Source organism: Spinacia oleracea, unplaced genomic scaffold (assembly GCF_020520425.1).
Source record: "Spinacia oleracea cultivar Varoflay unplaced genomic scaffold, BTI_SOV_V1 SOVchr0_037, whole genome shotgun sequence".
Lineage (NCBI taxonomy): Eukaryota > Viridiplantae > Streptophyta > Magnoliopsida > Caryophyllales > Amaranthaceae > Spinacia > Spinacia oleracea.
This window is the reverse complement of record NW_026614365.1, coordinates 403-72,491: the sequence shown is the minus strand read 5'-3', so window position 1 is coordinate 72,491 and position 72,089 is coordinate 403. Positions and strand designations below refer to the sequence as shown.

Sequence of the window (72,089 nt, the reverse complement as noted above, 5' to 3'; positions counted from 1 at the left end):
AATGCTTCAACCTACCCGTTGGCTTGTGGCCGCCCCACAGAGGCAAACCAGCTATGTATTCCATGGTCTGCTAACCATTCTTTCAATTTAGGCGTCTCAAACTGAGGCCCGTTATCAAAGACAATATACTGCGGTACTCCGAACCGGGTCATGACATTCTTCCAGATAAATGCTCTCACATCACAAGTTCTGATAATTTTGGGGGCTTCGGCCTCAACCCACTTGGTAAAGTAATCGACGGCTACTATTACGTAACGTCTGTCGCCAGGGGCTGTGGTGTATGGTCCGAGTAGATCCATCCCCCACTTAGCAAATGGGACGGGACTAGAGATAGGTGTGGGCGGATGAGTTAGCCTGTGAATTAGATGGGAAAATCGCTGACAATTGTCACATTTCTGAATCATGGTCAACGCATCCTCTCTCAGAGTGGGCTAATAGTAACAGGTTCTTATGGCCTTTTCAGCTAGTGCTCGTCCACCAATGTGTGAGCTACATAACCCCTGATGCAGGTCGTCTAGTATTTCTTGCCCCTTTTCAGACGTTATGCATCGCAAGAGAGGTCGGGGGAACGACTTCTTATATATGACTCCATTCCACCATTCAAACCAAGAACTTTACTTTTGAATTTTAGCTGCTAGGGGCTGGTCATCCGGGAGCGTACCGTCAATTTTATAAGCTATGATATCATCCATCTAGGTGGAGGTTCGGTCCAGAACAGCCACTTCAGGAGTTTGAGTGTTGTATTCTTTCTCTATGCTTCTTCTCTCTTTGACTTCCCAGAAAACCTGACGTGTGGTATCACAAGAGGCCGAACTAGCCAATTTAGATAGAGCATCTGCCTGATTGTTCTCAGTCCGGGAAATCTGTTTTACTTTGAAGCTTTTCAAGAGCTCAATTTCTTGGTGAACTGCTTGCATATGTTTAACCATGTTGGGATCTCTGGCTTCGTAATCTCCGTTCACCTGACTCACTATAAGCTGTGAATCTGACAGAGCCAATATCTCCTGCGCTCCGGCAGCTTTACACATTTTTATGCCGGCTAACAATTCCTCATATTCTGCTTCATTGTTGAATGTCTGAAAATTGAACCGCATGGCGTATTCATATTTGTCACCCTCAAGAGACTAGCATATTATGCCGGCTCCACACTCATTCTGAGTGGATGAACCATCCCTATAGATTGTCCATCGAGTCTGCTTGTTTTCCTCAAAGGCAGGCCTCATCAATTCAGTAATAAAATCAGCAAATGCTTGCCCCTTGATAACCTTTCGAGGTTCATAGGAAATGTCTCAATTTCCCACTTGAGCATACGAGCGTCGGCCTCTAGCTTGGTAAGCGGCTGTTTCAATGGCTGATCGGTGTAAACCACCAGTTTATGTGCCAGAAAGTAAGGACGCAACTTCTTACTTGCCATAAAAAGTGTCAGTGCAAATTTCTCAATTGTGGGGTATTTCTATTCGGCGTTTGGTAGCACATGACTAACAAAGTAGACGGCGAGTTGGTCTCCTTCTCTTCCGTCAACAATACCGCACTCAGAGGCCATTCGGAAATAGCTAGATAAACATATAGAGTTTCATCTTCCATAAGGCTGACGAGCCTTGGCAGCTTATGAAGATGGTCTTTTAGCCTTATGAATGTTGATTTAGCTGATTCTGGCCATTCAAAATTTGATTTTTTTCTTTATGGCGCCAAAGAAATAGTGTCATTTGTCACCAGCCCTAGATAGGAAACGTCCTAAGGCCGCCAAAATCCAGTAAGTCGTTGGACTTCTTTCAGTCTTTGGTGACGTCATATGTACTACTGCTTGCACTTTGTCAGGATTGGCCTCTATCCCCCTTTCATCAATAAGAAATCCCAGGAACTTGCCGGCCGTGACCCCAAAGACACACTTTTTCGGATTCAACCTCATTTTGTACTTTCTGAGCGTCTCAAAGGTTTCCCTTAGATCAGTGAGGTGATTCTCGCAGTGCTTGCTTTTTACAATCATGTCGTCAATATATGTTTCAATGTTGCGATCCAACTGATTGGTGAAAAAAGTGTTCACTAATCGTTGGAAAGTTGCCGGTGCATTTTTCAAGCAAATGTTGTGGGAGTTTTTCCATATGTTACTGACAAGGACGTATGCGGCCCAGATAGAACTTGATCCACGTCACGTCCGGCTGTGTCACCTGCAAAACAAGAATATCCCCGTAGGAATATTCCCTCCGATGATTAAGTAAAATTGAGGGATTTTAGAAGAGGATGAAAACATAATTAAATTGAGAGAGAGAGAGTTGTTGATGTCATCAATAGTGATGTATTTTTTGTGTTGAAACTTGTGCCCCCCTTTCTTGTGAAATGTGGGTATTTATACTTGTTGTCTTTATGGGCCTAACCCTAAAATGTGGGTATTTATACTTGTTGTCTTTATCACGCTTAGACCAGTGAGGTGATTCTCACGCTTCTTGCTTTTTACAATCATGTCGTCATTATATGCTTCAATGTTGCGACCCAGCTGATTTATGAAAACAGTGTTCACTAATCGTTGGAAAGTTGCCGGTGCATTTTTCAGGCCGAATGGCTTAACCTTTTAACAGTACAAACCTTGCTCAGTGACGAATGATGTTTTCTCTTGGTCGTCTGACCAGAGAGGGATTTGATGGAAACCCTCATGACATCATGGCATGACCAGCAGTTGAGTCGTCTACCAGTTGATCTATCTTAGGAAATGGAAAGTTGTCCTTAGGGCACGCCTTATTCATATCTGTGTAGTCTACACACATTCTCGAAGAGCCATTCGGCTCTGGAACTAACACCATATTTGCTACCTAGTTAGGGTATTGACTTAGGTGAATAAAATCAGCATCTAGCAACTTCTTGACCTGTTCTGCCTCAGCCTTATTTCGTTTCTTCTGACAGACAGGTTTTAAAGTGTCATCTACATTGAGTTTGTGCACGGCCACATTCGGGTTTATGCCCGACATTTCTTCTACAGTGAAAGCAAAGTTGTCATGGAATTCTATGAGGAGGAGGACCAGCTCTGCCCAAGCTGATCGTCAGTTGAAACTCCTACTGGCACCGTCCTATCTGGACGTGTTTCGTCGAGGACAATCTCATGATGTCCTTCGAACGGCTCAGGCCGCCTAGCTTCCATGTGAGCTATAGCAATAGTGAAAGTTTCCTTTTTGATTTTGACCTCGGTGTCATCTAGTTTCCTTTTGGAACCTGCCTTTCCTTCGTGGATATTACCCGATACCCATGCTTCAGGATTTAAGGTAGTCAAGTAGAAATCTCATGCCTGCTTCTGATCACCATGAATAGTGTTAAACATCCTTTTATCACAAACATATTTCATCAACATGAGATGAGTGACGACGACTGCCTTTGCCTGATTCAATGTGGGTCGTCCCAAAATAATGTTGTATGCTGTCAGATCTTTTACAATAAAAAAACCCGGACGTTCAAGCTCCTGCTCTGATGCCGCCCACCCACTCAAAGTGGTAGTGAAATAATACCATGGAGATGGATTATGCTGCCTCCAAACCCGATGATAGGATAATGAATTTTTTCAATTGTCTTAGGATTGTATGCAAGAAGGTTTAGACATGCTAAGCTAATAATGTCGGACGAACTTCCAGTGTCCACTAGGATGCGCCTTACTTTGAGGTTTGCTACTTTCAATTCTATCACCAAGGGATCGTCATGCGGGGTTGCTATCTTTCCCCTGTCGGTCTCACAAATCTCTACTTTTGGAAAATGATCCATGGGTTCCTTTCCAGATAACATAACCTGCCCCAGCCGGCTTGCATAATCCTTCTGCCCTCTCCTAGTCGGGCCGCCAACGACTAGGCCACCAAAAATGACTACCACACAATCTGGATTAGTGTTGTTGCCGTCAAAACAGTATGAGGATGACTTTCTCTTCTTGTAGAATTTCTTTCCAGATCCTCCGTCATTTATACTAAGGTAGGCTTTCAGAAAGCCTTTGGCTGCTAGCCCATCGAGAGCTCTACGCAAGCTCTTGAAATCCTTTGTGTCATGACCCACATCATAGTGGAACTTGCATTAGAGGGTACTATCACGAGTCTCAACCGGCAACTTCATAGGAAACAGCCGCTCCTAAGTCCTTCATTGAGAAACACTTCCCGAGCCAAGTCTTTACAGACTCCAACATAGGAATGTCGTTTCCAATAAGCAGTATGTCGTCAACATACAAGACTAGGAATGCAATTTTACTCCCACTGACCTTCTTGTATACACAAGATTCGTCCTGATTCTTGATGAAGCCAAACTTATTGACTGCTTCATCAAATCGTTTATTCCAACTCCTTGATGCCTGCTTTAGTCCATAGATGGACTTCTTAAGCTTGCATACCTTTCCTTGGTTCTTTTGATCGACAAAACCCTCCGGCTGTGTCATGAACACAGTCTCTTCAAGAACATCGTTCAAGAAGGCAGTTTTGACATCCATTTGCCATATTTCATAGTCATGAAAAGCGGCAATCGCAGGGATTATCCGAATAGACTTAAGCATCGCGACTGGAGAAAAGGTTTCATCGTAGTCAACGCCGTGAACTTGCCTGTAACCTTTTTCTACCAATCTAGCCTTGTATATGTATACAATTCCATCTTTGTCTTTCTTCAACTTGAAGACCCATTTGCATCCGATAGGTGTGAACCCATCCGGCAAATCAACCAAATCCCAGACTTGATTTTCAGACATGGAGTCTATTTCAGATTGCATGGCCTCTAACCATTTAATGGAGCTTGGGCTCGTCATAGCTTGCTTGTAAGTCAAAGGTTCATCACTATCCAATATGAGAACGTCTAAGTTTTCAGTCAAGAGGACGCCTGTCCATCTGTCCGGGTGAAAAATAGTTCTATTTGACCTACGAGGGGCAACAACGTTTTGAGGAACTACTCCCACTGGCTCTTCTAAAGACCTTGGAGGTTCATCAACTTGAACTGCTTCTAAAGAGTTCTGAGTTCGTTGTTCGTCTCGAATCTCTTCGAGGTCTATTATTCTCCCACTTGTCAATTTGGAAATATGATTTCTTTCCAAAAAGACACCGTCACGAGCAACGAATACCTTGTTGTCTGACTTGTTGTTGAAGTAATACCCCATAGTTTCTTTTGGATACCCAACGAAGAAACATTTGTCAGATTTAGGTTGTAGCTTGTCCGAAATTAATCGCTTGACATATGCTTCGCAACCCCAAATCTTTAGAAAAGACAACTTTGGAAGTTTCCCAGTCCATAATTCGTATGGAGTCTTTTCAACAGCTTTTGACGGAGCACGATTCAGTGTGAGTGCTGCAGTTTGCAACGCATGTCCCCAGAACTGTAAAGGAAGTTCATCTTGACCCATCATTGACCTGACCATATCGAGTAAGGTCCTGTTTCTCCGTTCCAACACTCCATTCCATTGAGGTGTCCCCGGAGTAGTCAATTCAGAAAGAATACCGCATTCTTTTAGATGGTCATCAAACTCGTGGCTAAGATATTCACCTCCTCGATCCGATCTTAGAGCTTTGGTTTTCTTGCCATGTTGATTCTCTACTTCATTTTGAAATTCTCGGAATTTCTCAAATGATTCAGACTTGTGCTTCATTAAGTAAATATATCCATATCTACTGAAGTCGTCCGTAAACGTTATGAAATAGCTGAACTCACCTCTAGCTTTCGTACTCATAGGCCCACATACGTCCGTATGTATTAGCCCTAGTAGTTCGCTTGCTCTTTCTCCCACCTTTGAGAAAGGTTGCTTTGTCATTTTGCCAAGTAAACAAGATTCGCATTGATCAATCTTCTCTAAGTCGAATGATTCTAGAATTCCTTTCCGTTGAAGTAATTCCATGCGCTTTATGTTTATATGGCCTAATCGACAATGCCACAGAAATGTGAGATTCGAATCACCAGTTTTAGCCTTTTTGGTATTTATGTTATAAATTTGTTTGCTCGTATCTAGCACGTAAAGACCGTTTTCTTGTTGTGCTGAACCATAAAATATTCCATTCAAAGCAAAAGAACAACTATTGTCTTTAAATTGAAAACTAAAACCTTTAGAATCCAAACTTGAAACGGAAACGATGTTTCTGGTGATACTAGGAACATAGTAACAGTTTTCTAGTTCCAAAACAAACCCACTAGGCAAAGAAATAAAATAAGATCCTACGGCTAATGCAGCAATCCGTGCTCCATTTCCCACGCGTAGATCCATCTCGCCTTTATCCAGCTTTCTACTTCTCCTTAGTCCCTGTGGATTGGAACATAAGTGTGAGCCACAACCAGTATCTAATACCCAAGAAGTAGAATTAGCTAGATTACAATGTATAACATACATACCTGAAGGAGAAGCAACGTTTCCGTCCTTCTTCTCTTCCTTTAGTTTGGGGCAATCTCGCTTGTAATGACCAATTTCATTACAATTGAAGCATTGCGATGTGGAAAGAGAAGCATTCCTCTTCATCTTGCTCTTAGAAGGCGCCAGATGCCCTCCGGGAGTGGACGAAGATGCAGCCTTGCTTTTCTTCCCCTTGCCTATTTTCTTGAATTTAGTGCACCTCACATTCAAAGGGTCTTGATTGAACTTAAGGATTTTCTCGCATTTCATGAGTAATTCCACAAGTTTAGAGAATGTGCTCTCTTTCTGATGAAAGAGATAGTGCATCTTAAAACCCTCATAATCCTTATGATGAGAATTCAGCACTAGTGAAATAGCTACCGACTCTTTGATGGAACCACCAAGTCTCTCAATTGTGAAAAATAATCCAGACATCATATCCACATGAGACCGAATTGATGTGTTTTTGTCCATCTTGACAGAGTAGATGCGCCTTTGTGCCTCGAGAAGTTCGACTTCTAGGCATGACTTGCGTGGGTTTATGAGTTTGAGATTGCTCATCGAATTAGCCAATTCGTCAACCCCATTGCCACCAGTTTGGCACAAGGGTCGAAAACCCGCACACTTATCCTCGAGGCTACTTAGGAGAGCTTGAGGTTCAAAAGTAATGAACCTCCCTCTCCAACTCTCAGGGATAGACTTAAGGATGAATTCCGTGACAAGGTACTTGTGAAGTACCCAACTTTTGTACGTTTCAGGAGTCATGCCTCGCGCATCATAGCTAGGGAAAGGTTGTTCAATGACATAATGTATGCCATTAACTTTCAAAACTTCAACAAGTTTCCCTTTCCATTCAAGAAAATTAGTCAAGTCTAACTCGACATCCAGAATTTCAGATGATATGATTGTTGTTATGTTTGCGACCATTTTGATTACTACAATCGAAAAGAATTTGCAATAAATAACCATTCATACAATTCAATAACTTTGAAATAAAAGCAAAACATGCAATCATTAAAGCTATTAAAACATTTCATTCATGCAAAAAACAAAAACATGGTCCGAAATGAATGAAACGATTCCAAGACCCCAAAAGTCCTAAATCCTTAAGCAGCTTTAGCATGTCTTAAGTATTTTAAGATTTTAGGTAAGCAAAACCTATTGCTAGTAATCTCCAAATTACTCTTGGTTAATAAATTAATGCCATAATTTATCCCATTGCCACAACTTAATGCCATTGTTGTTTGAGTTGTAACCACAATCAACGTGCTCCTTTAGGACGCCTTACCACCTAAGTCAACTAAAATAGCACCTCGCTTTAGCGTAAACCTACTATCTTAGATCCCTAGATTTTTGTAAGTGTTGATTTGGAAGGCAATTTTTAAAACTCAATATTACTTGGACCTAGTTGTTTCTATGTTGGTTCGATTATTTAGTGAACTTAAAACTAATCGATTTATAGGAAACAACCTGTTCATGCAAAGTATACATACATTCATACATTCACGCATAATATATATATTAAATTGCATAAATAATTGGTGATCTAGTATGGCCCAAAACTTCTTTTCTTGAAGAATCCAATCTTCATCACCTCTTTGTTAGCTTGGCATCGTCTTGAATCTTCGTTCAAATGCTAACTTAAAGTTCTAAACTTAGAAATACTTGAAAATAATAAATTACATCAAAATTTCCATGGTACGCAGACCATATTTAAAACTTTACATTCAAAGATAGAACGGTGCGCAGACCGTATTTAACTATCCTAAATTTGGCCATACTAGTCACTTGGAGTACCTGCATTGCATAAAATATATATTCTACGCATTCACCCATTCGTATGCTAAAACGAATGGCCCATGTTAATATGCAAGTATTTACGTGAATTAATTAAAATTCACGTTCACATAAACGCGTCCTAAAAGATTAATTAATTTCCAAATTATTAATCCTTAGACTTTATTCTAATTAAAATTGAATTTAATTAAAATAATGCGACCTACGAAATAATTAAAATAATTATTTCATTTTAATTTCATTTAGTGGCTCCCACTCAAACCAATAATTATTCTGGATAATTAATTATGAAATATTAAATTAAAACTCGCGGCCCGGCCCAAGCAAATAAAATATCAAATTAAATATCCCGTTAGCCCAAATTAATGCAAATACACGAAGCACAACTAATTAAACGATTTAAAAAAAAAAGTTCAATCAAACGGTCTAGGCTTGCGCCCAGCCCGTCGTGCGAGAGGCCCAAGAGCACACGAGCATTGCCCGCGCGCGCCCAGCCCATCGCACCGCATAGCATGCCATCGCTCGCCCATCGCTCGCGCGCCATGCCTCGCCCACACGCGTCGCGCGCCATGCCTTGCGCATGCGCATCGCGTACCCGCAGCCTAGCTGCCCTGCGTTGTGTGTGTGTTGTGCATCGTGGGCGCTCGACGTCGCAAGCATCGCGCTTTGCTTCGTCGCAGCCCCGCAGGCATCGCCCGCCCCTGCCTTGCCTAGCGCGCACGAGGCACGTAGCTCGTGCTGCTGCCCGTGTCGCATAGCACGGCTCGCATAACGGCCTCGTATGGCTCGACGAGCCATACTTCCATCATGCCCATGTTCGTGTTTTTGGTTCGTAAAACGGACCAACCTAATTAAAATTAAATTTTAATTCACGAACTTGCATTAATTTTATTTTTCAAAAAAGTTACGATTTAATTTTTCGAAAAACAACGATTTTTAACGATTTAATAAACTTTAACGACAATCCAATTTCGTAAAATTAATAAATCAAGGGCTAACAATATTCAAACTTTTAGGAACGATCGAATCAACTTTAAAATTTGAACCTTTAATTAATAAAATCCGAAATTTTACATCGTTCATAAACAATTAAATTTCAGATTATTAATAAATTGGTTTAAGTGTGATTAAAATTAACGAAACCATTCAAAATTTTAATCCAATAATTTTTAAAATTAGCCACTGACCCATGAAATTATACCCCCTTTCTCAATTAACCTAATTATTAATCCATAATTACTTAAAAATCAATTAGGGTTGTAAATTTTACGAATTGGGGAAAGGCAAAATTAGGGTTTATACTTATCGGAAAAATCTGAAATGTATACCATAGATCAAGCATGTACCCAGAAACATTGTGTCAAAATTTCAAGCAATTCCGAGTAGTTTAGGTTGACCTTTTATTTGAATTACTGTCCGACACATTTAATTTTTAATGAAAAATTAACAAAAACGCCCAAAACCTGATGCTTCGAGGCCTGTTTTCGCAATTCTATTCCCATGTGTTGATCTTAGAAAATCGTTTTCCATCAGATTAGGGTTTTAAAAATCGAAAAAGTGAATATTTTTGATTTCGGAACTGCCAATTTCGCAATTAATCCCATAATTCGAAAAAATTCCGAAAAATCAACAAAAATTCCAAACATTTCGACAATGCAAAAACAATAATAATCATGCTAATTCATGCTTTGAATACATAAGGCTCTGATACCACTGTTGGGGAATACAGTTAAACATAATAACATGTGCGGAACAATCCCCAAAGCCAGGAAACATGTATAAAGCACAGATTAAGCAAACTTACATTCGAAGCGTGTTTTCCACAATAATCTGTCAACGAACATGAACAAAGAACTACACTTGTCGTTCCTCTACTTGGTTCACTAACACGATCAGATCCGTCTTGATTATCGTAGCTTAGACAATCGATCAACAGATTTACTTTTGGGATGAACACACTATGGAGGCACAGAGAGAATTAGGGTTCGCTGTTTTCTCCTAGGGTTGTGTGTAATCTGAATTGTGATTGCCTTAGTTGGAAATTAGGTCATAAGTTTATTTACATAACCTTACTAACTGACCAAGCTAGAAGGCAAGGCCGGCTAGCAAGCCCGCGCAGCATCACACGCACACGCACAGCGAGCTGGGCCGTGGGCCGCGCTGCTGCTGCTGTGTCGTGGTCTTGGCCCGCGCGCGCACACAGCTGCTCGGCCATGGGCCAGCGCTGTTGTTTCGCCTTGCTTGCTTGCCTAGCGCGCGCGCCCATGGGCCTTGAGTGCTTCGTGCACTCGGCTCGTGGGCCGCTCCTCGTATCCGCGTTTAATATATTTCCGATATATTATTTATCGTTTCGTATACGACGAATCACCGTCGTACGATACGATTTATTCGTTTCTCCTAGCTTACGAATATTCGCGATACGATATACGATTCCGATGCAAGGTCGTATCGTATAATGCGTTTCCAACTTAAATCCCGAAAAGCTATTAAATGAATTTACGATTCATTTAATCCGGTGATCTGTTACGTGTCATTGGTGTGACCTTGTAGGTTCAGTCAAGAGTAAGTTGTGAGTTCAATATCCATTAGAACTCACTGATCGAAAGCATTGCTCCAGCTAGCTGTTCCGATCACTTGATCTCACTGAATTAATTGTTCGCAATTAATCTGAACCTTGGTATTAGACTTAATGCACCTTGGGTGAAGGACATATTTCCTTCAATACTTACACCAGGTTGCTTCATGTTGACCCTAATGTTTTATTGACAAAGAAAACTCCTGACTATTGGTTAAGTTATGTTGCAAAATAGGTTGCGAGATCCTTTGAAGGATAATGCTAAGTTAAGGAGATCCTGAGTTGGATGAACTAAGAAAAGTGGAATATATGCAAGTATTTGAACCATGTCAGACACTACGTTGAAGAATTAATCATTTAGCAAGTTTACAAAGGCGAGATCCTTATGCGAGTTTCTAAGGCGAGATCCTCATATATTATGTGGATCCTCGATGTTCCAGAGAAGGAACAAACTGTGAAAACTTTGAGTGAAGCTTCCTAAAGGTGCATGCATGAAGACTACAATATATGAGATTATGTTTATGATTTATGTAAGTATTTAATATTGTTTATACGTAGTTTGGCAAAAAAGGAACATAAGTATTTTTGGTACGTTTTAATTGAAAAATATTAACTGTAATTATAAAAGAGTTGTAATCAAGAAAATCTTTGTTAATAAATAAAATAAATTTAATGAATAAAAACATAGGATTCTAAATTCAATTTTCCTTGTTTTCTAAGCAAACGGTTTTCCCATGATCCTTAAAACTCTTCCCAGTACTTTTTAATTAAACGTGCAATTAGTGTTTGATTTGGTCTCCCCTATTTCTCTCCAACTATGCCCATGTTACTGAGCAGTAACAGTTAGTGGGTAGTTGAGGGAAACATGGGTATCCAACCTTAGGTAAAATTCCTCTATAAAAAGAAAAAGTTTTTGTTTTTTCAAACACACATCTGATCTCTGCAAAATATATCTTAAAGGGCTTAAATTTTATAAAAGAATCAGTTTACAAAAAGAGTGTTCCTTGAGTTCCTTATTGCTATAAGCTTTATTATGTACTAGATTTTTCTATCAAATTGTATTTTGGGTTTAATGGTTGAGTGTTCCTTGGGTGACTTAGAGTTAAGTCAGAGAGAGAAAGAGTGACTTAGAGTTAAGTTATAGTGAGAAAGAGGAGCACAGTAATTGACGGGGATTGTTGTGGGTAACTCGTGTTCGAGAGGAACTCAAGTTTAAGAGCGTATTTGTAATAGAGGTATTACATTAATACAAAAGAGTTGTGAGGTTCTTCTTGATTAGGATCAAGAAGGTTCCTCGGTTTCATATCCTTCTTCGCTTATTGATAACAGTTTCTTGATTCTTTAAATTCCGCAAGAAACTTACCCAAGTTCCCAAGAAACAATTCACCCCCCCTCTTGTCAAGCATTTTTACTGAACTATCAGTTGGTATCAGAGCAGGATCTCACAAAAATACAGGAAACCCTGTTGAGAAAAAGTTCCTGGAAAGTATGAACGCTTACGTGAAATTCGAGGAAGGTTATTCCACTCAAAGACCTCCATTGTTAAATGGAAAGTTCTACACCTACTGGAAGAACAGGATGGGGATCTATATCAAGGAATAGAATTATCAAGTCTGGCGAGTCATAGAAGTCAGTGATTTTGAGGTAACAACGACCAATGCTCAAAATGAGGTAGTTCCTAAACCTAAACATTATCGCCCTATAGCCTTGGGTAACCGAAAATACTTGCACCAAGGCCAAGACGAGGCCGAATGGACCTCCTTTTTTACTTATGGCATTTGTTCTATTAAGTGGGTGGTACCATGGTGGGGTTTGACTACTATGACAGGGGGTTCTGATGTATCGGTTTATGTTTCTTTGTTGGGGCTATCTCGTCCCATTTATATTTTCCCTTACCGAGTCATGCGTCAATATGGTTTAAGGCAGACTATCCCCTTTTCTGATACGGTACCACCTAAGGTAGCGGCCTTTTCACAAGCACGGGTTCTAGCGTGGGCTAAGTATTATGATGGTCTCCCGCGTTGGGCCGTAGCTACAAATGGCTTTGTGGGTCTTTCTGAAAACTACAAGTTGTGGATGAGCTCCGATGATAAAGATGTGAGGACCGAGGCTCGAAATGGGGAGCCGGCTGAGCTTTTGATACCTCGTATTCGTGTTAAGTATGAGGGTCCTGATTCTGCCAAACCTCGTACCTATAGTATTAAGACCGTGAAAGCTCGTCCTGATCGAAAGAGAAAGGAAGTTCTTCCCGGTTCCAGTTTCAGGCCTAAAAGGATGCCTAACATGAAGGGGTCTGCTGTTGTTAAAAGAAATGCAAGCTCTCGCGGAGATCGTCGCCGGAACAATGTATGGGTTAGGAAGGCTCAGCCGCCTGTAGAAACAGTGGCTAGTCTAGTTGATGATAATAATCCTTCTCCCACCATTGTCTGTGCCCTTGAGGCTGAGCGGGCTAAAACTGAGAATGTTTCTGAAGCCTTGGCATCTTTGGAAGTTAGTGTTTAGGCGCCGGTTCTTATGGAGATTGATATTGGGGCAGCGCAGAAGACTGTGGGGGTAGATCCTGCAAACATTGCCCTTTACAAGACTTTATTTGATGATCCGGAAGAACTAGAGTAGTGTAGTTCTTGCTAGGGTGTAGGTGCCCTTTATTTATTTCAGTTGTGTTTGTTTTTTATTCTTAGCACTTTGTTTTCCTTCATATTATTTTTCAATAAAGGCAGATTTTTATTTTTTCATTTTCATTTTTTGTTACTCCTCCTTTTTTATGTTTTTATGTGTCTAACACTTTGCACAAAGAATATGTGTTGTTTTTTTTTGTTGGACCGAATCCTTGGTAGGGATTGCCTACGTATCTTGTCAGAATCAGGTCGCGCGTAGTTCTAGCTTTAGAATAAGTTCTAGTATGCCGGATTTCGTTAGATATGCCCTGAGGTGGAAGCATATTACTTAATCGGTCAAATGAGTGAAGTATTATCATTATTTTCGTCTGTCGTTTTTTGCCATAAGTCGCGTAAAAATGAAATTCGACTAATTTGTATGGCTATATTTTTGGTAAGCCTATTTGGATACGTACTGTACCCCCCAAGTGTTCGTTATTTTTCCGTTGTGTGCGGATAAAATGACGAGCACTTCTGAAAAGAAAATTTTTGGCAGGCAGAGAGTTTCAACGCCCTGGCTGGGGCGTCAGAAATTTCGGCGCCCAGCCCTGGGCGCTGAAAATGATTTCTGGCGGTCGTTTTTGACGCTTTGCTTCACATGTTCTTGCATTTATTTCTTTTTTGTGCCTTGATTTTTGCTCGTATTTAAAGTCAATTTTGAGGCTATTTTGGAGGCTTTTTTGACTGTTAGCGTGAAATGCATTTTTGTCCGGATTAATTTTTTCTATTCGTGACTCGAAACAGTTTTGAAAATGGAGTTAGGGTGCGGAAGTTATGAAGATCTTTGTGTAGGCTTTTGAGGTGGGTTGAGGTGCGTGTCGTTTTTGAAGGATTGGTGGGGGTTATATTTTATTAATTCCCCTTTTAAGCAACATTTGCTTTCGTTTTGGATTTTGATTTCCTTTGACTTCTTTGGGTTGTATGGGTTGATTTTTATGGTTACACTGGTTGACTTTTATGTTTTGGGGATATGAATGGGATGTTGCGGTTTATTTTTGTGGGTTTCGGGAATTGGTCCCCATGGCACTATTTCAAGGCAGAGTGTGCCTTGTTTGTTGGGCCTAGAGTAGGCCGACTCTTTATTTTTGTATTTTGCAAGTACATTTGGTGCTTATTTAGTGTTAGAATAAAATTTTTTTAGGAGAAATATTACGCCTTTATTGATTTGGAAAGTAAGGAAAACACACTGAAATAAAACTAACCTATATTCTAAGGGGCCTTTGGACCATCTAAAGTCTCTATTATTTTTTCTACCAATCTAAAGAACTACTAGGTGCTTTTTACTAATGGTGCTCTATGTGGCTCAAGCCTGGGGTTTAGTCTCATAAAACTTCGGTCCTTCACCGGTACTCATCTTGAATTCTATTCCTTTTGCATTGACCCACTGATATGTCTTCACCCATCCGTTCTCGATCTCTTCTAGTGTTGATGCAGGAGAGATTAACCGGGTTGGATTGAAACCTTCATCTTGTAAAGCTAGGGTAGTCATCACAGTCTCGTCCTCCATAGGCCTCAATTCGTTAAACAATGTCCATAGAGCCTGGTTGTCCAATATTTCAGCTGTTTTAGTCTTGGTGAGGTGGGGTGCCTCATCCAAGGTGTGGCAGTCATGGAAAATTTCAAATCCGGGTTTTAGCAAGCCATCCTGAACGGAGGGTTCAGGGAAATCGCAGCATGGGTGTTCTTCTCCTTCCCGAACGAACATCCTGTTAAGGGTTCTTTGATACGGGGGAAGGAGGGTGGTTTGTTTGGCTTTGTTAAGGCGTAGCCCAGACAGGCGGTCAGCAATATCTTCCTCCGTTGGTTCATAGCCTAAGCCAAAGGGAGTAGATTTGTTGGGTAAAAGATGGAATGTGCGTTCCTTCTTCCTTATGCCCAATGGGGTTCCTGGGAAATAACCTTGAGCTAGTAGCATTCTAGGGATGAACCGGGATGCATGCGGGTCTAGGAATGCTGGATCATAGTCTTTAATGAACTGGATTGCTTCTTCCATTTGAAACCCATAAAGGTCGTCTGCAGTTTCGGCCGTTCCAACCATAGTACAACTGATGTCGAGAGGAGGGGCGCGGATTTCTAGTATTACCCCGTTATGGTTAAGTTTAACCATTTGGTGCAGGGTAGAAGCCACACCTCCTAAGTCATGGAGCTAAGGTCGCCCCAATAGGAGGTTGAAAGTGGGCTTGATGTCGATTATTTGAAACTCCGTGGTGCGTGCCACAGGCCCGGTTTGTATGGTAAGGTGGATTTTTCCCAACACAGGCCTTTGAGAGTTATCATAGGCTCGTACCCCTTGTGTGGAGGTTTGGAAGTCATCGCTTCCTAGTCCCAAGCAATGTGCGGTTCGCAACGGGCAAACGTTAACCGCCGAACCGTTATCTACGAGCGCTAGGGGGATGTTTTGCCCTTTGCATCCAACTACTAGATAGAGGGCTTTGTTATGGGCACCCCCTCCCTGGGTAAATCTTTGTCAGTGAAAACTATGGCCTTTTCTCCAGCATCTCTCGTGACGTGGTTAACTAATGAGTCAGGTGTGATATCTGTAGGCACTGAGGTCAAGTGAGCGAATAAGCTTTTCGCGATGTTCTTTTGAGGTACACATGAGATCCCAGATGGTAATTTCGGCCTTGGTTCTTTGCAATTGTTTCAAAAGAGGATTTTCAATGACTTCTGCGACGGTGGTGTGCCGTCCGTTCTCAGGAGCTTGCCTGACTGGGATATCGTCCATAGGAGGTGGGCGAATGTCAGGCTGGTATATTCTTCCTGATCTGGTGAGGTTGTCGACTTCGAGTTCTTGAGTGGTGGTGTCGATGAGAGCATACCCGGGCCAAGTTTCAGTAAAGAGGTCCTGGCCCGACACTTGAGATAGGTAGATATCTTCAGCATCATCATCCCACACACCGCACACTTCTCTCTCGATTCGATCCATAGGGACCACATCGAGTGGTGCACCTTGAGGTGTAATGTACACCGTAGGATCGAAGTTCTCATTTTCTGGTTGGTCGAGAGAGATGTGACAAGAGCCGAGTGGGCTCTTGTTGTTGTTGGGTTTGCCAACGTTAGGGAGAGGTATCACTTCATCCTCTATCATGTCCTAGATGGTATTCTTTAGGTTCCAGCAGTTTTCAGTGTCATGCCCATTTCCTTGATGGAATTTGCAGTAAGTACCTTGGACCCAATATTTGCTTTTGACAGGAGGGTCACGAGTGGGGCCTATAGGTCTCAACTTTCCTTGATTGGTTAATCTTTCAAAGGGTTGTACCAAAGTCGACCCGAGTGGGGCAAACTTTCGGTCTCGGACCCATCTTCCAGGGCTTCTTCGGGCGGGAGTCTCTTCTACAGCATGGACTTCTTGGGCTTGGGATGTGTTACCCCGATTATAGGCGTTGTTTTTATATGTGGGTTTGCTTTGTATGGTTTTGGCGAGGTCGTCCTCGATCTTTATTCCCACATCATAAACTCTTTTGAAAGTGTCAAGTCCCAGGTACCTAAGGTGTTGTCTGTAAGCCGGGTCCAGGTTGTCAATGAATTTTTGGACCAATTCTGTTTCGGGAGGCCTATTGATTAGCTGGGCCGCCTGGTCCCTCCATCTAGCAAAGTAGGTTGTGAAACCCTCATTTTTCTTTTGGAAGAGAACTTCCAGCTCGCGCATGGTGACTTGGAAATCCATGTTCGACGAGTATTGCTTGATGAAGACATTGACAAAGTCTTCCCAAGTGGGGAACAGCTTAGGGTCCTGGTGATAGAACCATTTGAGCGGCACAGGTTCCAAGGACAAAGGAAAGGCAGGTAAATACATGGACTTGTCCACGCCTTTCAAGTTCATGGCATTCACAAAGCTCAGTAGATGATCACGGGGATTGTACGTGGCCTTGAACTTTGGTAAGTCAGATGAACTGAACTTTTCTGGTAGTTTGCCAGGAAAAGGTTCAGGATCGAGGGAGAAGTATTTGCTCCTCATGGTTTGCTGTAGGACCATTTTTTCAATCCTCTTCTCGTTATCGAGGTCATTTTTGGCTTGTGCAGCCGCTAAAGCTTCATTTTCCATTTTCAATTGGCCCATAAGTTGGGTCATTTGGACCATCTGGTCTCGCAAATCTTCGATGGACATGTTTGAAGGTGCGAATCGAGGTTGGGGAAGCGGAGATCCTTGGAATGAGGGATGACGGACGGAGCTTGGAGTCACTAAACCTGATGTTGGCGATGTATCTTCGAGACGCACTAACCGTTGATTCCCTGATCGGCACCGAGTGGCAGGACCAGTCCTATGCATAAGATAAGCTAAAGTTTAGGTCCCAAAGTTTCAAGTATTACTTAGTCTAGACTTCGACTCTTCTATTGGTTTTTCACTCTTTCTTTTGTTGGTACACTTTTCAGTTTTTTCTTTTGGTCATTCTTTGGATTTTCGAAACACTTGCTCGTGTGACATTCATAATTATTAGCATGTTCGGTTTTTAGTGCCGAGCATTGTCGTCGTAGGAGGCCTAACAACGACGCAAAGAGTTTATTAATTTTTTACGAGTCGCTTTTGAAATCGAGTGCTTTTCTTACGCCCTCATAGCAATTTTTTTACGAACGTTTTTTTTGTGCTACGTATCTTCCTTTTGCGCGGGCGCCGAGGCTGCTGCGCCTGACCAGAAGGCCAAGCAGCAACTTCAGCGCCCAGCGTAGGGCGTGAGAAATTCTGGCGCCCAGCCAGGGGCGTTGAAAATGCGTCCCTGGCTGGTTCTCATTTTCTGTTTGCGTCTACTTTTGTTTACGCGACTTCGATTTTGCGTGCTTGCCAAATAACGTCCTTTACGCGTTGTGCAGTGTTTGTGGGATTCGTTACAGGCCATCCCGAGCGTCGCTTATTTTTGTGGCGATCATTCGGGTTTGCGGAACACGTATTTCGGTATAACTCTTTGGCAAATTAGTCTATGAATGTTTGGGCAATTTTTAAGGTCGTTGGTTTTCTAAGATAGTTTGTCACACACAATCACATATTTCGCTACACATAACTAACATTCATCATGAGGCGATAATAACATGTCATGTAGTTTATGATAGGCTTCTATGGGTAGTTATTTGCGCCTGGCTTGGTACCGCTTCTATCGTAGATCCAACACATGCCCCGGTCGAGGTAGTGTCTTCAACAGACGAATTTCGCTCAAGAGGCCAACCCGCAAGTGCAAGCCAAGGGGGCATGCAGGCGAGAGGGACCTAATGAGCGAGCGATTGGTTTCGGGATAGGTGTACTACCTGCACAAGTACCGAGTGGGCCACATGCGCGACGTATGCACCCCCCTATTGGCGAAAAAAGGTATCCTTAGTCCCAACTCCCGAGGGAGCCGAGATTCGTTATGCGGTTCTGCCCGTTCACATTAATATGCTGATTTTCAGGTCGTCCCAACTTGATGGGGAAATAAACGCGGGGTAGGATCGTTTCACCCTTCGCCTATTTTGATTACCTACAAGCACGAGTATTTCCTTCACTATCCCCAGTGGAGTCGCCACTGTGAGGGGTCGAAAAAGCGCGAGGCTAATGCGTGACCTCGTCCCTCGTGGGTGTGACGATTCTTTTTATTCAATCAAGTGTAATTGGATTTCCTATGAGTTTACACCCAATTGACTAGTAATATAGGAGTAGCCATTCAGTTTTTAACGACAATGAGAAAAGTTGACAAAACCCGGTTATCGTGACATAAAGGGAGTGCAATTATGTTTGACCACGACGGCCGTAGGTTCCCTTGTGATCCCTGGTGTGGGGATCTCTCAACATACACCCGCAGGGTAGAGATTGAGGGTTCGGGGGACTGTAACTACCGAGAGGAGTACTCGCTCGTCGATAACTCCAGAGGCAGGATATCCTTACTAGCTCAGCATAAATAATTGAAGGGACATGCGTTAACTATTAAACTAATCTGAGTTGATTTTAGGAATATGCAACATGTAATACTATATCGATCGCGATTATCTGATTTAGATTGCATTAAGGGACCTAGCATGATAATCCAATTTCCCAAAAATATTATATTTATTAAGCGTGATAGAACAATCAGATTTAGTTAGTTTAACAGTTCATAAAAAGGGCGTGGAAAGCAATTAAATTATAGAAAAGGGACACATTACGACGCACCCTTGAGAGGTGCGTCACAGTTCTCAGAAAACTAACCACTTTGACTTTTCTATTTCTCCTTTTTATTTAACGAATCTCAAATTATGGGACTGGATACGTTCTGTTCGATTTATGGATCGATTGCGACAGAACGCGTGAACAATTTCGCAGCGTGAGGCTTAGGCTAGGGGTTGGAGTCAATACTCAGAATATGAATTGTGTGTTCTGATTTCACGTCGAACTTGGGCTATATTTATAGAAAAGAGTTTGTGGAAAGATAGAATTGTAGAGCTCTAATCCACAAAGAATTTGGAAAAAACACGTACCCAGGTAATTCCAGCGCCCAGGCCTGGGCGCCGAAGAGTTCGGTGCCCAGAGCCAGGCGTTGAAAATAGGGCCTGGGCTGTTTTCTTAGTCAGATTCGGATTCCTGAAATCCGTAGTGTTTGAGACTTAATCGAGTCTTTTAGTGCGTATCAATTTCATGACGGAATGCGTCTGGGCCCGTTACGAACTCTAGGCTCGTTAGGATTTTAATTAATACGTAACTCTTATTTCCGAATCATATTAGGAATAGGATTCTCGCAGTTTTTTATCTCATTTAGGATTTATGTTGGAGTGCAACACCTAATTCTCACAGGTTTCTATCTTTTATGACTTGCCACTTTTAGAAGCTACCCTTTACGGTAGTTACTATTTTTAGCAGGTTTCTATAAATAGCAGGTTTCGGGTGAAATGAAGAGGGGAATTGAGATTCGTTATTTTATAGGAGATGCGTTGTCAAGTGGAGATTTATATTTTCATCATCGAACCTTCCCTTTCGGGAATGGGGACAAAAGTAGGTGTCTACAGTAACCTTCCTTGAGCAAAAAGTCTTTTCTTGTTCACATGTGGTAGATCATAATTATTTGAACCCTTGGCTTTTAGTATTTCATTCATCACATATTGGTATGATAACCAAACATTTCCAAGTGTTCTTGCCTCTAACTCATAATAAGCTTGGTTAACTGCATCCAACATGTCATCAACATCCTTTGACATTTTCTTGTGCATTAAACTTTGAATACTTTTGAAAAAACCCAAGTCTAATATGTTCAAGTCCGGACTGTTTGGTGGTTGTTGGACTAGAATGAAAGTGAAGTCACCTTGTTGATGTGCTTGTTGCCATATAGCATCAGATTGAGTGATGTGTGTTCTTGCATTGTCTTGTTGTATGAATATTGTTTTTGGCCCTTCACTTGGAGGCCATTTTTGCATGATTTCTGGAACAATTTGATTGATGAGCATGTCCCTTGTCTCTTCTTTTCTGACTGATTCAACTACTTTAGTCACCATTGTCCCCTTATCTCTATTTTTTGAATTCCTCTTTGCTGCTTCTTGATAAGTGAATGGAAAGATCCCCAATTTGCCATCAAATGTGCATTCATCTTGAGCATTGAATCTAGGCCTTGCAACTGCTACTGTGAACATTACCTTTGGTATGAATTTGCTTGACTTTCCCGATCTGTATTTGCCCCTTTAATGCTTCACCAAATACACCCTTTGTGTTTTTTTGCTCAAGTAGAACCACTTTTCATCAATATGCACAAAATTAAACATTGGTTGGTATTGCCTCTTTGTTTGTGGACTATCCCCTTCTAGTAAATCTAGGACCCATTTGACCCTGTGTAGCATGTTGGGGTCTTGCAACCCCGGATGTAGGGGATTTGTGTGTTCCCTAACATCACCCTTTTTTATCATTCTCCAAAGTGTTGTTGCTCCAATATCTAGCATCTCTGCCAAATCCCTAATGCATGTTCTGTCCCCCATGGTTAGGCTTGTGATTGTGTCTTGTTCAACTTGAATGCGTTTCCTGCCAGCATTTTTTTGCCTTTGTTGCCATGTTGTATCTCTGGAATGCCTCTTTTTGTGCCATTGCTTGCTTCCAAATTCTTCTGACTGTTCTTGGATGCACATTGTACATTTGAGCAATATGTTTATATGCTCCATAATATGGTTTGTCTTTGTCCCTTTTGCGATGGTTGTTCAACAACCGCATCAGAATTTGCACCTTTGTGTCACAGCTGAGCCTTGGCTTCTTCTTGCGTTGATGATCCCGTATTCCTACATGTTGCTGAAAATTGTGTTGATGCTGCTCTGGTGTCTCATTGAGATCAAATGGAAAAACTATGTGTTCCATGTCCCCTGTTTCTTCTGCTGCTTCATTCAAGTCGAAAAAAGTCCCCTCCTCGTCAATGTGGTCACCATCATCATCTGATTCTAGTATCCACGCATCATTATGTAGACACCTACTTTTGTCCCCATTCCCGAAAGGGAAGGTTCGATGATGAAAACATAAATCTCCACTTGACAACGCATCTCCTATAAAATAACGAATCTCATTACCCCTTTTCATTTCACCCGAAACCTGCTATTTATAGAAACCTGCTATTTATGGAAACCTGCTAAAAATAGTAGCTGCCGTAATGGGCAGTTGTTAAAAGTGGCAAGTCATAAAAGATAGAAACCTGTCAGAATTAGGTGTTGCACTTCAACATAAATCCTAAATGAGATAGAAAACTGCAAGAATCCTATTCCTAATATGATTCGGAAATAAGAGTTACGTATTAATTAAAATCCTAACGAGCCTAGAGTTCGTAACGGGCCCAGACGCATTCCGTCATAAAATTAATACGCACTAAAAGACTCGATTAAGTCTCATACGCTCCGGATTCTAGGAGTCCGAATCTGACAAAGAACTCGGCACAGACATCACTTTCAACGCCCAGAGCTGGGCGCCGAAATCTTTAACGCCCAGCCCTGGGCGTCGAAATTGCATGGATCTCTATTTTCAACGCCCAGCCCTGGGCGCCGAAATCTTTGACGCCCAGAGCTGGGCGCTGAAAATACCTGGTACGTGTTTTTTCCTAATTCTTTGTGGATTAGAACTCTGCAATTCTATCTTTCCACAAACTCTTTCCTATAAATAGACCCCTAAAACCGACGTGAAAGGAACACACAACACACAATTCATATTCTGAGTATTGACTCCAACCCTTAGCCTAAGCCTCTCGCTGCAAAATTGTTCACGCGTTCTGTCGCAATCGATCCATAAATCGAACAGAATGTATCCTATCCCATAATTTAAGATTCGTTAAACAAAAAGGAGAAATAGCAAAGTCAAAGTGGTTAGTTTTCTGAGAACCGTGACGCACCTCTCAAGGGTGCGTCGTAATGTGTCCCTTTTCGATGATTTAATTGCTTTCCTCGCCTTTTTATGAACTGTTAAACTAACTAAATCTGATTGTTCTACCACGCCTAACAAATATAATATTTTTGGGAAATTGGATCATCATGCTAGGTCCCTTAATGCTATTTAAATCAGATAATCGCGATCGATCTAGTATTATATGTTGCATATTGCTAAAATCAACTCAGATTAGTTTAATAGTTAACGCATGTCCCTTCAATTATTTATGCTGAGCTAGTAAGGATATCTTGCCTCTGGAGTTATCGAAGAGCGAGTACTCCTCTCGGTAGTTACAGTCCCCCGAACCCTCAATCTCTACCTTGCGGGTGTATGTTGAGAGATCCCCACACCAGGGATCACAAGGGAACCTACAGCCGTCGTGGTCAAACATAATTGCACTCCCTTTATGTCACGATAACCAGGTTTTGTCGGTTTTTCTCATTGTCGTTAAAAACTGAATGGCGACTCCTATATTACTAGTCAATTGGGTGTAAACTCACAGGAAATCCAATTACACTTGATTGAATAAAAAGAATCGTCACACCCACGAGGGACGAGGTCACGCATTAGCCTCGTGCTTTTTCGACCCCCTCACAGTGGCGACTCCACTGGGGATAGTGAAGGAAATACTCGTGCTTGTAGGTAATCAAAATAGCCGAAGGGTGAAACGATCCTACCCCGCGTTTATTTCCCCATCAAGTTGGGACGACTTGAAAATTAGCATATTAATGTGAACGGGCAGAACCGCATAACGAATCTCGGCTCCCTCGGGAGTTGGGACTAAGGATACCTTTTTTCGCCAATAGGGGGGTGCATATGCCACGCATGTTGTCCACTCGGTACTTGTGCAGGTAGTACACCTATCCCGAACCCAATCGCTCGCTCATTAGGTCCCTCTCGCCTGCATGCCCCCTTGGCTTGCACTTGCGGGTTGGCCTCTTGAGCGAAATTCCTCTGTTGAAGACACTACCTCGACCAGGGCATGTGTTGGATCTACGATAGAAGCTGTACCAAGCCAGGCGCAAATAACTACCCATAGAAGCCTATCATAAACTACATGACATATTATTATTGCCTCATGATGGAATGTTAGTTATGTGTAGCGAAATATATGATTGTGTGTGACAAACTGTCCTAGAAAAACCAACGACCTTAAAAATTGCCCAAACATTCATAAACCAATTGGCCAAAGAGTTATACCAAAATACGTGTTCCGCAAACCCGAACGATCGCCACAAAAATAAGCGACGCTCGGGATGGCCGTAACGAATCCCACAAACGCTGCACAACGCGTAAAGGACGTTATAAGGCAAGCACGCAAAATTAAAGTCGCAAAAACAAAAGTAGACGAAAACTGAAAACGAGAACCAGCCAGGGACGCATTTTCAACGCCCCTGGCTGGGCGCTGAAATTTCTCACGCCCTTCGCTGGGCGCTGAAGTTGCTGCCTGGCCTTTTGGTCAGGCACATCAGCCTCGGTGCCCACGCATGAAGAAAATACGTAGCAAAAAAAAAACTTTTCGTGAAAAAAAATTGCTACGAGGGCATATGAAAAAGCACTCGATTCTAAAAGCGACTAAAAAATAAAAATAAATAACTCTTTGTGTCGTTGTTAGGCCTCCTACGACGACAACGCTCGGCACCAAAACCGAGCATGCTAATTAAAAGACCTTGAATGTCACATGGGAAAAGTATTCAAAAAAAAATAATGTTCAAATGAAGTTTTCAAGAAAAATAATGTTCGAATAAAAAATTAAATCCGAGTCTAGACTAGGCTATGCCAAAGTACAATCTAAATCCTATGTCTTAGTTGTCTTATCCATAGAATCGGTCCTAATGCTTGGTGTCGTTCTGCAAATAAAAAGGTTAAAACATATTGAGTCTCCCTTCCTAACATTTAAATCAATAAGCACCCATATGTAATTGTCGTCCCTTGCTAAGAGTCTACGGCCTCAATACTCTCTCTCACCAATAAAAAAATATATTATAGTATTTGCAAAATGGAAACAGTCACATTCTGAAAAACATTCCCCCATAGTCGCACAAACCCCAAAGTGAACCTAAGGTGTCAATACCGTTAGCAAAAATTAATGGCCCCAAGGCTTATAATCACATTGGGTCACGACTATCATAGTCCTCTCGAGTCACTCGCTCCTTGAAATACTACTAAGTACGGACTAAAAGATTTTCCATGAATGCAACATGACCAACCATGAAAATACCCAAATCGGCATGCCATAAGGCTACCATTGGGGTAAAGCAATACACACTAAGAGAGAAGCCGCACTAATGATTCTAGCCTTGCAAAAAATAAAAATTCTATCTCCCCAATTAACTACCTTGCCAACATTAAGCAAAATGGCGCATGACAAATGAACACTCAAGGGTTAAAATCTGAAGTGTCAACCAACGAAAGTTATGGTCCAATTAGCCTAAGTCTGAGAGTCGCTTGGTCAAGTGTTATAGGCTTACGCCACGTCATTATTTTGAGTCTAGGCCACCTCCTTGTACTCATACACGGGTTATAATCAGAAAGATTAATGAAAGTTCGAATTATTTTCGAACTTCCAATTAAATCCCAGAAACTGGAGTCTGAAAAGAAACAAAAAATTATTTTCGATGTAATTCTTTCGTTAAATTTCAATAAGGTAAAAACAACATTTTGAATCTACGCTATTTGCACCTTTTAAGAAACGACTAAATACTCTTGCAAAGTAGGACAATTTAAAAGGTCCACCCTAGGCCTACTAAAGCTAAAGGTCCACCCTAGGCCCACTAAAATTAAAGGTCCACTATAGGCCTACCAAACGAGGCTCACTCAGTCTCGCCTCGTGACTCAATGACCACAACCATCTACCTTTTAGCCCAAATAAAAAAGATTTTGAAGGATTTATGCTGGGGAGAAATCCCAAGCAAAAAAGAAAAAACAGAAAGAGAAAAGGGAGAGCGAAAAGAGCGAGCCATGAAATACTTAGCCCGTACCTTCCAAGGTTCGGAATTTACCAAGGTGAACGAAGGAAAAGAACTGAGTCAACCAATCCAAATCACGCCACAAAAGCTACATAAAGTTCTATGATGTCTACCCTTTCCAGTCATTATGTTCTTAGACGCCTTCGCTCTGGGGCCCCTGTTCAGCTCATTTAACCCATCCATGTTCTCATCGCCATAACCCAAGAAACCATTACCTCGACTCTTGTTCTCGAACTTATTGTCAACCGCAAACCACGTACGGCCATTGACACGTGCGTCATACCCATTATTTCCAAAACCTGTTCTTACACCACCATTAGCATAATGACCATATAACTTGTGTGGATACATCCTGTTGATATACCCTTGAGCCGTCCCCATACTACTCATTGGCCTTGATTGATGCAAACTCATGACACTAGCTTGAGGCTGCAAATTATGAGTCCTAGCAGATATAATCCTCATGCTTGACCAATACCTATACAACTTATCCCAACTCATTCAACCCATCTTTCAAACCGTCTTGAGTCACGAATATAAAAAAAAAAAAAAGACAAATGAAAAATACAAAAAATGTAAATAATACAAAAGCAAACTTTGCAAAGCACCTCTAAAGTTAGTCTAAAAAGAAAAAGAAGCATTTAGCGCACAAAAAAAAAGATCCGCCCAGAAATCATTTTCAGCGCCCACAGCAGGGCGCCGAAATCTTTGACGCCCCAGCCTGGGCGCCGAATCTCTCTGCTTGCTAAAATTTGTCCAGAAGTGCTCGTCATTTTATCCGCACATACACGGAAAAATAACGAACACTTGGAGGGGTACAACACGTATTCAGATATACGTACCACCAAAAAATACACGTACTCAATCAAAAAAAATATAAAACAAATTTTTGGCTTACGGCAAGGCAGTAGATTGAAACAATAATAAACTTCACTTATTCTACCGTTTCAAATAATATGTTTCCATCTCAGAACATACTTATCGAATTCGGCATTCTAAGAAACCATTTTCTAGGCTAAGAACTACTCAAGACCTGATTCCAAATTAAATCTATTTAAGGCGGATACGTAGGCAATCCATGCATGATTCGGTCCAACCAATTTGCAAAAATGTTAGAGCCTATAGAAAAACAAGAATAAAAAATAGAAGTCCCTTATTGAAATTTAATTACTTGCAACCCAAGTCGAAATTTAAGTCAAAGGAAGAATCCAATTCATCAAGATGCCAAAATTAATAAGCACACATCGAAAAAAAATAAGGGCACGTACCCTTGCCAGAAGGAGCACTCACACTCCTAGGCACTTAGCCAAGACTCAAAAGATCGCTTTGCCTCAATTGAATGGGGGCTAGCGCAAGCGTCCATGACCTCTAAAGTACTCGACTTGACCCTCCCTAAAGCGAACTAACTCACTTAAAGACTTTCTTTCACCACTAGACATAGTTGTTCGCTTAAAGACCTTCTTTCACCACTAGACACGGTCATAATCGCCAACAAGTAGTAAAGGCAGTAAGCCTGCAATAAAGAGGATTGTTCTACGGCATCACCCCATCGTTCCTTCGAACTCAGGGCACCCGTTCATGGTAATTCGAATGCTTGCTAATCCCCTTTGAAAAAAATCAGACATTGTCAATAGGACTTGGCACTTAACCAAGGCTCACCCTACTCAGACATATGACACGGGCATCTAAAATCGAAATCTAAAAGCATCATTAATGGGAAGACATAATGGCAACTGGGGGCTAAAAATTGAAATGAAAGAGCTAGGGAAAGAACTAAGTATACCTTGACCTTTTGTGCAGACATACACCAAGTAAATCTAAGTCAATTCGAAAACGGTTTATATTCCCGCAATTCTGGAAAAGATGGCCCTAAAAGCCTAAAGCATATGCCAAACGGACACAAGTATATCTTGACACCTGCACCCTGGCTTCCAGCAAATTCTTAGACAGCATTCCAAAAATCGTAACAGTATTTTAATTCACTCATGTAATCCTGTACGAACCCTTCTATAAGTCAACCTACTTAGGACACCTCAGATTGTACACAATAGGACTCGGATTTTAAATAATTTCCAAATAATTTTCAAAGACTTCTTCGAACATAATAAAGAGTCGTTGGTTTAATCTAGGTATGCGTTTATCCCGATGTTGCAAGTGAGTCCAAAAGATTTCTAAATATGATTATGGGTAAAGAAAGGCACCTAGCTTTTGGTCAAGGCATACTTCAACATATGACTACCTTTACCATGGCAATGTCGCATAAAACGACATTTACAAGAGAAGTAGCAGATCACTACTTGAACGTACCTCGCACTAAACGAGTCTGGTTCAAACTATTCATGATCCATGTCACCATGAATGCATAAAAACGTATGCAAGGCATTATAGCACCAAGCCAATCCCGTAGCTACAGTTGGAGGCTTGAGAAAAACACTCTAAAAACGCTCGAAATGACGATTTCATCACAAATTCTCGACGCTAATGCTATACATATGTCATAGGGGCACAATCCTAAGCGTCAATCGTGTAAGACAAGCCTTAGAATTGCTACAACCCCTCCCAAATTCTAAGCGCTACTTAGAATATATAAAGTCACCCCACTAACAAGGGTAACTGAAAATCGCGAGTCACCAAAACTCCAATCAAACTACTGCACATAACGCTCGCCCTACAAGCGCCCGTTACACAGTCTACCTCGTTCCAAAGCAAAAGCGAAAGAAAAAAAAATCAAGGATAAGAACTGTCAAAATATACCCAGAAAACATTTTCAACGCCCAGAGCTGGGCGCCAATATCTTTCACGCCCCAGCCTGGGCGCTGAATCTTTCTGCTAGCCATGTTTTTCCCAGATATAAAAATAAGGAAGAAACACCTATGAATCCTCGCATCGAACGAAGTAATAAGCCGTGCAAACCCACGCAGAAAGTGCTACACTTGTTCGAGCACCTGAATGAGGCATGATGAAGTACTCCAATGCAAAAATAATAATGATATCCAACGCCTGGAGGAATGTTCTAAGACACGCTGTTAGGCCACACAAGCCTACGTCGCACCATAAGTTCAACCATCCCACGGTACAAGTCTAAAAAAGAGAACAAGACATATTGCACTAATGCGGGCACGACCAAAGAGCATGTGTAAAAGAGGCAAAGACTACTTATCGCCCAAATTCAAAATGCAAGCCACACGACTTCTACATTAAGGATTAATGGTAGCAAAATATTACCTACCACGAAAGGGATAGCTCGCACCTACACGAGCGGAACCCCAAAGCATCTTTTTCGAAAGAACCTACAAAAATCGTACGCCAAAAGGAAGCATCCCAACATGCATACTTGGGGGCTCCAAGCTACGAAACGAACATAGCAAAATAAAAAAAAACTCGAAGCAAGTGTTTGAACGATCAAGAAGGGCACGATGCTTGAGCCCACTTCATGAATGGGCCTGAACCCTATCAAGCTTCTAAGAAAACTATTCAAAATCAGTCATTGCTCAAAAAAAAATATGATTCAAGCAAACTGATTAATGGACCGTACGCAACGACCATTCTATGAGCGCTCGTTCGCACATACATATCATCATTCTAAGTATCGAACATTCACGAACGCGTTCAAAAGGAAAAATATACAACAACAAGAGCGGTCAAAGTCTTACGCCTTAAGGTATGTTCCTCGGGCCGTATAGACTCGCCCAACTGTTGCAATAACTGTACGCCTTAAAGAGCAACAGTTCCTTAAAATAATCGCCCCAAAGCGACAAGCACCGTAGTCCACCAATCGGCTACGGCTTCTCAAGAAAATCATCACGTTCTAAAAATAAAGAAAAAACAAAAGAGAAGAAAATACATAGAACTTCCAAGTGAAATAAACGAATGAACAAGAGGCCAACTGTGTCATCAAAAGACCAGCCCAAACAACATTTTCAACGCCCCACCTGGGCGTGAATTATTTCAACGCCCAAGCCTGGGCGCCGAAAATGAACCCAGGCTCAAAAAAGGCCCTAACTTCTATTGGGCCCTGCCGCATCCATTTGACTCGAAAATTGCCAATTTCCTTACTGAAAGTTGCACTTCACGACTTTGTCAAGAGTAGCACACCACTACGAAGATCGCTCGCACTTACGAGCACGATCCCAAACACAATCAAGGACATTACAAAATGCGTATCCCCAAAGAACCTTTTTGACAAGAACTGACCGCCAAGCACAAGTACTTGGTGGCTCGAAAGAAAAAAATATATCTCAAAAAAAAGGTATGCAAAGTTAAAACAATATTCCCAGACTACGCTGTACAAAGTCCCGTGTTTGGATAATCTCAAAAAAATAAAACCGGACTACGACCTCAAGACAAAGGTCGCCGTTGATACTTATACATAGTCCCCTAATCAAGGACCCAAGTAGTGGCAAAGTTGAGCCGAAAAGACTAGCTCAAAACCATGAAAAGATGATGGCCACAAGACAATGGTCCGTCTAAGCACGTTGTCAACCCACATTCAAGTTACAACTAAATCCGAGCATCCCTCGAAAGAATTCGCTCTTGCAAGAATGAACAAAAGAAATTCTCAAAAAAAAAAAAATTCACAATGAACAAAAATAGAGACTTGCCCACCTCAATCAGGCAAGGTCGCGCCGCGAACCACGCAAGTTCCAAATCAAGGAAAAAATGAATTCAGGGATGTCCACCCTTAGCGGACAGGGCTCGCCCAACTTCAGCGGGCGGGGTCTGCGTCACTAGCCGCGCAGGTCCTCAGTTTTCCAAAAATGAAAATTTCAAAATTCAAAATGAAACAGGCTTGCCATCTTCAGCCGGCGGGGTCTACGGCACAAACCACGTAGGTCCTCATTTTTCAAAAAATAAACACAAAACAAATTTCAAAATAGATACGTCCACTTCTATCGGACGGGGTGTCCACCCTTAGCGGACAGGTTCGCCATCTTTAGCCGGCGGGGTCTACGTCACAAGCCGCGTAGGTCCTTATTTTCAAATTTCAAAAATAGATTCGTCCACTTCTATCGGACGGGGTGTCCACCCTTAGCGGACAGGCTCGCCATCTTTAGCCGGCGGGGTCTGCGTCACTAACCGCGCAGGACCTTAGTCGCTGCAACGATAACTTTTTCTGGTTTTCTGTTTTTTCCAAAAAAGAACGGTGTGAGTAGCTTTCCTTTTTTCCGAAAATTGGTTTTACGTTTTTTCCAAAAAAGGACGATGTGCTGGATTTTCCTTCGTTTTAAGTCCCATAAAAACAAGGGGGTTTTCTCGTTTAGCTAGCCCTGAAAATGAGAATCTTTAAAAACTTTTTTACCCCGTGATTGGGCTTGGCCAGGCCCAATTACACTTTATAGCTTTGATTTCAAAAACATCTGTAGCTACTCCCAATGACAAAGTGAGGGAGTTTCTATACATCTTTAGATCCTTTCAATGACAAAGTGAGGAAGTTTCTATACTATCCGTTGACTAATCCCAATGACACGTGAGGGATATGTCGACACTTCAAGTGATGACCCTTAAGTCAAATGTTATCACTCGAGTGCTCGTGAGACCCTCGCAAAAACAGGTCACCATGGCTTGTGCGACGCACTCCGTCTAATACTTTGACCATCGTCTTACTCCAAGACTCAGTCAAAGTGGGGGCTAACTGTAGACACCTACTTTTGTCCCCATTCCCGAAAGGGAAGGTTCGATGATAAAAACATAAATCTCCACTTGACAACGCATCTCCTATAAAATAACGAATCTCAATTCCCCTCTTCATTTCACCCGAAACCTGCTATTTATAGAAACCTGCTATTTATGGAAACCTGCTAAAAATAGTAACTGCCGTAATGGGCAGCTGTTACAAGTGGCAAGTCATAAAAGATAGAAACCTGTCAGAATTAGGTGTTGCACTCCAACATAAATCCTAAATGAGATAGAAAACTGCGAGAATCTTATTCCTAATATGATTCGGAAATAAGAGTTACATATTAATTAAAATCCTAACGAGCCTAGAGTTCGTAACGGGCCCAGACGCATTCCGTCATAAAATTAATACGCACTAAAAGACTCGATTAAGTCTCATACGCTCCGGATTCTAGGAATCCGAATCTGACAAAGAACTCGGCCCAGACATCACTTTCAACGCCCAGAGCTGGGCGCCGAAATCTTTAACGCCCAGCCCTGGGCGTCGAAATTGCATGGATCTCTATTTTCAACGCCCAGCCCTGGGCGCCGAAATCTTTGACGCCCAATTCAAACTCTTTCCTATAAATAGACCCCTAAAACCGACGTGAAAGGAACACACAACACACAATTCATATTCTGAGTATTGACTCCAACCCTTAGCCTAAGCCTCTCGCTGCGAAATTGTTCACGCGTTCTGTTGCAATCGATCCATAAATCGAACAGAACGTATCCTGTCCCATAATTTGAGATTCGTTAAACAAAAAGGAGAAATAGCAAAGTCAAAGTGGTTAGTTTTCTGAGAACCGTGACGCACCTCTCAAGGGTGCGTCGTAATGTGTCCCTTTTCGATGATTTAATTGCTTTCCTCGCCCTTTTATGAACTGTTAAACTAACTAAATCTGATTGTTCTACCACGCCTAACAAATATAATATTTTTGGGAAATTGGATCATCATGCTAGGTCCCTTAATGCTATTTAAATCAGATAATCGCGATCGATCTAGTATTATATGTTGCATATTGCTAAAATCAACTCAGATTAGTTTAATAGTTAACGCATGTCCCTTCAATTATTTATGCTGAGCTAGTAAGGATATCCTGCCTCTGGAGTTATCGAAGAGCGAGTACTCCTCTCGGTAGTTACAGTCCCCCGAACCCTCAATCTCTACCTTGCGGGTGTATGTTGAGAGATCCCCACACCAGGGATCACAAGGGAACCTATGGCCGTCGTGGTCAAACATAATTGCACTCCCTTTATGTCACGATAACCGGGTTTTGTCAGTTTTTCTCATTGTCGTTAAAAACTGAATGGCGACTCCTATATTACTAGTCAATTGGGTGTAAACTCACAGGAAATCCAATTACACTTGATTGAATAAAAAGAATCGTCACACCCACGAGGGACGAGGTCACGCATTAGCCTCGTGCTTTTTCGACCCCCTCACAAGATCTTATATTGCTCCCGATTATTAATATTCTGTTTACGTTAAATTGAAGAGGTTGGCTGGTAATTTTCAATTGGAGTCTTTCTAGGCGTTTTTATCGAAAATGACTATAGCTTCTGTCATGTCCTTTTGGAGATGTTAGATTATGTCACATCCACAGGGACATTATGTGTTGTTTGGATGGGATTTGAGTGTGAATACTGATTAGATTTGCTACTAAAAAATGCTTTCCTTCTACTTCTTGTGAGTTCGCTAAACAAACGATTGTCTGATCTAGGAAGAAATAATAGTGTTCCTGTAATAGGTTTGCGATTTAGTGGTCACATACTCACAGACTCAATAGGTTATTTAGTATATATTCAGTTGTTATGCTGCAATTTTGTTTTGTTCTTTTGTTGTGTTGATCAGTTGCTTATTTGGTGATAATGTTGAGTTGCAATTTGCTGCTGTGATCTATAACGTTGCTGAGCAGATACCTAAATGTCTTATCTCTTTCTGCAACACATAATTGAGACACTGACGTGACAAACTAAAATAGAAAAACAACTAATGTATATTTTTTTTCTTATGTAATAATATGTTAGTTGTGCTAAAGGAAGGTAAAGTTGACCAATTGTTGTGTTTACTTTGGTTTCTAACTTCTTAAGCCCATTTCTGGTTCCATTAGTAGTATTTTAACTTAAAGTAAAATCTATAACTATTAGTTGTATTTTATGTCCAATCTTATAGCTAAATGTTATTTTTCGCATGGGCATATTAAAATTACAAGTACTGTCAGAATGCACGAAGGTTTAAATTTATGCATTTTATTTTTAGGAACTTAATTAGTTGTAACTGAAATTACTAGTTATTTAGTCCATAATTAGTGTCTTAGCTATGTTTAAGTTGATGTAGGTTAGTTGAATTGGTCCCGTATTCTACTTCTTTATGCTTCTGTTCCTTTTATTGTATTCTCTAGATCAGACAATTTATATATTTAACTTTTTCCAATTGCTTTTACATTGTACATTACTAATTAGGGGCTGCAAATTTTAAGTTGATGTCTATATTTTGATTGATTATTTACTGAACAGTCTTCTTAAGTCTCTTATTTGTTAATTATGTCTATATCCAACAAATCTATTATTCGTTGCAAAATATTTGTGATCTATAGACTCTTTTTTGTGTGTAATTTAGGCATCGTCGTTGTGGAATATATTTAACAAATGGATCAAAATTGGATGAACTTCCCTAGAGGGTCAGAAGGTTTTAAAGTTGCTTTGAATATTTTTCTTAATGGTTATTTTACAAAGAATGCTATTGGAGGACAAATTTTTTGCCCTTGTAAAAAGTGTTCTAGGCGTTTTTGCCATTCTAGAGACGTCGTTTATGATCATTTGATTGTTGACGGATTCGTAAAGGGATTCAGGGAGTGGGTCGTTCAAAGGGAAGCATCTTCATCTACAAGTAACGATATGTATGGAATTAATGATCAAAATACGTATGATGATATTGATGGTTTATTACATGATACTTTTATTAAGGTGGAAGAAGGTTTAAATGGAGATCAAGGTGTTCCAAGTGAGCCAAATGAGGAGGCTATAAAGTTTTATAAGCTAGTAGAAGAAGGGAAGCAAGAGCTTTATCCGGGTTGTAAAACTTTCTCAATGTTATCCTTCATAATTCGTTTATTTCTCTTCCAGGTCCTTAATGGCTTAAGCAATACGGCCTTTGGGGATCTCTTAGAGTTATTAAAAGAGGTGTTTCCTATGGCTCGACTTCCAAAATCCTATAACGAATCTAAGAATATAATTAAGGACTTGGGTTTTGATTATAAAAAGATACATGCTTGTCCCAACGATTGCATTCTTTACAGGAAAGAGTATGAAGGAGCTGATGTTTGTCCCAAGTGTGAAACATCAAGGTGGAAGTCTAAGAACGTCCCTGCAAAGGTTTTGAGGCATTTTCCTTTGAAGCCTAAACTCCAAAGACTTTTCATGTGTTCTAAAACAGCCGGTTCAATGGTTTGGCATGATAAAGAGCGAACAAAAGATGACAAAATTAGACATCCAGCATATGCACAATCTTGGAAGGACTTTGATGAGACGTATCCTGACTTTAAAATAGAACCAAGAAATGTTCGACTAGCTCTTGCTAGCGATTGATTTAATCCATTTCGAACTATGAGTGTTGCTCATATCACATGGCCTGTTGTGTTGATTAGTTATAACCTTCCACCCTGGTTTTCTATGAAACCTGAATATTTTATGATATCTTTGTTAATTTCGGGCCCTAAGTCTCTTGGAAATGACATAGATGTTTATTTGCGACCGTTGATTGATGAACTGAAGGAATAATGGGAGTATGGGGTTGAAACATATGATGCATTTAAAAAGCAATCATTTCAATTATATTGCATGCTGCTTTAATGGGGACGATAAATGATTTCCCGGCTTACGCTATGTTATCTAGATGGTCTACTAAAGGAAATATGCATGTCCTAATTGTAACCATGATGTGACACCGAAATATTTGCCTCACAGAAAAAAAAATTTGTTATATGGACACCCGTAGGCTTCTTGATGCAAGTTATCCATGGCGAAAGAATAAGAAATCATTTAATGAAGAAACAGAGGATATTAGAGAACTTTGTAAGTGATTTCGGGAAAACAAAGAAAGGTGGAGGAAGTAAAGGTCCATGGAAAAAGAAACCAGCTTTTCTTCAATTGTCATATTGGCCAAATATCAAATGTCGTCATAATCTTGACGTCATGCATATTGAGAAAAATGTTTTTTTGATAATATTTTTGGCTCCTTGTTAGACAATCCAGGAAAGACTAAGGACCACAACAATGCGCGTCTTGATTTAGTGGCCCTTGGGCCTTGTCCTAAAATCACATCTCCACCCTTATCTTTCTGATGATGGCAACCACATGTTATTTCCACCGGCACCTTATACAATGTGTAATGAAGAGAAGGATTTGTTCCTTAAAGTTATTAAAGAAACAAAGTTACCTTCTGGGTATCGAATATAGGGAGATGTGTACAAGTTAAAGAAACAAAGTTTACTGGTCACAAAACTCATGATGCACACGTTGTGCTCCATCACTTGCTTCAGGTTGCTGTTAGAAAAATATTGCCAAAAACTGTAGCAGTACCTTTGATTAGATTGAGTAATTTTTTTTCGAGGTATATGTAGTAAAATTGTCAATCTTAAAGAATTAGACAGGTTAGCATCTGAAGTTGTTGATGTAATTTGTCAATTCGAAATGATATTTCCTCCTGCTTTCTTTGATGTTATGATGCATTTACCCGTTCCTTTAGTAGAGGAAGTCAAATTTGGTGGACCTGTGTAATATCAATGGATGTACTTTATTGAGAGGTATCTTGGTAGGTTGAAGTCATATGTCCGAAATAGGAGTAACCCCGAAGTAAGCATAGCAGAAGGGTATATGATGGAAGAATGCTTGACTTTTATTTCTCGATATTTACTCGAAGGTGTAAGCACTAGACTGGAAAGAAGATGTGCTAGGAATTTCGGGGTGGCTGATGGGGATGAGGAATCATCTATTTTTCCTAAGATAGGATATCCTCCTGGAGGAAAAGGGAAAAGAAAAGGAAAGGGATTTACTTTGGATTTCTAAAGTTTGAAGCAAGCTCATAGATATATCATCTTCAATTGCGGCGATGTTAAAGTGGAAACTTATATCAAGTTAGATGTTATAAATATTTTTTATTTACTTCATTTTTATGTTATACATTTTTTTTTCTTCAAATTTAGAGAACACCAAATTGGGTGAATAGCCAAGGTCGAAAGCGTAGATGGGATACCGCACAAAGTCATAGTAGAGATTTTATTGTTTGGTTTCAGGCAAAGGTTCCAACAGAACAAGTTAGTGGTGAAATTTTTTGGTTGTCTAAGGGTCCTAATCCTTAGGACGGGAGGTACACTAGATACATTATTAATGGTTATAAGTTTTACACAAGAGAGCGCGATTCACGAATAAAGACACAAAACAGGGGAGTCACTTTAATAGCTTTGACTTCAAGTTTTGCTAGCTCAAGGGACCGAAATCTTGTAGATGGAGATGTTACCTACTATGGTGTTATAGAAGAAATTATTGAATTAGACTTTTAGTCTCAATTCAGTGTTGTGCTATTTAAGTGTGATTGGTTCCTTGGTGATATCGATGAGTGTGGGGCTTAAATATGTCAATTTCAAGAAGAAATGTTCCAAACATGATCCTTTTGTACTGGCTTCTCAAGTTCAACAAGTTTACTTCTCCCAAGATCCAGTTGAAAATGATATTCAATATGTTATGCAGGATATTCCAAGAGACCTTTTTTATTTTGAGGAAGAGCTAAGTAAGGAAACATATTGGCAGGATCCTATTGATTTCAGTTGTAATGACATGCCTCCTGTTGATGAAAATGATATTCATGCATGAGCCGGTGATGAAGTACGATCTATACACATAAGTGATTTGTTAGATGTTCCAGCCAAGCCTGAAGTTGACTCTGACCATGATGATACAGACTGGGATTGGATGCTTGGTACTGAGGATATCCCGATTCCTGAGTCATAGGGGTTACTTAAGGATAACCAATCCAATCAATTTTAGTTTCTTTAATATACTTATTTTTTTTGGTAATATTTGGATAAGGGAATGCGTTTGAACCTTTTAATTTTCGTTGTTGAAGATACCCCAAAGATGCGTTTGAACCGTTTGGTGTTCCAGATCTGCTTAGTTATATTGTTTGTGCTTAATTCTATTTTTTGAGCTGCTTTGTTGAGTAATGTTTTTCCTACTTATAGCCTTTTGATGTTCTATTTTCCGTTTGTTTTGTTGTTGGTTTTGGGTTGTTTGCCTTAGTGAACGCTGGTGAAGGCTAATAGGGGCTGCAAAAGTTTGTTTGAGAAAGCATGTCTATGTCTGTATATCTTTTAGGCTAGCTTGCAACTTGGTTTTTTTATTGTTTGTATAGATTGTTTAAGTTAAAATGCAGCTACAACCAGTGCATACACAAACATACACAAACATGTAAATGATCCAATCCGTTAATCAAGTCATAAACTGACTTGATCTTAGTTAACTATTCAGAGATCTTAGTTTGTTGTATATCATAGGCTGCTATTGTAAACTTATTTGGTTAACAAGTTCATTCCTTTTTTTTTTTTTAAGGTTTATCTTTTTTCATTCATGTTGAGCTTCTTTTTTCTTAAATATTTGGATTTTATTCATTGATATTGAATTCTTATTAAATTGTTATACTTGATTTGTTTGTTGTGTAGGATGGTGCATATAATCAAGAAGTACGAGCTACTTTAAATATGTGGATATTTATAGTGCACATAAATATTAGACAGGTTTTAAGAAATAAAGCTATCATATAATGATTATTGCATGATTTTTTCATTTTAATGGAGGTAGTTTTAGAACCAATATTTTTTTGAACTATTCAGACAATTGTAAAAGATATATATTATTCTTATGAATTTACAGATTTTTAACTTATTTGTTATGAAAATCTTATTATATGTAGTTCATATTTATTACAGGTATACGGATAACTAATTCTATTTGAGAATTAACTATAGATCAATTGAACGATTTGTATTAGAGGTATATGGATAAGTAAATCCATTTGAGAATGTAGCTATTGATCAATTGAAATCTTTATATTACAGGTATATGGATAACTAAATTCATTTGAGAATGTAGCATTAGATCAATTAAAAGCATTTCCATAAGCTCAATTTAAAACGTTGCCGTATATAAACTCAATTTAAAGCGTTGCCATAAACTCAATTGAAACTGTTGCTGTTGTGGGAGTTTTTCCTTATGTTACTGACGAGGAGGTATGCGGCCCAGGTAGAACTTGATCCACGTCACGTCCGACTGTGTCACCTGCAAAACAAGAATATTTTCGTAGGAATTTTTCCTCTGATGCTTAAGTAAGATTGGTGGTTTTTAGAAGAGGAAGAAAACAATATTAAATTGAGAGATAGAGAGAGAGTTGTTGATGTCATCAATAGTGATGTATTTTTTGTGTTGAAACTTGTTCACCCCTTTCTTGGGAAATAGGGGTATTTATACTTGTTGTCTTTATGGGACTAACCCTAAAAAGTTAGGTTCTGATTGGCTAATTAATGAGAAGAGGACAAGTGTCTCTATCAAGATATTCCTCTTTTGGGCCATGGGCCAAAGGAATTGATGGGCATTTTGCCTAATATTTGTCCCACGGAGAAGTGGAAAGGAGCCAAGTGGCTTGCTGACGTGTTTAAGCAGTGCCACATGGCACTTGCGGATTGGGCTACGCAGGTCGGGAAGATTTACCCACAACATTTGCCCCTCAAGGAGGGTAATAACATAAATTCGCTTGGTCATTGCCATCTTTGACTGTTGGATTTCCCATGCCTTGTTTTTTAGGCCATGGGTGATGGCCACGTGGCCGACTTTCTATTGTTGCCCCTCTCCTATATATAGAGGAGGGGTAAATGATTTTAAACGTTTAGATTTTTTCACTCTCCTGCGCTTTTAGAGAGAGAATTTTCTTCAAGTTTGTTCCCGTCAAGTTTGCACTCAATCAAGGAAGACGAAAACCCTTCCTATTGCCATTCGGTCTCTTTTTTTCTCACCGCCCGGCTTCGTGGTCATCTGCTCCGTTATTTTTACAAGGTAAACCTCTATGCCTTAGACTTCGTGTTTATTTTTTTATTTGTGCCTTTCTTATGAGTCTTCAGTCGTTACTTTATTTTTATTCAACTCTATGCCGTCAGTTATGATGACGGTACCTCGGTTCTCTGGACGTTGGGTTGGAACTTCTGGATATGGTGGTCTGATCTGCGCCGCACCAATATCCCTCATTTTTAGCGCGTCGTTAAGTTCGGCCTCCCATTATGCCTCTTATGTAGGATACGATGGCGAGGACAAAAAAGACGGTAAATTTAGCTGCCCTTCGGTTCAGGAGAAAACAGATTGACCCTTCTTTCTCAGGAGGGAGATCCATCAGAGTGTCGGCTGGAGAATTAAGCCGGAGTCCTCCAAGCGAGGCCAAAAGCTCTCGTCATGAAGCCACATATTTTGATGAATTTTGATGGAGGAGACGGAGGATGTTGGTCCGTCTAATCACCCAGCTGACTCACTCGAGGAGTCAGAGCAAGATGAGATTGACGGCGGGGTTGAAAAGGAGGCAGCTGAAAGGCCTCGAGTTGTTGTTGTGGTGAGAGGGGAAAATGGTGAAATCCTTGCTAGCCAAATTTGCGTGGATCCTAAGTGGATGAAATGGCTGGAGAAAAATGGAAAAGGTTATGCTGATGGTTTAAATATTGGCTCGGGTTATTAGACGGGCTGCCGGCCAGTGAGGCTTCCACTATCTATGACGTAGGCTCAGGAGAGTTTCCTGTGTATAATGGAGCGCTTAAAAGCGGCCTGCAATTCCCCGTCCATCCCTTCGTGGAAGAAGTTTTGGATGGATTTGGCCTTGGCTTGTGGAAATTTACTCCGAACTCCTGGACGAGCGTGCTTGGATATGTGGCCAAATGTGAATTCTTGGGTTTGAAACTGTCTTTCAATGCTTTCTTGAGGTTGGTTCGTCTTCAAAAGGTGAAAGGAGCCGAGGGGTGGTAACAATTGGCCAACAAAGGTGATTATGCAACTACTTTTGACTAACCATCCAAACATCATCTCTGGAGGTTAAGATGGGTTATGATGTGGACGATAGATCAGGAAATGGAGCTGAAGTTTAGTTGTTGGAAGCTAGAGCCTCGCTTTGCTAGGGGAAGTGAGGAGCTGCCGGCTTTGACTAAGCATGAGTGGGACCAGATAGCCGTCCACTTCCAAGTAGAGTCTTTAGCCGTTGAAGGCAAAAATCTAAATATTCCCAAGTCTTGGCTTCCGTCTTATTCTCAATTTAAAGATCCTGTATTTCTGGCCGCCGCAGGTCTAGACCATGGGTATGACCAAGATATCTGGGATAGTTTTGATTAATTAGTATGACCTCGCTTTAATTCTACTAACCATTCTTCTTGTGCATCCTTTGCCATGTTTAAACTTCCTCCTGTTGAGAAAGGCCAAATCGACACTAAGGAGTGGCTAACTCAGATGGTTGAGCAAAAGCTGAAGGGGATCGTCGGCGGCCCACCGGCAAAGGTGAGTCCCTTAGTTATTTACTTTGTCTTTTTGGGACTATTCTCATTTCTCTTTTGAATTTGTAGAAAGGTGAGAAGAGCCAAGCCGTCCCCAAGAGGAAGGCAGAGGATAAAGTGGCATCGGCTGGGAAGCGTCCAAAGGTGAAGGCTGGAATCAAGCGTCCTAAAAAGGAGGACGTCGTTTGGGAGTCGGCAGATTCTCCGGTGGAGGTGATCCCTATGGCAGTGACGCCTCTGAGGCAGGTTCCGCCGCCAGAAGGTTCGGCGAAGCGAGATGACGCTAGGCGGGAGACTGCTCAGAAGGGAGTTCCTTCGCCTTCTTCCGTCGAGATTCTTGATGAGGAAGGTGAACCGTCCAAGGCTAGTAACCCCCAGACGTCTCGTCAGAAGGCTGGTGAAGATAGCGGTAATTTGTTTTTAGTTCCTGGAGTTACTTTGTGAATGTGGTAAAAAATGAATGACGTTTCATTTTGGTTTGATTCATTACCCAATCGGCAGCCTGAGGTTGAGGAGGAGGTGCATCACATTCCTCCTCCATAGTACTTTTCTTCAAAGGGCAAGTCGAAGATCATCTCTGCGGTGATGAAGGCCATGCCGAAGGAGTATGTGGAGTCATTTCCCTCGTCTTCCGACGGCCATATTGGGGTCATGCAGTCATATCTCCTGGACGTAAGTTAGTGATTCGATATGTGTTTGGATTTCACTCTTAGTTTAAATTTTAATTTTTTGCTTTTCCTTTTATAGTTGATGGTCAGAGGCGAACGTCTCAAGCGCTGGACGGCCGACGTCACGGGTCAGCTCAACAGGCAGGTGCACAAAGCCACCAACGCTGAAAACTATGCCATGGTGACGGTGGAGAAGGTCCGACTGGAGATGCAGGAGACGATAGAGGCTCAAAGTAAAGAGCTCGCCGTCCTGCGGAGTGACAATAAGAAGTATTTGATCAAAATTAATGAGCAAGTACTCGTTATTGACAATCTTAAGGCTGAAGCTCTTTCTGCCCAGTCCTATCTTCAGGAAACCGAGGCCAAGATCCAGGAGACGGTGTCTTTGAGGCTACAGGTGGCCCAATTGGAGGATCAATGTTTTGTTGCTCAATCGGAAGTAGCCAAGGTCAAAGCGGAGGCTAAGGAAGCCGCGACCGAGACAAGGGAGAAAGCTCGCTGTGCCTGGGACGCCTGCATGGATGAGTTTTCCTTTGAATGGTTTGAGCGGCAGATGGAAAAACAGGGTGCTATCTTAAATGCTGAGAAATTGGGTCTGCCTCCCCCTGTCTTTGAGGACTCTAATGGTGAAATCAAGGAAGTAAACTCGCCAGTCCAAGAACTTGCCTGCTCAGCCTTTGCCTCCATCTGCCGACGGTACAGGTCCAGATGGTGTAGACGTACCGGCTGAAGGAAATAATGCCCTTGTTCCAAGTATGAATTCAATGCTAAGTCTAATAAACGCGGTTCAATATTAATTAATTAAACAAGTTAATAATTCAGTGAGATCAAGTGAGCTGTATGCCTAGCTAGAGGCCGCTTCAGTTCGAGTGGAATTAATAATATTAATCCACATCTTACTCTTGATTGAACCCGTAGGGTTACACAAATAGTACGTGAACGAATCAAGTATTTAAGTGAATTAAATACTCTATTTATGAACATTCGGAAACGACGGATCTCGGTTCCAGTGGGAGCTGAAATCGTCAAAAGGCAAAATATAGAATGCTCCGGAAATGATGATATTGCCGGAAACGGAATATGGATCATTACGGAAATATAAATATTATCCAAAGTCGTAGATGTTGCCGGAAACGGAAACATGGTACGTATCGGAAAATATTATCGAAAGTAAAAATATTGCCAGAATTGGAAATATTGTCGGAAACGGAAATATTACCGGAATCGGAAATATAGTCGGAATCAGAAATAAATTCCGGAAACAGAAATATTAAATATTTGTTAGAATCGGAAATAAATTCCGGAATCGGAAATATTAAATATTTGTTCGAATCGGATATGAATTCCGGAATCGTAAAACGAATCGGAAGCGCGACGTACGAACGATCGACAAACGAGCTTGCAAGACGCAAGGCCCAGCGCGAAGCCAGGCCCAGCGCCCAGCAAGCCCGCGCGCGCAGAGCAGGCAGAGCAAGGCAGGCCGAGCAACAGCAGCGCCCAAGTGGGCCACGTGTATGCTGCCAGCGCCCTTGGGCCATGGAGCAAGTAGCAGCGCCACTCGTGGGCCTGGGTGCTGCGGGCTACACCAGGGTGGCTGTGGGCTGCATAGCAGCGTGGGCTCAAGGGCCACGCATGCATTACCTTGGCCGGTTAGGATTACTTCGTTGTCAAGTAATCGCGTTTTCCTAATTCTACTCAAATTGGATATTTTTGTTAAATCTGGAATACTTAGGTATTTGATTAAACGTAAAATTCTAATGATATTATTTAACTAGAATCCTAATGGATTTAGTTATTTGAATCCCAGTAGAATTCTAACTCCGTTATTTCCACCCTATAAATATGTGGTTCATGATCACAATTTATAATGCAATTCATAAGTATTCTAATACATTAAGTTCAAGAGAGAATTTAATATTTGCCTAACTTTAATAATAAGTTTCCCGAGTGCACATAATACCTTTGAGAATATTTTAGTTGGTTGAATCTAAGGCGGATCCGAACGTGCTGTGGACTATCTACGGAGGGGTGACATTTGGAGTCCTAAACATGTTCTTGTTCGGTTCGGGAGCAACTAGGGAAGGCCCACATCACATTGTATGTATCCTAATTATGCTAATTGACTATGTGGCAATTAATTAATTTGGATTCCTGGCTTTATAGTTTTTCCGCATGAATTATATTTTGTACATTAAACATAACCTAACAGTGAAGGAAATAATGCCCTTGGTCCAAGTATGCATTTAATGTTAAGTCTAATAAATGCGGTTCAGTATTAATTAACAAGTTAATAATTCAGTGAGATCAAGTGAGCTGAATGCCTAGCTAGAGGCCGCTTCAGTTCAAGTGGATTTAATGATATTAATCCACAACTTACTCTTGACTGAACCCGTAGGGTCACACAAATAGTACGTAGACGGATCAAGTATTTAATGGCATTAAATACTCCATCTATGGATATTCGGAATCGACGGATCTTGGTTTCAGTGGGAGCTGAGATCGTCAAAAGCAAGAAATGAATACTCCGGAAACGATGATATTGCCGGAAACGGAAATATGGATCGTATCAGAAATATAAATATTATCCAAGTCGTAGATGTTGCCGGAAACGGAAACATGGTACGTATCGGAAAATATTATCGGAAATGGAAATATTACCGGAATCGGAAATATTACCGGAAACGGATATATTGTCAGAATCGGACATATTATGGGAATCGGAAAATAATTCCGGAAACGGAAATATTAAATATTTGTTCGAAACGGAAAATAATTCCGGAATCGGAAATGTTAAATATTGTTCGTATCGGAAATGAATTCCGGAATCGGGAATTTAATCGGAAAGCGTATCGTACGAATTAAACATCGGACGAGGCTTGCTAGACGAAGGCCCAGCACGAAGCCAGGCCATCGCCCAGCAAGCCACACGCATCCAATAACACGCCAAGCCTCGACCAGGCCCAGCGCAAGGCCAGGCCCAACCAAGCCTTGGCGCGCGCGAGCTCAGCGATGGGTTGCGAGCAAGTGGGCCTCAGCACCGTGCGCTGTGCGTGGGCCGCAAGGCTTGCTAATGGGCGTGCGGTGCTTGGGCGCTGCGTGCATGCGTGCTCGTGCTCATGCTCTTGTACGGTTGTGTGCAAAATGAATCCTAAAGCTATTAGAATTTTTCATATGATTAAATCCTAATCCTAATAGACAAAGTTTATTTAATAGAGTCCTAGCAGGATTCTAATTAAACTAAACTAGTATTCTAATAGGATTATAAGTCCTTTTCCATAACTGTATAAATAGGGGCCTAGGGTCACAAATTTATATACAATATTGAAGTATTCAAAGGTAAGATTTTGAAGCAAAAATCAGCCAAGCACTTGCAACCATTTTAGCCGAAAATTCCTAGGAACCTTAAGGGCGATTCTAGTTGGTCAAGCTTAAGGCGGATCCGGACGTGCTGTGGACTATCTACGGAGGGACGACACTTGGAGTCCTAAAGACTTGTTCTTGTTCGGTTCGGGCGCAGCTAGGGAAGGCACGCTACAAAGTGTATGCATCTAAATTATGCTATATGATTATGTGTAAATAATATGTTTCCTGGCATTAAGGTTTTCCGCATGATTTATGTTTTGTCATATGTATCATAACCTAATAGTGGTATCAGGAGCCTCTTATTATTTTCATAATCTAAATTGCATGACATGGTTAAATTTTACAAATTTGCAACGAATTAAAAGGGGTGATTAATTTTCGTAATTGTTAATTAATTGCAAATTGCGTTTATTTAATTATATGTACGCAGTTTTTCGGCAGTTTCTTCATTACTCATCCAAATCGAGTGATTATTGTGTCAATTCCGCATGTAAAAGGCATTCTAAATTTTTGACAAAAAATGTATTGTTTGGCCGAACCCAGAATTCCCAAATTCGAAGCTTAACTATGACTTTTCGGAGGTTTTAGTTTTTCGAACGCAAAACTTTGTAAATTTGAGATGTTAAATTGAATATTTGCGATCCTTGTTGATAAATCTTGAATTTTTGATTGACCTACAGTATATGTTTAACAAATTTGAATGCCTAGACTTGTTAATTATACAACCTAATTTGTAATTATGATTAATTTGTTGAAATTCGAATAATTTAGAATTGATTTGCTTTTCATAATTAATTAATAATTTAGTTAGGTATCCATGATTAAAATCCACCATAAAAATTGTTAATTTATGTTAAATTTTAAATTTTTATGACCTAGATTTGAATCCATGTTAATCGGAAATTAATTGATTAATAAATTTTCGATTTTTCGCCCTAAAATTATGAACTTAATATGATTTATTAATTTGTCGTTAATTTTAAATTAAAAATTTTATATTTTATGAAAACGCTCATAAATGTTGCACGCACAAAGCAAAGGAAGCTACGTGTTACCTTAAGGGGTGTTGTATAGTGCGGGCACGCGACGACGAGCAAGGGAGCTCGTCGCCCGTGCGGTACGAATGCAGCGAGCAACGAGCTATGCGACACGCAAGGCTCTAGGCCTAGTCGTGCATGCTAGCGATGGGCGAGGGCAGTGGGCACACAACGCTAAGCATGATGCGTGTAGGCAGCAGTGCGCTGCGCCACGACGCACCAAGCCTGCCGAAGGATAGGCAGCCACGACACAGCACCAAGCTGCGCACATCGTAGCCCTCAAGGCTGCGTGTGTGCGTGGCGATGGGGCGTGTGTGTGATGTCGCTGTGCGAGCCATGGGCAACGAGCAATGGCACGGGGCAATGGGCCTCGTAGCTCGATGGGGCTTGGGCGCAAGCCCAAGTGCCTCGTCTTGCAAACTATTGATGAGTTTCGTTTTAATTTTAAATTTTCAGTTCGGAAATAATTTTAATTAATTTTAAAATTAATAATTTAAATTGTTTTCTCGGATTTTAATTTTGAATATTATAATTATTATAAATTTTAATTTATACTAATTATTTTACTAAAATTAAACCTTGAATTAATTTAAATTTATTTAATTGAACTGAAAAATAAATTAAATAAATGGATTCGATTATAATTTTATATGAGCTTTAAATTCTAATTAAACTTGTATGTTTCCGGTTAGAGTAGAAATACAATTTTATGTTTAAAATTAGTAAAGCATATAAAGTTATTGGTTTAAGTGGGAGCCTTTAGTCATAAACTCTTGGTTAGGTCTACAAATCCTTTAAGGTTAAACAACTTGATTAGAATTAATAAGGACTAAATAATTGGTAGATTATTGTTGCCCTAGATTAATTGCTGCAAATATTTAAGTGATGCATACATAACGTGTTTTACTAACCAGCTATGTGGGCCATTTATGATAATGAATGGGTGAATGGTATATATTGTATATGTACTGTTTTGCAGGTTATGAAGTGACTAGTATGGCCCAAATAGGATAGAAAATATGGTCTGCGTACCATTAACTTTAATGTAATTGGTCTAATGCACCAAAATTTATTTTTTCAATTCAAATATGGTCTGCATACCATCAAATAGTTGTAATTAGTTTAATTATAGCTTATCCTGTTTGAAGAAAATGACGCCTCCCACGATGAAATTCAAGACGGAGTTCCCAATCCATTTTCAAGACGGACTTTGAAGTTGAAGCTTCAAGATGAAGTCGGGCCATACTAGATCAAATTTATCTTATGCATGCTTTAAGTTATTTATTGCTTTAAATATGTCTTAATTATGCATGAGATTGTGGCTTGATTATGTTGCATGATTAAGGATTTTAGTTCACTTAAAATCTAACCAACATAGTAAGAGCCTAAAGTTCCAAACTTAAAAATTGAGTTAAAAGGTGCCATGCCAAAATAACACTTACTTGGATAACCTTTACATCAATCTAGTAATAGTTTTACGCTCAGCGAAGTGTTATTTATTGATCCTAAAGGGGTAAGGTACACAAGTAATTGTGAGTACTTGTTAGTTTTGGTAAAACTCAACGATATAAGTAAGGAGTCCTTTTATGTCGTGGCAAATTTGATAGGTTTACCTAATAAGTTCTTAGATGTACCTATCAACCAAGAGTAGTTTCTAGACTATTAGCAAAAGGCTTTTGCTTACCTAAAAGGTTTTAGAATTGAGTCTAAATACATAATGTGCTTAATTCTTCAATGGTTTTAGGGTCTTGGAATCATTTTATTCACACCTGCCGGAACAATAAATTCGAATAAAATGCTAATAACTTGTTTAAATTTCATGATTGCTTTAACTTTCAAGTTATTACTCATGATAAATGTTTAGACTTTGCATGCTTCAATGTATGTTTTAATTATTGTTTATAATTAAATATCTTGCACTGCAATAAATCCTTTTATAAAGGTACCAGTAAATTTCCTCGATTGGTAGTGAATCCAAGAACGATTCACGGAAATGAGAGAAAATGAGCAATTTAAAATGTACGTTTCTTTTAGCGACTTTTATGGTTGTTTTCGAGTATCAAAGTCGAATGGCGAACCGATTGGTGCTTGTGAATTCAAAATACAATGTATTTTTGAGATCATAGGGCATTGAGTTTAAACGCTCAGCTTTACCAATGGTTAACAACCTAAAATCTTTTTTCCATTTAATTCTCGAATGAGTCTAGTCCTTAGACATTCGAATAGATCGATGCTTAGAGAACTTTAGAAGCTTCTGGTAAGATCATCTAGTTGAAACAGAATTTTCAACATAAGTAAAATGGTAAAAACTTTGTTGGAATGACATTGGACATGTCTAAACAAAGTATAAAAGTCAACACTATAGAATTCAATTCTTAAGAAAGGGTACATGAAATAGGAAAACAAGGAACAAATGAAAGGAATTTACGATTCCGTTTCTACCTATAAGTTTATGTATAAAGAGAAGTTACCTAGCAATCAAACTTTCTTGGTATCATATACCGCTTGAGGTTCTTACTTCGGTAAAAACTCAAAAAATGGAAGCTAGGCTACACTAATGGCCTACAAGTGGGAAATGAAGCATGGAAATGCTTCATTAGTTGTAGGGTCATCTAGTTTGTTTTAAGTCCTTTCAAAGGCAGGAACTTAATGGCTATTTTGTTCCATAATCAGCATACCTAAATTTCTGTTTTCAAACACAGAAAGACTCACATTCAAGAAAAACAAAAACAATGTTTGTTTGTTTATACGAGTTGAGTCAATATGCTTGGTTAAAACAAACAAATCTTTAACAATAAAAACTTTACTAGGTTCAAATCAACCCCTTGATTTGAGTTTCACTAATCTTTGGCATTGTTACTTAGACCATATCAACAAGTTAACATTCAAAGGATCTATTTTGATGGACTTTTGAAAGTTGGTTGATTTCTAGATCAATTCAAGACAAGCTAGTCTTACTTGTTGAAAATAACAAAGGATATGAACTATTGATAGAACGCCTAGACAATAGAGTTCAAAGCTAAAGAAAGATTTTATGACTTCATTATTTCACATGGACTTGGGTGAATATAGGTTTTTTTACTCAAATATGATATAAGTTTGAATCTGTTTGGCTAGTTCAAAGATTCGGAAGTATAAAATCACTTGGCAAGAAATCATAAAGATCTAGGTTAGATCATGTTGATGATTACTTGAGACCAAAAATGATCATCAATAATTGTGCGTTGTAATTTCACGATCTAGCTCCATAAGATATGGCATATCTAAGTTGGAATGATCGAAGTCAATTAATACTTGATTCGATCAAATGATGAATCATAAAGAATTTTCCTATAATTTCTAAACAAAATGCTCAACTACCACCAAACTAAACCAAATTCGTCAAAGCTATTGAAAAGTAATTTCAGAATATCTTTTCATAATATATCTAAAGAGTTCCTAAACTCAGTGGGAGCTTAGTGTTTGTTATTCAACAAACTAAGGCCCAAGTATAGATATATGTTTCATTGTGATTTATTTAAATGAGACACAAGGGTATTGTTTCTACCACGGATTTTTGAGAACATAATGTTTGTTTGCTCAAAATAATGTCCTTTTCGAGATTCGTTTCCAAAATGAAAAGTGGGAGAAAAGAGACCTCGAATGTCTTCGAGGCGAACAACAAACATAAACGGACATTCAGGAGGCTTTTCGAAGTTCTTTAGAAAATCCGAACACGTATTCTTTAAGGACTTTAGAAGTAGCTTTAAAGAATAGACATCTCTTAGAAGACTTTACAAGTGCTTCAAGGAGAACAGAGTATTCAAAGGACTTTCAAGTGGTTGTTGATATTCTATTGTTTGATCGTTGTTCTATACCCAAGTAGGCATAGATTTCAAGTCACTGAAACTATGAGATTCTTCTATTAGATAGTGAAGAAACATGGAGTTTAGGTCACTGAAGCTATGCGATTCTTCTATTAGATAGTGAAGAAACCTACAACTTGCAATCAAACTATTATCATATAGATTAATGAGTTTGTGACCTGTAAGAAAGCTATGACGAAACCCAGATTCCCTAAAATGGTTAGAGGCCATATATAGACTCAAATGTTTTAGATGGTTAAAGGGCATAAAACATAATCAATGTTTTGATGACAAAATTGACATTTTGTTGATTTGCAAGAATAGTTTCACACCTATTGGTTGCAAGTTGGTTTTAAGGATAAAAACCATGAAACATGGAATTGTGTTCACACACAAAGATAGATTAGTTGCTAAAGGTTACAAGAAAATTCACGGCGTGGATTGTGTTGAAACCTCATGCATAATCGTAATGCTGAAGTCTATAAATCAAGCAATGATTGCATATTGGTACATATGGCAATTGGATGACAAAAAAATTCCTCAATCAAATGTTGGAATAAACTATGTACATGGTATGTCATAGGATTTGTGGATCCAAATAAATGCTTGAAAAGGAAAGCTAGCTTATGAAATCTAAGTACAGATTTAATCAAGCAATTGGGAATTAGAAATGTATTTTAGTGAAGCTAATAAGTATTTTAGTTTCATAAAATGTACATGACTCTTATAGATAAATAAGAAGTTTAGTGGGAGTACGTAAAACTTAATTGGTCCTATGTGTATCACACACATATCTCTCTATTGTGAAATAACATTCAAATGCTAATGACTTAGATTTGAAATTATTCATCAATGATGGACCAAGGTGAAACTTAGTACATATTGGGTATTAAGATCTTATAATATTGTTTTGGATTAAGTAATGGCATTTACTAAATTAAACACGAAAGACTCCATTGGAGACATTCGACCCATATGAATAAATCTAAGTAAAGGATGTTTGAACTACGTATAAGCATTTACTAAGTTAAACATCAAAGAGTCAAAATAAGATTCTTAAACCTATATTATATGTCAAAGAATTTAGCTGGATTTAGTATCTACTGAAACTAGATAAGCTAAGGTTACATGAATAGAATTCAATTGGGAATTATTCTGCAAAATAATTTATCATGTATGATATAATATGAGGATCGCCAAAAATGTATCGTAAGGCTTTAGGCATGACGAACATATAACCAATCTCTATTAATCTAAGTGAAGATCAACTAGAATGAGATCAAGAAAAACTTATGGTACCTGAAAAGGATACATAAGAGTAGTTCTTGATTCAAGGAAATAAAGATATGCTAAATATTGATGCTACACGCATAAACACTGGCAAAGGATCAAGCAAGATTCCTTTGGAGTTAACCATTGACAAGGACGAGCTAAAGAGCATCGTGTTTTGAAATGGCAACATGGATTGGAGACCATGAGTTGTTGCGTGGGAAATTAAATATTAATTTCTCTGTTTTAAGATACAGCTGGAAAGTCTTCCACATATCTGTGAACTGCTTGGATAAGTAAATCCACACAAAGCATCACTAGCAACCTAAACAGTTGAAGTAAAAGTAATTATTGCCTTTGAAGCAATAAAACAGGGTTGTTTACGTTAAAGAGTTCTTCACTGAACCTGGGAGGATCACATGTCTGCTGACTTGATGGTTCTTCATTGCAAAATGCGTAGAACCACTCTTGAAGGAAGAAAGACTAGATCACTTACTAAAAAAACTCAAAAGATCTTATCGTCTTGTCTCGAAGAACATTCGATGATAAGGATATTAAGATTGGCAAAGCATGATAACTAAACCTATGCAACAAGTGAGAAACAACACTCACATTGTGGCACTGGAAATCAAAGCATAGTTTTGAATTCCACTAGTTGTTTTAAAGATGGGTTCGAGGCCCATGGTTGTAAACCATTGGGGTTGAACATTTATCATATATGAAATATATTTTCATATTCCATTTAATCTTGGTTTAGTATTAAATGATGAGTCCCTTCAATTTGACAATATATTCAAGATAGACTGTTAGGACCAGTCCTGTGACTAAGAAATGTCTATCAAGTGAACTTGAATGTCAAAAGTTGAAAATGGTCCCTGGTCGGAATTTTCTATAAAGATGGACGCATAGAAAACTTTAGACGACTAGAATGCAAGATGACTAGTAGTTCTGTTTCTTGAACTATGAGGACATGGCAATGTCATAATCATTTGCATAGATACTTACTTTGGGAAGACTAGTATCGGACAGACCTATGAAACTTTACTGTAAGTGATGAAAATCCGTCATAAGTAAATTTCATTAAAATTATTAGACACTAATCCTCAATACCAGAGTGATTTGAGATTACTTGTTTGAGAACTGCTTACTTTGGCGTTGACCAACCGTCGCACCGTAAAAGGAGGCTATAAAGGCAACGCTCAGGTAATCACCTATTAAACGAAGTCTAATCTCAAGATCGCAAGATTGGGATTGTCCTCCCATAAATCGGGATGAGATGCTAAAATTTGTACAAGACCACTCGGAGAGCTAGAAACTGTAAAATGCATTGCCGTGCTCAGATGAATCATAGGCTATGATTATCTGTTTATTTGATCAGTTGAACTCTGAAACCGAGAAACACCTCTGGATGTAATAAGGATGACAACTCTTACCTTATGTTCAAGAGCAAGCATCGAGCGACAAAGGAATTAGGAAATGCACACTTGTCCCTAAGGACAAGTGGGAGACTGAAGGAAATAATGCCATTGGTCCAAGTATGCATTTAATGTTAAGTCTAATAAATGCGGTTCAGTATTAATTAACAAGTTAATAATTCAATGAGATCAAGTGCGCTGAATGCCTAGCTAGAGGCCGCTTCAGTTCAAGTGGAATTAATGATATTAATCCACAGCTTACTCTAGACTGAACCCGTAGGGTCACACAAATAGTACGTAAACGGATCAAGTATTTAATGGCATTAAATACTCCATCCATGGATATTCGGAATCGACGGATCTTGGTTTCAATGGGAGCTGAGATCGTCAAAAGCAAGAAATGAATACTCCGGAAATGATGATATTGCCGGAAACGGAAATATGGATCGTATCAGAAATATAAATATTATCCAAGTCGTAGATGTTGCCGGAAACGGAAACATGGTACGTATCGGAAAATATTATCGGAAATGGAAATATTACCGGAATCGAAAATATTACCGGAAACGGAAATATTGTCAGAATCGGAAATATTATCGGAATCGGAAAATAATTCCAGAAACGAAAATATTAAATATTTGTTCGAAACGGAATATAATTCCGGAATTGGAAATGTTAAATATTGTTCGTATCGGAAATGAATTCCGGAATCGGGAATTTAATCGGAAAGCGTATCGTACGAATTAAGCATCGGACGAGGCTTTCTAGACGAAGACCCAGCACGAAGCCAGGCCATCGCCCAGCAAGCCACACGCATCCAATAACACGCCAAGCCTCGACCAGGCCCAGCGCAAGGCCAGGCCCAGCCAAGCCTTGGCGCGCGCGAGCTCAGCGATGGGTTGCGAGCAAGTGGGCCTCAGCACTGTGCACTGTGCGTGGGCCGCAAGGCTTGCGCATGGGCGTGCGCTGCTTGGGCGCCGCGTGCATGCATGCTTGTGTTCATGCTCGTGTACGGTTGTGTGCAAAACGAATCCTAAAGCTATTACAATTTGTCATATGATTAAATCCTAATCCTAATCGATAAAGTTTATTTAATAGAGTCCTAGCAGGATTCTAATTAAACTAAACTAGTATTCTAATAGGATTATAAGTCCTTTTCCATAAATCTATAAATAGGGCCCTAGGGTCACAAATTTATATACAATATTGAAGTATTCAAAGGTAAGATTTTGAAGCAAAAACCAGCCAAACACTTGCAACCATTTTAGCCGAAAATTCCTAGGAACCTTAAGGGCGATTCTAGTTGGTCAAGCTTAAGGCGGATCCGGACGTGCTGTGGACTATCTACGGAGAGACGACACTTGGAGTCCTAAAGACTTGTTCTTGTTCGGTTCGGGCGCAGCTAGGGAAGGCACGCTACAAAGTGTATGCATCTAAATTATGCTATATGATTATGTGTAAATAATATGTTTCCTGGCATTAAAGTTTTCCGCATGATTTATGTTTTTCCATATGTATCATAACCTAACAAACAGTGGTATCACGAGCCTCTAATTAATTTCACAATCAATTATAGTTAACATGGATTAGATCATTATAGTTTACATGGATTAAATCTTATAAATTTGCAATGAATTAAAGGGGTGATTAATTTCGTGTATGTAATCAATTGCAAATTCGTGCGATTATTTGATTATATGTTCGCAGGATTTTCGGCAGTTTTGGCAATAATGGTCGGAATCTTATAACTTTATAGTGAATTTCGCATGTAAACAATATTTTAAAATTCTGACAAAAATCAAAGATCTGTCGCCAAACCCAAAATTCCCAAATTCGAAGCCTAACTACGACTTTTCGGAGGTTTTAGTTTTTCGAACGCAAAATTTGTAACTTTTATGATGTTCAATTAAATATTTGCGAATCTTGTATGTAAATCTTGAATCTATGATTGACCTACTGTATATGGTTAACAATTTTAAAGCCTAATCTTGTTAATTATACAACCTAATTTGTAATTGTAATTAATTTGTTGAATTTCCGAATTAAATCATTTAGAATTTGTTTTGATTTTCATAATTAATTAGCAATTTAATTAGGATCCTATGATTAAAAACCACCATAAAATTTGTTAAAATTGAAAAGTTTTAAAATTTTATGACCTAGATTTGAATCCCTAAAATAAGTGTAATTGGAAATTCATTTGAATAATAAATTTTTGATTTTTGCCCAAATTTAATGAAATTAATATGATTTATTAATTTGTCGATTAAATTAAAGTATAAAAATGATTAGTTTTTATAAAACCGATTACCAATCTTGCACCACGAAGCAATGGAAGCTAAGTGTTACCCTTAAGGGGTGTTGAATTGTGCGGGCATGCGACGACGAGCAAGGGAGCTCGTCGCCCATGCAGTACGAGGCAAGGAGCAAGCAAGGCATGCGCGGCAGGAAGTGGCCAGTGCCGTGTGTGCCGTGTGGATGGTCGAGCAAAAGGGGCAGCGATGCATCGTAGCGCTAGGCACGAGGCAAGGCAACACCAAACGAGCAAGGGAGCTCGCGTGCCGCTGCGCACGCCACGGCCCAGCGCACAGCCATCGACGAGCATGCAACAGGCACAACAAGGGTTGTTGCGCTGCGATGGTGCGTTACTCGGCCACAGCAACGCGGGCCTTGGGCGTTGCTTTGTGCACGCGGCCCATGGCGCTGCGGAGTTGGTGCTTGTGCAAGGCTTGGGCTTCGGCCTAAGGCCTTGCCTTGGTACGTTTGGGCCGTTTTGTTTATGTTTCGCTTGAAAACGATTTTAATTTAATTTCGTAATTTAATTTTTCTTGGAATTTAATTTTGATTAATTTAATTATTATAAATTATTTTATACTAATTACTTTACTAAAATTAAAACTTTGATAAATTAATTAATTTTTATCAACTGAAAATAAAATAAAGGGATTTAAATATTATTTTATATGGGCTTTAAATTTTAATCAAATTTGTAAGTTTCGGTTGGGCAAGGAAATACAATTTTATGTTTAAAATTTGTAAAGCATGTATATTCTTGTTTTAGTGGGAGCTTTTAGTCATTAAACTCTTAATTAGGTCTACATTCCTTTAAGGTTAAAACAACTCGATTAGAACTAATAAGATTGAATAATTTGTAGATTATTGGAACCCTTTGATTAGTTGCTGCAAATATTTATGTGATGCATAATTTTTTCTACTAACTTGCTATGTGGGCCATTCATTGATAAATGAATGGGTGAATGGTATATCGTAAATATACTGTTTTGCAGGTTATGGAAAGTGACTAGTATGGCCCAAATAGGATAGAAAATATGGTCTGCGTACCATTAATTTGAATGTAAAATTGGTCTAATGCACTAAAGTTTTTATTTTAAATTTGGTCTGCGTACCATCAAATAGTTGTAATGAGTTTCAATTATAGCATATCCTATTTGAAGAAAATGGCGCCTCCCATGGTGAAATTCAAGACGGAGCTTCCAATCCATTTTCAAGACGGAGTTTGAAGTTGAAGCTTCAAGATGAAGTCGGGCCATACTAGATCACATTTATATCTTATCCATGCTTTAAGTTATTTATTGCTTTAAATATGTCTTAATTATGCATGAGATTATGTCTTGATTATATTGCATGATTAAGGATTTTAGTTGACTTAAAATCTAACCAATATAGTAAGAGCATTAAGTTCCAAACTTTAAAAATTGAGTTAAAAGGTGCCATGCCAAAATAACACTTACTTGGATAACTGTAGACACCTAATTTGTGTCTCCCCTTTGGGATGATGACGATACCATTATCCTTGTTAGGTGATTGGAGTAACTCCAGGCGGAAATCCCAATTGCTAAGAACACCTCCAAAATCCAAGGTCCAAAATCCAATCCCCGAGGCCGTTCCCCTCCCGGAACTCGGTACAAAATACAACTTTCCAAATCCAATTTAAAAATCCAAGTACAATCTCAACTAGTAGACCATACTATTGGTTTTACTAGTCCTTTTCCACTCAAATAAGGCAAGTCAAATTCGGGCGCCGACCCACAAAACCGAGCATGTCGGGCCCCATCCCGTAAAACCGGAATTCAAAAACCCGATAAAGGCTTGTTTTTAGATGCTAAACGATGCCTTAACCTCCAAGAAAATACAAAACTCCAAAACTAGTACTATTCGTACAACATGTACAACGCTACAAGACGAAACAAGGACGATTCCCCGTCCTTGCTTTGGCGGCATTCAAGCCACGTCAGCAGCGCACTGCACTGGCCTGGCGCCCTGCGCTGGCGTGTGCCGGCGTTTTGCACCATTCCCTCCTATAAGTACCCCTCATTTCCATCGAAAAAAGGGGAGCACAACAATACAACGTCGTAATTTCGACATTACGCCTCAAAATACAACTCAAAACTCCACAAAAAACACATACAAAATTCCTAAAATCCAAAGCAATTGGGAGCTCTTGCCTAAATCTAACTAGGTAAATCCGAATCCCATTCTAATCTACTATGTTGCTTTGATTTCTAAATGATTAGCAAGTGTAGACACCTACTTTTGTCCCCATTCCCGCAAGGGAAAGGTTCGATGATGAAAACGTAAATCTCCACTTGACAAACGCATCTCCTATGAAATAAACGAATCTCAATTCCCCTTTTCATTTCACCCGAAACCTGCTAAAAATAGTAACTGCCGTAAAAGGTAGCTTCTAAAAGTGGCAAATCATAAAAGATAGAAACCTGTCAGAATTAGGTGTTGCATTCCGACATAAATCCTAAATGAGATAGAAACCTGCGAGAATCCTATTCCTAATATGATTCGGAAATAAGAGTTACGTATTAATTAAAATCCTAACGAGCCTAGAGTTCGTAACGGGCCCAGACGCGCTAAAAGACTCGAATTAATCTCAAACTCTACGGATTTCAGGAATCCGAATCTGATTAAAGAAAACAGCCCAGACCCTATTTTCAACGCCTGGCTCTGGGCGCCGAAATCTTCGGCGCCCAGGCCTGGGCGCTGAGAATACCTGGGTACGTGTTTTTTCCTAATTCTTTGTGGATTAGAACCCTGCAATTCTATCTTTCCACGAACTCTTCCCTATAAATAGACCCCTAAATTCGACGTGAAAAACACACAACAACACACAATTATATTCTGAGTATTGACTTCAACCCTTAGCCTAAGCCTCTCGCTGCGAAATTGTTCACGCGTTCTGTCGCAATCGATCCATAAATCGAACAGAACGTATCCTGTCCCATAATTTAGATTCGTTAAATAAAAAGGAGAAATAGCAAAGTCAAAGTGGTTAGTTTTCTGAGAACCGTGACGCACCTCTCAAGGGTGCGTCGTAATGTGTCCCTTTTCGATGATTTAACTGCTTTCCTCGCCCTTTTTATGAACTGTTAAACTAACCTAATCTGATTGTTCTATCACGCCTAACAAATATAATATTTTTGGGAAATTGGATTATCATGCTAGGTCGCTTAGTGCTATTTAAATCAGATAATCACGATCGAATTAGTATTATATGTTGCATATTGCTAAAATCAATTCAGATTAGTTTAATAGTTAACGCATGTCCCTTCAATTATTTATGCTGAGCTAGTAAGGATATCCTGCCTCTGGAGTTATCGACGAGCGAAGTACTCCTCTCAGTAGTTACAGTCCCCCGAACCCTTAATCTCTACCTTGCGGGTGTATGTTGAGAGATCCCCACACCAGGGATCACAAGGGAACCTACGGCCGTCGTGGTCAAACATAATTGCACTCCCTTTATGTCACGATAACCGGGTTTTGTTAGTTTTTCTCATTTTCGTTAAAAACTGAATGGCGACTCCTATATTACTAGTCAATTGGGTGTAAACTCACAGGAAATCCAATTACACTTGATTGAATAAAAAGAATCGTCACACCCACGAGGGAGGAGGTCACGCATTAGCCTCGTGCTTTTTCGACCCCCTCACAGTGGCGACTCCACTGGGGATAGTGAAGGAAATACTTGTGCTTGTAGGTAATCAAAATAGCCAAAGGGTGAAACGATCCTACCCCGCGTTTATTTCCCCATCAAGTTGGGACGACTTGAAAATCAGCATATTAATGTGAACGGGCAGAACCGCATAAAGAATCTCGGCTCCCTCGGGAGTTGGGACTAAGGATACCTTTTTTCGCCAATAGGGGGGTGCATACGCCGCGCATGTTTCCCACTCGGTACTTGTGCAGGTAGTACACCTATCCCGAACCCAATCGCTCGCTCATTAGGTCCCTCTCGCCTGCATGCCCCCTTGGCTTGCACTTGCGGGTTGGCCTCTTGGGCGAAATTCGTCTGTTGAAGACACTACCTCGACCGGGGCATGTGTTGGATCTACGGTAGAAGCGGTACCAAGCCAGGCGCAGATAAACTACCCATAGAAGCCTATCAAAAACTACGTGGCATATTTAATTTTCAAATCCATGTTTGTAATGTAGTTATGTCTAGCGAAATATGTGATTGTGTGTGACAAACTATCCTAGAAAACCAACGACCTTAAAAATTGCCCAAACATTCATAGACTAATTTGCCAAAGAGTTATACCGAAACACGTGTTCCGCAAACCCGAATGATCGCCACAAAATAAGCGACGCTCGGGATGGCCTGTAACGAATCCCACAAACGTTGTTACGCGTAAAGGACGTTATTAGGCAAGCTCGCAAATCGAAGTCGCATAAACAGAAGACGGAAAACAAGAACCAGCCAGGGACGAATTTTTAACGCCCCTGGCTGGGTGCCAGAATTTCTCACGTCCCTCGCTGGGCGCTGAAGTTGCTGCTTGGCCTTCTGGTCAGGCGCAGCAGCCTCGGTGCCCGCGCGAAAGGAAAATACGTAGCACAAAAAAAAAATGTCCATAAAAAGAATTGCTACGAGGGCATAAGAAAAGCACTCGATTTAAAAAGCGACTCGCAAAAAATTAATAACTCTTTGTGTCATTTTTAGGCCTCCTACGACGACAATACCCGGCACCAAAACCTAACGTGCTAATAACTATGAATGTCACACACGCAAGTGTTTCGAAAATCCAAAGAATGACTAAAATAAAAAAAACCAAAAAGTGTACCGACAAAAGAAAGAGTGAAAAACCAATTTAGAGAGTCGAAGTCTAGACTAAGTAATGCTTGAAACTTTGGGAGCCTAAACTGTAGCTTATCTTATGCCTAGGACTGGTCCTGCCACTTGGTGCCGATCAGGGAATCAACGGTTAGTGCGTCTCGAAGATACATCGCCAGCACCAGGTTTAGTAACTCCAAGCTCCGTCCGTCGTCCCTCATTTCAGGGATCTCCGCTTCTCCAACCTCGATTCGCACATTCAAACATATCCATCGAAGATTTGCGAGACCAGATGGTCCAAATGACCCAACTTATGGGCCAACTGAAAATGGTAAATGAAGCTTTAGCGGCTGCGCAAGCCAAATATGACCTCGATAACGAGAGCAAATACTTCTCTCTCGATCCTGAACCTTTTCCTGGCAAATTACCAGAAAAGTTCAGTTCATCTGACTTACCAAAGTTCATGGCCACGGACAACCCCCGTGATCATCTACTGAGCTTTGTGAATACCATGAACTTGAAAGGCGTGGACAAGTCCATGTACTTACCTGCCTTTCCTTTGTCCTTGGAACCTGTGCCGCTCAAATGGTACTATCACCAGGACCCTAAGCTCTTTCCCACTTGGGAAGACTTTGTCAATGTTTTCATCAAGCAATACTCGTCGAACATGGATTTCCAAGTCACCATGCGCGAGCTGGAAGTTCTCTTCCAAAAGAAAAATGAGGGTTTCACAACCTACTTTTCTAGATGGAGGGACCAGGCGGCCCAGCTAATCAATAGGCCTCCCGAAACAGAATTGGTCCAAAAATTCATTGACAACCTGGACCCGGCTTACAGACAACACCTTAGGTACCTGGGACTTGACACTTTCAAAAGAGTTTATGATGTGGGAATAAAGATCGAGGACGACCTCGCCAAAACCATACAGAGAAAACCCACATATAAGACCAACACCTATAATCGGGGTAACATATCCCAAGCCCAAGAAGTCCATGCTGTAGAAGAGACTCCCGCCCGAAGAAACCCTGCAAGATGGGTCCAAGACCGAAAGTTTGCCCCACTCGGGTCAACTTTGGTACAAGCCTTTGAAAGACTAACCAATCAAGGAAAGTTGAGAACTATAGGCCCCACTCGTGACCCTCCTGTCAAAAGCAAATATTGGGTCGAAGGTACTTACTGCAAATTCCATCAAGGAAATGGGCATTACACTGAAAACTGCTGGAATCTAAAACATACGATCCAGGACATGATAGAGGATGAAGTGATACCTCTCCCTAACGTTGGCAAACCTAACAACAACAAGAGCCCACTCGGCTCTTGTCACATCTCTCTCGACCAACCAGAGAATTTCGACCCCACGGTGTATATTACACCTCAAGGTGCACCACTCGCTGTGGTCCCTATGGATCAAATCGAGAGGGAAGTGTGCGGTGTGTGGAACGATGATGCTGAAGATATTTACCTATCTCAAGTCTCGGGCCAGGACTTCTTCACTGAAACTTGGCCCGGGTATGCTCTCATTGACACCACCCCTCAGGAGCCCGAGGTCGACAACCTCACCCGATCCGGAAGAATATACCAACCGGATATTCACCCACCTCCTATGGACGACATCCCGGTTAGGCAAACTCCTGAGAATGGACGGCACGCCACCGTCGCGGAAGTCATTGAAAATCCTCTCCTGAAACAACTAAAAAGAACCAAGGCCGAGATTACCATCTTGGGTCTTATGTGTACTTCAAAAGAACATCGCGTAAAGCTTATTCGCTCACTTGACCTCATCTCAGTACCTACAGATATCACACCTGACTCATTGGTTAGCCATGTCACGAGAGATGCCGGAGAAAAGGCCATAGTTTTCACCGATAAAGACTTACCCAAAGAGGGGGGTGCTCAAAATAAAGCCCTTTACCTAGTGGTTGGATGCAAAGGACAAAACATCCCCCTAGCGCTCGTAGATAATGGTTCGGCGGTTAACGTCTGCCCATTGCGAACCGCCCATTGCTTGGGGCTAGGAAACGATGACTTCCGAACCTCCACATAAGGGGTACGAGCTTATGATAACTCCCGAAGGCCTGTATTGGGAAAAATCAACCTTGCCATACAAACCGGGCCTGTGGCACGCACCACGGAGTTTCAAATAATCGACATCAAGCCCACTTTCAACCTCCTCTTTGGGCGACCTTGGATCCATGACTTAGGAGGTGTGGCTTCTACCTTGCACCAAATGGTTAAACTTAACCATAACGGGGTAATACTAGAAATCCGCGCCCCTCCTCTCGACGTCAGTTGTACTATGGTTGGAACAGCCGAAACTGCAGACGACCTTTATGGGTTTCAAATGGAAGAAGCAACCCAGTTCATCGAAGATTATGATCCAGCATTCCTAGACCCGCATTCATCCCGAGTCATCCCCAGAATGCTGTTAGCTCAAGGTTATTTCCCAGGAACCCCATTGGGCATAAGGAAGAAGGCATACACATTCCATCCTTTTCCCGACAAATCTACTCCCTTTGGCTTAGGTTATGAACCAACAGAGGAAGATATTGCTGACCGCCTATCTAGGCTACGCCTTAACAAAGCCAAACAAACCACCCTCCTTCCCCCATATCAAAGGACCCTTAACGGGATGTTCGTTCGGGAAGGAGAAGAACACCCATGCTGTGATTTCCCTGAACCCTTCGTTCAGGATGACTTGCTAAAACCCGGATTTGAAATTTTCCATGACTGCCACACCTTGGATGAGGCACCCCACCTCACCAAGACTAAAACAACTGAAATATTGGACAACCAGGCTCTATGGACATTGTTTAACGAATCGAGGCCTATGGAGAACGAGACTGTGATGACTACCCTAGCTTTACAAGATGAAGGTTTTGATCCAACCCGGTTAATCTCTCCCGCATCAACGCTAGAAGTGGTCGAGAACGGATGGGTGAAGACATATCAGTGGGTCAATGCAAAAGGAATGGAATTCAAGATGAGTACCGGTGAAGGACCGAAGTTTTATGAGACTAAACCCCAGGCTTGAGCCACATAGAGCACCATTAGTAAAAAGCGCCTAGTAGTTCTTTAGATTGATAGAAAAAAAATAATAGAGACTTTAGAGGGTCCTAAGGCCACTTAGAATATAGGTCAGTTTTATTTCAGTGTGTTTTCCTTACTTTCCGAATTAGTAAAGGCGTAATATTTCACCTAAAATTTTTATTCTAACACTAAATAAACACCAAATGTACTTGCAAAATACAAAAATAAAAGAGGCGGCCCACTATAGGCCCAACAAACAAAGCCCACTCGGTTTTAAAATAGTGCCATGGGAACCAATTCCCGAAACCCACAAAATAAACCACACTATCCCATTCATATCCCCAAAACCTAAAAAGCCAACCAGTGTCATCATAAGAGCCAATCCATGCATCCCAAAATCAAAGGAAATAAAAAATCCAAAACAATGCAAATGATACCAAAAAAAACAGATTCATAAAACATAGATTCCATCATACCCTTCACTAACAACCCACCTCCAAAGCCTACACAAAGATCTTCATAAATTCCGCACCCTAACTCCATTTTCAAAACTGTTTTGAGTCACCAATAGAAAAAATTAATCTAGACAAAAATGCGTTTCACGCTAACAGTCAAAAAAGCCTCCAAAATAGCCTCAAAATTAACTTTAAATACGAAGCAAAATATCAAGGCACAAAAAAAAAAGAAATAGAAATAAACGCAAGAACATGTGAAGTAAAGCGTCAAAAATTGACCGCCCAAGTCATTTTCAACGCCCAGGGCTGGGCGCCGGAATTTCTGAAACTCTCTGCCTGGGCGTTGAAACTCTCTGCCTGCCAAAAGTTTTCTTTTCAGAAGTGCTCGTCATTTTATCCGCACACAACGGAAAAATAACGAACACTTGGGGGGTACAGTACGTATCCAAATAGGCTTACCAACCAAGAATATAGCCATACAAATTAGTCGAATTTCGAATTTCATATTTTACACGACTTATGGCAAAAAAAAAATGGCAGATGAAAATAATGATAATACTTCACTCATTTGACCGACTAAGTAATATGTTTCCACCTCAGGGCATATCTACCGAAATCCGGCATAATAGAACTAATTCAAAAGCTAGAACTACGCGCGACCTGATTCTGACAAGATACGTAGGCAATCCTTACCAAGGATTTGGTCCAAATAATAAAAAAAAATATCCTTTGTGCAAAAAAGTGTTAGACATATAAAATACATAAAAAAGAGGAGAAACAAAAATAAATGAAAACTAAAAATACGCCTTTATTAAAATATAATAAGAAGGAAAACAGAGTGCTAAAAATAAAAACAAACACGACTGAAATAAATAGAGGGCACCTACACCCTAGCAAGAACTACACTACTCTAGTTCTTCTGGATCATCAATTAAAGTCTTGTAGAGAGCAATGTTCGCAGGATCCACCCCCACAGTCTTCTGCGCTGCCCCAATATCAATCTCCATAAGAACCGGCTCCTGGACACTAACTTCCAAAGATGCCAGGGCTTCAGAAACATTCTCAGTTATAGCCTGCTCAGCCTCGAGGGCATAGGCAATGGTGGGAGAAGGATTATTATCATCCACTAGACTAGCCACTGTTTCTACAGGCGGCTGAGCCTTCCTAACCCATACATTGTTCCGGCGACGATCTCCGCGAGAGCTTGCGTTTCTTTTAACAACAGCAGGCCCCTTCATGTTAGGCATCTTTTTAGGCCTGAAACTGGAACGGGGAGGAACTTCCTTTCGCTTTCGATCAGGACGAGCTTTCACAGTCTTAACACTATAGGTACGAGGTTTGGCAGAATCAGGACCCTCATACTTAACACGAATACGAGGTATCAAAAGCTCAGCCGGCTCCCCATTACGAGCCTCGGTCCTCACATCTTTATCATCGGAGCTCATCCACAAATTGTAGTTTTCAGAAATACCCACAAAGCCATTTGTAGCTACGGCCCAACGCGGGAGACCATCATAATACTTGGCCCACGCTAGGACCCGTGTTTGTGAAAAGGCCGCTACCTTAGGTGGTACCGTATCAGAAAAGGGGATAGTCTGCCTTAAACCATATTGACGCATGACTCGGTAAGGGAAAATATAAATGGGACGAGATAGCCCCAACAAAGAAACATAAACCGATACATCAGACCCCCCTGTCATAGTAGTCAAACCCCACCATGGTACCACCCACTTAATAGAACAAATGCCATAAGTAAAAAAGGAGGTCCATTCGGCCTCGTCCTGGCCTTGGTGCAAGTATTTTCGGTTACCCAAGGCTATAGGGCGATAGTGTTTAGGATTGGCAGGAGTTTACAAAAGTCAAAGCCGTTCCGCAAGCCAAATCTACAAAAACAGGCACGATCGAATCAAAAGAGTGAAAAGAAAGAAAAAATGGTCCCTGGGGCGCAGTTTCAACGTCCAGGACCAGGCGCCGAAAACTCCAGCGCCCAGCCCTGGGCGCTAAAACTCAGCCCCAAGCAAAAAAAAAATATGTGCAAAAGGGACGTATACATGCGCAAGGAAAAATCGATCACCTGCAGTAATAGGGGGCTTCCCTTAAAATGTTCAGATTTGGCATCCTTGTTAAGCTCGTCCGCACTCAGCAAAGTCTCGGCAACAACCAACGGCACGATAGAATAGCAACTTTCCATCTGGCTAATCAAGGGGATCAACCTTATGTCACCGAACTCACCATTGTTATTCGATAGAAAATAATGATTCAACAAGCAAAATACAAGGGCTCGAATATTCAATTTCTGTTCGGTCATATTCTTACTAGGCCTAAAGTGATGTTTTACAAGTTTTGCCAAGTTAACCTTATCACCTACAACAATTTCAGTAAACATGTTATCATCTAGCCCTAGGAAAGCCCTTATGGTTATTTTACCCTCTTCAATAGTGCCAGGGGTAACAGGAGTAGCATTAGTAGGATAACCAAGGATCGCAGCAAATTCATCGGGAAAGGACATATTTCGTTGCCCCGAAAGGCAAAAACATGATGATCGGAGTCCCAAAAGCTTAGGGCAGCATGCAGAAAATTATAATTAATATTAATTTGTTGTAAGCCTAAAAGTGCCTCTAAGTAGTATTCTTTTAACAAAGCTTTTTCTGTGGGAGTAAGGGCCCGTAGCCAACGCCTAACAGTCCGTTGGAGTGAGAAAGTAGGGATCGACATGGCGAAAGCAATGAATAATTAAAGCACAACAAAAGGAAAAGAAAAAATTTGAGAGTAGTAGAAAATAGGGACGTATCTAGCCCCTATATATAGCTGAACGCACCCAATAACATCTTGATCCCATTCGAAAACGTGTTAGGAAATCCGAAAGTCAAATATTACCAGGAAAGGACTTTCAGCGCCCACGGCTGGGCGCCGAAATGTTTAACGCCTGGCCTTGGGCGTTGAAAGTGCAGCCCAAGGCCCAGATTTCACAAAACACAGAACAGGAAAGGACTTAAGATCGTGTTGCTAAACACGAGGCCCTATTGCAAGTAGGATCAAGCCCAAAGCACCTTTAGCTCCCAAATAAGCGAGAAAAAATATAACATTAAAACTTGGTCGAAACTTAGACTCGTCTCAGAAAATGCTTGTGTACACTTTTCAAAAAAAAAAACAAGTTAAATATCATGGTCATTCTTCGAAACACCAAAAATATGTGTCGTCAAGTCATTGGTTTTCCAAATAAAAAATGTTTGTCTGTCAAAGGGTTAATCCGGGCCAAGCTAAAACCGGATGTCGCCTGAAAACTAAAGTCGCACTCCACGGCTTCGCTAAAGTAGAACACTACTGTAGAAGGTCGCTCGCACATACGAGCATGACCCCAAACATGACTACAAGATGCAGAAAACAAACCGACGAGCCCTAGTGCTTGGGGGCTCGCGAAAAAAAAGACTCCAACAAGGAGCGCGCAATCAAAATCACATTCCCGGACTACGCCATACACCATATCATGTTTGGATATCTCAAAAAAGAACAACAACAGGTTCGACCTCATCGAAAGGACGTCACTGACACTTGTGCACGGTCCTCTGATCAAAGACCAAGTCGAGCCGTAAAGACTAGCTCAAAATCACGAAAGTGGACGGTCGCAAGACAAAGATCCGTCTGAACACGTTGTCAGCCCACGTTCAGGTTACAACTAAATTCGAGCACCCCTCGAAAGAATTCGCTCTTGCAAGAATGAATAAAAAGAAATTCTCAACAGAAATCATAAAGAACCAAAGAAATAGGAACTTGCCCATCTTCAGTCGGCAATATCGCGTCACAAACCACGCGAGTTCCCAAATCGAAAAGAAAATGAATTTAGGGACGTCCACCCTCAGCGGACAGGGCTCGCCCACCCTCAGCGGGCGGGGTCTGCGTCACTAGCCGCGCAGGTCCTTAGTTTTCGAAAAAATAAAGTCTTCAAAATTAAGACAGGCTCGCCATCTTCAGCCGGCGGGGTCTACGTCACAAACCGCGTAGGTCCTTATTTTCAAAAAAAGCAAAACAAATTTCAAAATAGATTCGTCCACTTCTATCGGACGGGGTGTCCACCCTTAGCAGACAAGGTTCGCCATCTTTAGCCGGCGGGATCTACGCCACAAACCGCGTAGGTCCTTATTTTCAAATTTCAAAAACAGATTCGTCCACTTCTATCGGATGGGGTGTCCACCCTTAGCTGACAGGCTCGCCATCTTTAGCCGGCGGGGTCTGCGCCAATAAAACCGCGCAGGTCCTTCGAGGGATGCTCGGATTTAGTTGCAACCTGAATGTGGGTTGACAACGTGCTTAGGCGGACCATTGCCTTGTGGTCATCTTCCTTCATGGTTTTGAGCTAGTCCGTACGGCTCAATTTTGCCACTACCTGGGTCTTTGATTGGGGGACCATGTATAAGTATCAACGGCGGCCTTTGTCTTGAGGTCGTAAACCGGTTCTTTTTCTTTTGAGAATATCCAAACACGGGACTTTGTACAGCGTAGTCTGGGAATATTGTTTTAACTTTGCATACCTTTCTTTTTTTGTCGAGATATATTTTTTCCTTTCGAGCCACCAAGTACTCGTGCTTGGCGGTCAGTTCTTGTCAAAGGGGTTCTTTGGGGATACGCATTTTGTAATGTCCTTCATTGTGTTTGGGATCGTGCTCGTAAGTGCGAGCGATCTTCGTAGTGGTGTGCTACTCTTGACAAAGTCGTGAGGTGCAACTTTCAGTAAGGAAATTGGCAATTTTCGAGTCAAATGGATGCGGCAGGGCCCAATAGAAGTTAGGGCCCTTTTTTTGAGCTTGGGTTCATTTACGGCGCCCAGGCCTGGGCGTTGAAATAATTCACGCCCAGGTGGGGCGTTGAAATAATTCACGCCCAGGTGGGGCGTTGAAAGTGTTGTTTGGGCTGGTCTTTTGATGACACAGTTGGCCTCTTGTTCATTCGTTTATTTCATTTGGAAGTTCTATGTATTCTCTTTTCTTTTGTTTTTTCTTTGTTTTTAGAACGTGATGATTTTCTTGAGAAGTTGTAGCCGATTGGTGGACTACGGTGCTTGTCGCTTTGGTGCGATTATTTTAAGGAACTGTTGTTCTTAAGGCGTACAGTTATTGCGGTAGTTGGGCGAGTCTATATGTCCCGAGGAACATACCTTGAGGCGTAAGACTTTGACCGCTCTTGTTGTTGCATATTTTTCCTTTTGAACGTGTTCGTGAATGTTCGATACTTAGAATGATGATATGTATGTGCGAATGAGCGTTCATAGAATGGCCGTTGTGTGCGGTCCATTAATCAGTTTGCTTGAATTGTTTCATTTTTTTTGAGCAACGACTGATTTTAAATAGTTTGCTTAGAAGCTTGATAGGGTTCAGGCCCATTCATGAAGTGGGCTCAAACATCGTACCCTTTCGATTGTTCAAACATTTGTTTCGAGATTTTATTTTTATTTTTCTATGGTTGTTTCGTAGCTTGGAGCCCCCAAGTATGCATGTTGGGATGCTTCCTTTTGGCGTACGATTTTTGTAGGTTCTTTCGAAAAAGATGCCTCGGGGTTCCTGCTCGTGTGGGTGCGAGCTATCCCTTCCGTGGTAGGTAATGTTTTGCTACCTTTAATCCTTAATGTAGAAGTCGTGTGGCTTGCATTTGGGCGATAAGTAGTCTTTGCCTCTTACTCTTGGTCGTGCTTGCATTAGTGCAATGTGCCTTACTTTTAGACTTGTACTGTGGGATGGTTGAAATTATGGTGCAACGTAGGCTTGTGTGGCCTAACGGCGTGTCTTAGAACATTCCTCCAGGTGTTGGGATATTATTATTTTTTGCATTGGAGTACTTCATCATGCCTCGTTCAGGTGTTTGAACAAGTGTAGCATCTTCTGCGTGGGTTTGCACGGCTTATTACTTCGTTCAATGCGAGGATCCATAGGTGTTTCTTTCTTATTTTTATATCTGGGCAAAACATGGTTAGTAGAAAGATTCAGCGTCCAGGCTGGGGCGTTAAAGATATCGGCGCCAGCTCTGGGCGTTGAAAATGATTTCTGGGCAGAACTTTGACAGTATATTTTTTTTTCTTTCGCTTTTTTTGGAACGATGTAGACCGTGTAACGGGCGCTTTATAGGGCGCGCGTTATGTGCAGTGGTTTGATCGGAGTTTTGGTGACTCGCGATTTTCAGTTACCCTTGTTAGTGGGGTGACTTTATATATTCTAAGTAGTGCTTAGAATTTGGGAGGGGTTGTAGCCATTCTAAGGTTTGTTTTTCACAATTTAAAGCTTAGGATTGTGCCCCTATGATGTATGTATAGCATTAGCGTCGAGAATTTGCGATAAAATCGTCATTTCGAGCATTTTTAGAGTGTTTTTCTCAAGCCCCCAATTGTAACTACGGGATTGGCTTGGTGCTATAATGCTTTGCATACGTATTTATGCATTCATGGTGACAGGGATCATGAATAGTTTGAACCAGACTCGTTTAGTGCGAGGTACGTTCGAGTAGTGGCCTGCTACTTCTCTTGTAAATGTCGTATTATGCGACATCGCCATGGTCAAGGTAGTAACATGTGGAAGTGTTCCTTGACCAAAAGTTAGGTGCCTTCTTTACCCATAATCATATTAGAAATCTTTTTGACTCACTTTGTAACATCGAGATAAACACATACTTAGCTTAAACCAACGACACTTTATTATGTTCGAAGAAGTCTTTAAAAATCATTTGAAAATTATTTAAAATCCGAGTCCTAATGTGTACAATCCGAGGTGTCCTAAGTAAGTTTGACTTATAGAAGGGTTCGTACAAGATTACATGAGTGAATCAAAATACTGTTACGATTCTTGGAATGCTGTCTAAGGATTTGCTGGAAGCCAGGGTGCAGGCGTCAAGACATACTTGTGCCCGTTTGGCATATGCTTTAGGCTTTTAGGGCCATCTTTTCCAAAATTGCGGGAATATAAACCGTTTTCAAATTGACTTAGATTTACTTGGTGTATGTCTGTATAAAAGGTCGAGGTATACTTAGTTCCTTTCCTATCTCTTTCATTTCAATTTTTAGTCCCCAGTTACTGTTATGTCTTCCCATTAATAATGTTTTCAGATTTCGATTTTAGATGCCCGTGTCATATTCCTGAGTAGGGTGAGCCTTGGTTAAGTGCCAAGTCCTATTGACAATGTACCATTTTTTTTTATTTTTCTTCAAAGGGGATTAGCAAGCATTTGAATTACCATGAACGGGTGCCCTTAGTTCGAAGGAACGATGGGGCGATGCCGTAGAACAATCCTCTTTATTGCAAGCTTACTGCCCTTACTACTTGTTGGCGATCATGACTGTGTCTAGTGGTGAAAGAAGGTCTTTAAGCGAACGACTATGTCTAGTGGTGAAAGAAAGTCTTTAAGTGAGTTAGTTCGCTTTAGGGAGGGTCAAGTCGAGTACTTAGAGGTCATGGACGCTTGCGTTAGCCCCCATTCAATTGAGGCAGAGTGATCTTTTGAGTCTTGGCTAAGTGCCTAGGAGTGTGAGTGCTCCTTCTGGCAAGGGTACGTGCCCTTATTATTTTTCGGATGTGTGCTCATTAATTTGGCATCTTGGTGACTTGGATTCTTCCTTTGACTTAAATTTTCTTTCGACTTGGGTTGCAAGTAAATAAATTTTAATAAGGGACTCTATTTCTTATTCTTGTATTTCTATAGGCTTTAATATTGGTTGCAAATTGGTTGGATCGAATCATGGATTGCCTACGGTATCCGCCTTAAATAAATTTAATTTGAGAATCAGGTCTTGCGTAGTTCTTATCCTAGAAAATGGTTTCTTAGAATGCCGAATTCGATAGGTATGTTCTGAGGTGGAAACATATTATTTGAAACGTAGAATAAGTGAAGTTTATTATTTTATTTATCTACGTGCTTTGCCGTAAGCCAAAAATTGGTTTTTATATATTTTTTGAGTACATGTATTTTTGGTGGTACGTATATCTGAATACGTGCTGTACCCCTCCACGTGTTCGTTATTTTTCCGTGCATGTGCGGATAAAATGACGAGCACTTCTGGACAAAATTTGGCTAGCAGAGAGAATTCAGCGCCAAGGCTGGGGCGCTAAAGTTTTCGGCTCCAGGTGTGGGCGCTGAAAATTATTTCTGGGCGGATCTTTTTTGGTGCGCTAAATGCTTCTTTCTTTTAGACTAAGTTTAGAGGCGCTTTGCAAAGTTTCTTTTTTATTATTCTCATTTTTATTTTTACGTGAGCGTAGAATGTACTCTTCATTTGTCTATTTTTATTTGTGACTCAAGACGGCTTGAAAGATGGGTTGAATGAGATAGGATAAGTTGTATACGTATTAGTCGAGGCATGAGGATTACATCAACCAAGGCCAATGAATCAGCATGGGGGACGGTTCAAGGGTATATCAACAGGACGTATCCAAAACAAGTTATATGGTCATTATGCTAATGGTGGTGTAAGAGCAGGTTTGGACTTTGGAAATGATGGGCATGACGCACGTGTCAATGGTCGTGCGTGGTTTGCGGTTGATAACAAGTTCAAAAACAAGAGTTGAGGTAATAGTTTCTTGGGTTATGGCAATGAGAACATGGATGGCTAAATGAGCCTTAACAGGGAACCCAGAGCGAAGGCGTTTTAAGAGCATAAGGATTGGAAAGGGTAGACATCGTAGAATTTTATGATTTGGATTGGTGACTCAATTCTTTCCTTCGTTTACTTAGGTAAATGTTGCACTACGGGACTAAGTATTTCCTGGCTTGCTCTTTTCCGCTCTCCCTTTCCTCTTTCTATTTGTTCTTTCTTTTGTTCTTGGGATTCCTCCCCAACATAAATTCTCAATTTTTAATTTGGGCTAAAAGGTAGATGGTTGTGGTCTTTGAGTCACGAGGCGAGACTGAGTGGGCCTCGTTTGGTAGGCTTATAATGGACCTTTAATTTGTCTTACTTTGCAAGCGTATTTAGTCGTTTCTTAAATATGCAAATAGCGTAGATTCAAATGTGTTTTTACCTTATTGAATTTTAACGAAAGAATTACATCGAAAATAATTTTTGTTTCTTTTCAGATTCCAGTT

At 40.5% G+C, this 72,089-nt stretch overlaps 2 protein-coding genes across 2 annotated transcripts; one reads left to right on the top strand and one right to left on the bottom strand.

Annotated features, from left to right (window-relative positions):
* Positions 1-20,290: 20,290 nt before the first annotated feature.
* LOC130465008 (uncharacterized) lies at positions 20,291-20,914 on the bottom strand. The gene has a single exon (XM_056834094.1). It carries the CDS (start codon positions 20,912-20,914, stop codon positions 20,291-20,293), a length of 624 nt encoding a protein of 207 aa, XP_056690072.1.
* A 13,035-nt stretch (positions 20,915-33,949) lies between these two features.
* Positions 33,950-34,888, top strand: LOC110789994 (uncharacterized). Its single transcript, XM_021994724.2, has one exon. It carries the CDS (start codon positions 33,950-33,952, stop codon positions 34,886-34,888), a length of 939 nt encoding a protein of 312 aa, XP_021850416.2.
* The last annotated feature ends 37,201 nt before the right edge of the window (positions 34,889-72,089 follow it).

Excerpts from the sequence above, each read along its gene's own strand:
- LOC130465008 (XM_056834094.1), bottom strand. The coding sequence starts at position 20,914 with ATGTTCACAGTAGCAGTTGCAAGGCCTAGATTCAATGCTCAAGATGAA.
- LOC110789994 (XM_021994724.2), top strand. The coding sequence starts at position 33,950 with ATGGATCAAAATTGGATGAACTTCCCTAGAGGGTCAGAAGGTTTTAAA.